The sequence below is a fragment of the Miniopterus natalensis genome, chromosome 6 (genome assembly GCF_054644295.1).
Source record: "Miniopterus natalensis isolate mMinNat1 chromosome 6, mMinNat1.hap1, whole genome shotgun sequence".
In the NCBI taxonomy this organism is placed as follows: Eukaryota; Metazoa; Chordata; class Mammalia; order Chiroptera; family Miniopteridae; genus Miniopterus; species Miniopterus natalensis.
The window spans coordinates 75002887-75074975 of NC_142086.1; the positions used below are offsets into that span (position 1 = coordinate 75002887).

General features: G+C 36.9%; 1 pseudogene; it reads right to left on the minus strand.

The window, feature by feature from the left end:
* Positions 1–2390: 2390 nt before the first annotated feature.
* LOC148092951 (small ribosomal subunit protein eS1-like) lies at positions 2391–25985 on the minus strand (annotated as a pseudogene).
* Positions 25986–72089: the final 46104 nt, after the last annotated feature.

Genomic DNA, 72089 nt, shown 5'->3' on the forward strand with positions numbered 1-72089 from the left:
CCTAATAGGTGTCTCAGACTTAACCAGCCCAAACCTCATTTCCTCTTAAACCTGCTCCTCTTGTGGCTTCTCTTACCTCAATGCTCAGGCTGAAAGGTCTGTTAGAAGCTTCCTGACAACTCTTCCTCTAACAGCCACATCCAGTGTGTCAGGGAATCCTGTTGGCTCTACCTTGAAAATGGATTCAGAACCCAACTACTTATCACCACCCCGGCCCAAGCCACCCCATCTCTTGCCTGCATTATTGTAGTAGCTGCCTAGTGGGTGCCTGTTTTCACTCTGGTCTTTACTGTCTGGTCTCCATGCAGCACTCAGGAGGATCTGTTTGAATATGTAGATTCCCTACTTGAAAACCTCCCAAGATCTCTGTGTAGCTCAGTAAAACCCAAAGTCTGTCTTATGACCTATGAGCTTCTGCTAGACCTGCTTCACAGCTTACTCCGCCCCCCTCCTTCATCCCTCTCCCTGCCCACCTCCTAGTGTGCCAACACACTAGCACACGTGTGCACTCGGGCTTTTGCATGTGCCAGTTTCTCTGCCTAGAACATTCTTCCCCCAGATGTCCACATGGCTCACTCTCTTATTTCCTCCACATCTTTACTTAAATACCATCTTCTTAGTAAGGCCTTCTCTGGCCTCCTCATTTAAAGTCGCAACCACTCCCAAAGTTCATTAATCTTTTTCCCAGCTTCTTTGCCTCTGAAGTATTTATCATTACCTAAGCCATGATATATTTTTCTTATTTATTTACTTTTTATTCTGTCTCAACTAGAATATAAGCTCTCTGAAGGCAGATGATTTTTTTATTGCCATATCCTGTGTGCTTAGAAGAGTACCTGACACATAGTAAATAATAAATGTGTTGAATAAATGAACAAATGTATCTATGGAACTATTAATAGTATTTTGTGCCATGTGTTTTAAAAACATACTACCATACTATACATATAACTCTTGCTTTTTATATTTAACAATATAGTTCAGAACTTTTTCCATGTTAGTGTGTTTCTCAGCCTCATTTGTTGGGATTTTGTAAGTATGTCTTACATGGACACAGCTAGTGCATGAAGGGACTTTAAAATTATTCCTAATTTAATACGTACAATGCCACATGCATAGTCCACACCTGCTGCCTTGGGCAGATGAGGCTGTGAATCTTCAGGGTAGGTGACAAGATTTGTGTGTTTCACCTCTGCTAAGCTGAAACTGTTTCCTGGAATTCCCTTTTCTGCATAGTTGCTACACAGTGTGGGCTCTAAGACACTTTTTTGTGAGATTTGGAAGGTGGGAGCCAGCAGGGGTCATATTATTTTTATACTTGGAAGGTTGGTGCTGGCACCAGGTGCTGTCCTAGCTCCTGCAGCCGGCAGCTGATTACTGTCCCCGGGAGTCCGTGGGGCAGACGCTGGGCCACGGTGAGGCTAGCTCCAGCCAGACTTCCTGCCGCAGCTTCTACTTCTGCACAAGGAACATATTTAGCTCTATGATGACAGAAGCCAGCTTCTCCTGGAGGACACTCCAGTCATTCAGTTGAGAACTTTGGTGAGGGTGAGAAACTATCAAAGACTCCTACCCTTCCTCATGGCATCAGGCTTAGCCTCCCAGGTTCAAGTTCACTCTTCCTGTCCCATGTTACTTTCATTTTCCCTCCTTGACCCCCCACCCTGTAGATTTCAGGCTCCAGCACCAGATACAGAAACAACAGCTACACATAGACTGTGCCACCAGCTCCCCCAATTGCATAAGTTCAAACCCCAAATATATGTCATTATTTCCCATATGATTATATATATTTATATTATATTTATAATATAATAATATAAATATTTTATATTTTATATAGTTTATACTTTGAATATAATATCTTTATTTTTATATATTTGTATTATATACATATATGTGTGTGTGTATATATGCATATAAGTGAATGTATATATAAATAAATATATATATAAGTGAATTCCTAGTGGTTCTACTTCTCTGATGAAATGCTGACTGATGCAGGTAGATAACACGGAACAAATTTGCCAGTCCATAGGATTTGTGTATTTTTTTCATTTTAATAGATTAAAAGTTTGATCTCTCTTCTGTGAAACGTTGGAAGCATTTCCCCCGGGGAGCTGTAAATTGTGAATGGGTTTCATTTGTTTGCACCTTAATGACACTGAGCAGATAGGAGAATGTGTTTTCATGCTGTGAGGGTGCCTATGGAGGGACCGGGGAAGGGAACAAGAGTAATACGGGAACAAATGACGTGGAGTCCTCATCTGCACAGCTGGCCTCAGTTAGCAGAACCACTATGAATCAATTTACATTTTAAATATTCCTTTTGTACTGCCAGAAATCAAAAACATAATTTCAACAAAATAGAAGCTTTTTTGTTGTTGTTGTCAACTGTCGCCGAAGGTTTGCTGTTCAGGAACAAAGGCAATTTTCCTCAGTGTGTGCATTCTTACTCCTGGCAGATGTCGGACAGATGTTTTCACTGTAGACACATGGGGACTTTCAGGAAAAACACCCTCCTAATTATTCAAAGCAGCCAAAAACTGTGTTTTATAACTTAGTGATGGAATTTGAAAAATGTCTCCCAGCTTAAAACACTCATATTAAGATGCCATCCTAGTTTGTTGTCCCTTTGATCGCATCTGCACCCTGGAGGAAGCTCCTTGGACCTCTCCCTCTACAGGCACCCGGCGGGCTGCTCGCGTCACCTCTTGAGCCTTTGCTATTACTCATTGAAATGGGTTCTGGAAGACACAGGCCTCATTAGATTTCTTAGTTTCTCTCTCTCTCCCTCATTAGATTTCTTAGTTTCTCTCTCTCCCTCATTAGATTTCTTAGTTTCTCTCTCTCCTTCTCCCTCTCTTTTTCTCTCCCTCTCTCTGTATCTCCCCTCTCGCCCCCCTCGAGCTGGTAAATAAAGGCCCAGATCAAAGTGGTGTCCTGACTAAGATGTCTGTGCTGCTTGGGATCAAGTCAGGAGAAAGAAATCATGGTGTTTTGAACAGGACAAGTTTTATATAAAGAATTACTAATAGTAAAATGCAGTAACAGAGAATTAGGCTGTGAGACTTAAAGAGAACTGTAAAGGATATAGGGGCAGCAGGTACTAGGCCTAGGGTGAGATTTTGGATGCAAGGAAGGGCCCTTGTCTCACCTGCGCAAAAGACAGATGTTCTTGGAGGGGACTTGGGTGGCAGGAAAGTCACTGTGGTGTTGCGCTGGTAGAACTTGACAGAAACCTTTCTTCTGGGTTGGGAGGGAAGACTTTCCACAGAAAAGCCTTAGAACTTTCTAGGTGCTGCTGGTTGCTAGATGCTGATGAAACTCAGAACTGGAGAAGCGACCCTCTGCAGGAGTCTTGTCCATTTCTCATTTCTGAGTGTGGTGGCTTGGATCACAAAACTTCTAGGTCACCTGACTAGCCTTGCAGGGTCCTGGGTATTGATATTCGTGAGGCTGGGAACAGAGACCTAGGCTGGGACACCAGCCTGCAGTGTGTGGGGCTCCTGGCTATGCCACCAGTGCTTGAATTGAGTGCAGTAAAGAGTGCACTACAGCCAACCATTGGAGAAAGGTGCATCCTTCTAAAACAGCACAGCAGAAACTGTCAAGGCTCCCTCTAGCACCCTCTACTGACAAGGCATAACACCTTGTGTGGCAAAGGAGAAATATTTACAGAGCCCAATTCTGTATCACAGAGCATGTGGAAAGGGTGAACTTGAATCGACATGTAAAATGCCAATAACCAGTACCGTGTCTCAATAAAAAACATGCATGAAAAGAAATCATCAAATCAGGACAACTTTTCAGTGTGCCTGGCACTGTGTGCCCTAGAGAACCAAGCATATTAATCCCTGATGGGGTGAAAAATGTGACATGCACCAGACTAGTTATAAGACATCCAAAAAAGAAATTTTAAACTTGGTCCTCACAGAACGTGGCTGAAGAAGTTAGAATATAATGCAAGAAACAAACAATAAGATACTGTGAAGCATTGAATAGAGTCAGACAATCCTTTTTACCAAAACACTCTGGAGGTGACAGAGTCTTTCACTGTTATTTCTTTGTTCTTATGTCATCCTGATTCTTCACAGACAGACTTAACTGTTTTCTATTTAAGTATTTATTAAATTCAACAATACAGTATATTTTTCTACAAGCTTTAAAAAATACAAATAAACATTACTTTAAAATCATACAAATCATATAAGATATTCCTTACGCACACTAATTCTTAATATCTCAAAGCATGAAGATCACTACTTTGTAGATTAGCCAGAACTTTTTATATTTTGGTTAAATAAATGTTCTTGCCCCATTACCGTGACTTCTTATTTGTTGCCAATTTCCCACTTGTTTTTCTTGCTGTTGCTTCTCTTAAGAAATGTACTGGGAGTGGCCTGGCCAGTGTGGCTCAATTGGTTGGGCATCGTCCTGTGCACCAAAAGCTTGCTGGCTCGATCCCGGTCAGGCACGTGCCCAGGCTGCAGACTTGATCCCAGGCCGGGGGCGTGGAGGAGGCAGATTGATAATTTATTGTCTGCTTGATTGTATCTGTGACCATAGAGGTAAAGAGAGAACATTTTCAAACTCTTGTGTAAACACAGTTTGGTTGTCATCCGACAGTGTGATGCACAGTCTCCTCCACATACTGACAGAGGCACAGAATTAGTCCCGGGCATACAGGAATTTATCCTTCTGCCAATTCATGGCGTTTATTTGCACATTGCAACCCTGGCTGTTAGTGAGCTGGTTAGCTATCCAGCGAGCAGCACAGCACAGTGTCATGCTTTATTGTCATCCCATAGCCTTTATATTACCCTGTGTGGCATAAAATTATATTCTCTCTGAAAACTAGCCACTAAATAAGAGAAAGATGCTAATAAAATGTAAATTTTGAGTATTAGCATATATATGCAGGGAAAGACAAAGTGCTAGTAAAGGAGCAAGTCACTTACAATTTTGTTTTTAAAAGTTGAGGGATTCAAAATTTAAAGGTATTGATTGGCATATATCCTTTGAGAATGTCAATGGATCAGAAATACACATTAAATATATTACCATTTAATTGAAGAGATTTAAGAAGAATGTGAAATAATTTTGATAGCGAAACATGTGTGTGATGCAAGGATTTCTGGTAATGTAAAAACACATATAAATTTGTAAGAATTTTTATAACTAAGGATAAACTAATGATGCTGAAATTACATGAACAAAGAGCCAATGTTTTTAAATGGTCAATTGTGGAAACATATTGTCTGAAATGGTATTTCTGCATAATTTTCTCCCTTTTTCTTACTCCTTTATGTAGATTTTTGTTTGTTTGTTTGTTTGTTTGTTTGTTTGTTTTCTTAAGGTTATAATTTCTAGTACAGACCGAAGATTTCTCTTTCAGTTGGATACAACCATCACAGTTTTAAACATGTCTTTGCTATAAGAAGCCTCTATCCCTCCAAGTTCCTAGTGAACTGTGTTCTAACCCTGTGACTGCAGCTGGGGGAGGCAGTGTTGCTGCACCCGCAGACGACACCAACACAAATGCTCAGTGTGCTTTTCTGTCCTTCAAGTCCAGACATATACAGCGTCCTTTAAACAATCATAAAGGAAAAATACTGCACTTTATTATATTTTCTCTTACTTTTTAGTATCCTCTTCAAACATCTATAGCTTCCAGTACCACTGAGTTTGGCTATTATAACATAAATAAACCATTTGGAAAATATAGTTTCAAAATGATTTTTTCTTGCATGAAAGTTTTACACAGTTTTTATTTCAAATTTAGTCGACTTTTATTACCACACATGGAAACTTACAGTTCAATAATTTTGTTTCAGATGAATTTTTAATAGCCTTCTGGGGTGCTGACATGAGTTTTAATACGTTTGTGGGCATATCAACTGTCTTACACCCATATATAAATCATGTGAACTTGGGCATGACTCTATTTATTATAATTATTTGAGGACATATTAATTTGGGAAAAGTGTGAGAATGGTTTCTGTAACTTTCTAGTTCCCTTAAGAAATAATTAAATGGTGATCTACTTAGGATTCCAGAGTAAATTGCCTTGATCACAATGTAGATGTGATAATTTCCTTTTCCACAAAAATTGTTTTAACTAACTTCGTTTTTAAGGAGGGAAGCAATGCAGTTTTTGAGGAGACTTAGAGAGAGAAGAGGGGAAGGATTAATTATACAGGCTACAGCTTTTATTTTACATACCTGTTTTAAGTCTCGGAAAATTGGGGTGAAATTTTTAATTTGTTCTATAGAAACATAGAGCTCTTACAGAGATCTTTAGAATTATGATAAACTTGTGCACCTTTCTCATACCTTTCATATAGTAGAATGAAAAAAACTACTGTATTTGGAGGTGTTTTTGTTTTTAACAAGTTTAGGCTCTATTCAGTGTTCTTACATTCAGGCAAAACTGGAAAAGCTTGTTAGTTGCAGAGCAGAAAGTTACAGGCCTTTTCTTACCTAGGCAGAGCCATGCATGTTTGTGAAATACCTAATATTTCTGTCATGTCAATAGAGCTAGAAGACAGTTGAATATTTATTCCTCTCTTTTTATGTATGATACACGTTTTTAAGCATATTGTACAAATTATCCCCAGTTTTACTCTTGTTTTATCTGCTGAATTTATCAGTTCTTGTGAAAACTATTTGATAGTTTTTCCCTTTATGTATTGGGTTATATTGTTATAATAGACATGTTATAATATGCATATGGCTCACAATTATATCATCAGGTAATGGCCATATTTATACATAATAATGCTTTTAACTCCGAATTCTCCTTTCTCTAATGGTAGTACTATCTGCTATATTACCTTTCTCTTGTTTAGTGTCATTTCCACTTCTCTATTTTAAAATTTCCTATGTCATTAAATTGTAAATGTGGATTTGTAAATAGCTGAATTTCATTTCTTTTTATTCAAGTAGAGACTATCTGCCTTTTCAACAAGCTTATTTTACTTATATTGAGAATTGTTACATTTCTATCATCTTATTTCTTCAGCGTGTAAGTTTTTACTGCTTTGGACTCATTCCTTCCTTGGATAGCAGCATCCTTATTGGAAGTTTCCCTCTACTGGCTTCAGAGTCATACTTTCTGTTTTATTTATTTGAATCATGGCATCTCAACAGTGGTACAAGTGACCTTTGGGGCTAGATAATTCTTGTTGTGAGGGCTTGTCCTGTACACTGTAGGATGCTTCTTAACAGCAGCCTAACCTCTCCCCCTCGATGACAGTAGCCACCCCCTTCTTGGGTAATGGGAACCAAAAATGTCTCCACTCATTGCCAAAATGAGAAGAAAAACTCACTTCCAACTAAGAACCGCTGTTTTAAAGAGTATGTTAAATTGTTATGTGCCCCTCTGTCTTAGCAAACCTTACTATTAAAATACATCATATCTTCTGCCCAAGGAAGATGAAGACCTTAAAATACTATGTCTGGACTCCTTCCTTATAGATTCAATTTCCATCCTGGTAAAGCACTTTCTTCTGAAATTGTGCTTCCTGTTAAGCATAAAGTCTCTTACTGGGTGTATGTGCCTAAAATATGTTTCTTTTGCCCTTATCGGCCGCCTTCTGCACGCCCCCTACCGGGGATCAAGCCCACAACCCAGGTGCGTCCCCTGACCGGGAATCCAACGGACAACCCCTGGGTGCATGGGGCCAACCGAGCCACACCAGCCAGGGCTATTTTGACCTTCCTTTTCAGTGATAGTTGAGGTGGGATTAGAAAGATGATATTACCTTTCCTCAGCAATTAGGAGACATTACTCCATTTGCGTTTGGCATGTATCATAGCTCGTGAGAAGTCTGTTGACAATCTGGTAATTTTTACTTGGAAGTGACCTGTATTTTTTAAGCTGGCATTATCCTCTCATTATCTCAGATGTTCTATGGTTTCCTTATGATATGTTTTTCTATATGTGGATTTGTTTTTAATTTATCTTGCTCAGGATTTGACAAGTGTTTTAAATCTGAGTACTCATGCTTTCTTCAAATCTGGAAAATGCTCCAGCATCATCTCTTTCTGTATTGCTTTTCCTTTATTTCCTGGACTCTTTCCTAGAACTGTAGTGGAATAGGTTGCAATATCTATTTTTTCTATCTTAGCTCTCACATTTCTATCCCCCTATCTGGCTGTGCTTCAGTCTCCATGCTTTCTTTGTATCTGTCTATCATACTGCCCAATATAACTGCTTAAACACTTGAATTTTTCATGTTAATGAAATATATTATTTTATTCCCCATTATGTTTTTCTTGAATTTTGGTTATATTACTCTTATTGCTGAATACTTTTATAACTGTTTTATAATATCTCTTTTATATTTGTTTAACAAGATTAATCAGCCCGGCCAGGCGTGGCTCAGAGGTTGAGCATTGACCTCGGATCCAGGCGATCGGGGTTTGATTCCCAGTCAGGGCACATGCCCGGGTTGTGGGCTTGATCAGTGGCTCTCTCATCATTGATGTTTCTATCTCTCTCTCTCCCTCTCCTTTCCTCTCTCTGAAATCAATAAAGATATATTAAAAAAAAAAAAAAAAGAAACAAATTAACTTTTAAAAAAAAAAAGATTAATCAAAGAACCTATATGCATAAATGCATTACCCATGGACACAGACAATAGTGTGGGGAAGGCCTAGGGTGGGGCAGATGTGGGGTGGAGGGGATCAATGGTGGGAAAAAAGTGGACATCTGTAATACTTTCAACAATAAAGATAAATTAAAAAAAAAGATTGATGGGATGTGAATTTTCCCATTTTTAAAGCTCCCGATTCTGATTTTGGCAATTTGTTTCCTTTGTGTATATTGAAATTTGTACAAATGAGCTCACTGTCAGTGAGAGTTACTTTCTTCCTGGAGGCCGAGTGACCTAAGTTGCAAGGTCATCTTTCCAGTTTCTAGATGAATAAATGTCTTGGCTCTGAGCTTCCCTCTGTGCATTGGGAAAATGTGTCAATTCAGACAGCACATCCATGGGCTTGTGTTTTTTATTTCTAACAGATTATAATTATTGTCCCAGTGACTCACGAAGATTAGATGCCTTCTACTATATCCCAAGGCCAGTGGGTAGACTCTCTGGTCCTTTTGGGCTGGACAAGGCAACTCATGCAGATTCTCTTATTTAGATGGAAGCTCAGTTCCATTTCCCAGACATCAGGCCCATAACCACCACAAGCATCCTGGTGAAGTTGTTAAAAATCCAGTCATTTAGACATGCATTAAATCCATATGCTAGATGGGACATTTGTTTAGTTCTTGCTCACTGTTTAATTTTCCTCTTGTTTTCTGTCACCAAGGATTTCTCATTTTTACTTTTAAGCTTGGCCTTGAATTTGAAGTTTATTGGTTATATTTTATCAATATAATGTTAATATATAATTTTTGTGTTTGAAGTTTACAACATCAGCTGAATTTTCAGTATTGACTAAAATTCATTTGATTTTGTTTTTACTTTTTATATTTACTTTTTATTTATTGGCATGACACTGGTTAACAAAATTATATAGGTATCAGTTGCACAATTCTACAGCACATCATCTATACACTGTATTGTGTGTTCACTGCCCCAAGTCAAGTCTCTGTCCATTTTTTCATATGCTTATTGGCCATTTGGATGTCCTTTTTGGAGAAGTGTCTGTTCCAGTCCTTTGCCCATTTTTCAATTGGATTGTTTATTTTTGTTGGTTAAGTTTTATAAGTTCTTTATAAGTGGATTGGCAAGCTTTTTCTATGTTTTTTCCAGTGCTATCTGGAGTCAATTTATTGACCACTTCTTTCAAGTCATTTGTCTGTACCTCTCAGGTCATGATTTCCATCATCTTCTTCTGGATTTGGCAGACCTGTTGATGCTGAGCATAAGAGGTCTTTCGAATCTGATTGCTGTGTTTTTTAGTAAAACCAACACAGAATAGACTAAGCAAATAACCATTGGTAGCCTTGATATCAACAAGAGCTTCAGTCATGGTCTGCCATTTTTGGACTATGGAGCATATTTTGTCACAGGTAAGATCCATGCCATGGAAACCAGTCAGGCAGTTTTATCCTGAACATCCTCAGTAATTAGCTTGAACTTTCTAAATGAAACTTCATCATTCTGAGGATCCACCAGGCTCACTACAAACACATGACCCTTGAGACCATCAGATGTGATTTCGGTTCCTTGAGTTCTCACAACTAGTGTTTTTCCAGGATTTCTTATATTGAACACAGCTGGTGCTTTCACTTCATACCAATCTTTCTTAGAAAATAAACCAACCACTTTCTGCTTGGCTCCCCTTTTGCCTTTTTTCCTAAGGTGCTTCTTCTTGCTTACCACCGTGGTGCTGCTCAAAGAGCCAAAAGGCAAAAACTACCAACTCTTGAAAAAACATAAATAAGACAATTACCTGATGGCACAAGAGAGTGACAAAAAAGCAGACAGAAATTAAAAGGGAGATGACACTTGGAAGAAGGGAAAGGAACCTGACGAGTTCCTGTTTTTAAAACGTTTAGCCTAAAACTGAAGGAAAATCCATAGTTTCCTTGCTTGAAGAACCAGAAGACAGAGTTCAGTGAGCAGCTGCAACCACTGGAATATAAGGAGGAAAATCCCAGAAAAGCAGAAAGCTAGAGAGAAGGGGCCCGGATTCTGTGTACAAGAGCCCAGCTAAGGCAGAGAGCGCTGAGCTCAGCCTGGAGGTGTTGCCCATAGCAAGCGGACAGAGGACTGCACTTTGTGTTCCACCAAACTAGCTGCTTGTTGGGGCCTAAAAGACACAGGTGTTCGCTTACTGACTGACCAGCCGGGGCAAAGTCTGTCTGCTAGGGAGTTTCCTTCCCTTCAGTTCTTTTCTGTTTTATTTTTGGCTCTCCCCTGCCCCTCATGTGCGGCCCACCCCCTGCCAAGCCCTGAGATGCTTCCTGAACCCCCACCCATCTTTCTGCAGCCCAGACTGAATCTCACTCCTTTTCCTTCCTGTCACTGTCATTACTAGCAAGGAGTGAGAACTCACTGAAAACAGCTCAAGGACAAAAGCAGGCCAGTACAGTTCAAAGCATGGGGACCCAAGCCCAGAAAGAAGGTGGCCTTCATGCAGACAGCCCAGTGCCATATCAGGACGCCATCAGGTGTAGAAAAGCGAAAATGTTTTTCTTTCTAAGGCTGCGTGACCTTCTGTCATTACTCATCTCTGTGTGTGGTCCCACAGTGCAACCCTAAGCAGAGACCCCTGCCCTGAATCTTCATGACTGCTTAGCCTCTGACGGAGCTCATTCTCTGAGCCCAATTTCCAGGAAAAATAAAAAACAAGAAGGCCGCTTTATGTGTTGGCCAGCCCTGAGTTACGGTGCTGACGGCTGGTCCCACACGCAGGGGCTGGTGAGATATGGGGGGGGGGGGAGTTAACGGGGAACCAGTAGGTGGTTGCATGGCCCCCACAGAAGGCCTCTGGGATGAAGAAGGTTTTCTAAGGAAAAGGCAGGCAGATTGTCAAATATACTGTAACCTCTGAAATCAGTAATAGGCGATAGCTTGGTAGAGCATATAATAGCACCAGACAGCTATTTCCATGATGGGGACACTGCTAGGATACTTGTTAAGTAAGTATTTCTTTCGCCAGCCTCAGAAAAAGTTGCATAGATCACAGTAATGGTCATTTTGATTGTCAACAACCTTAAGTCATATGTTTCCCCATCTTCAAAATTCAAGTAGCTAATTTGATGTGCTATCTTATTTTCTAATGATGGTAACAGAGCAATAATGGCAGATACTGTAAGCAAGTATATTTCCTCTTTGCATTATTTCCATCTAGGAGCCCTGGCTGTTCTTTTAATGATCACATATGTAATCCTGTTTCTATTTAGAGGGGAGGGTGTTAACACCCAGTGAAAGACCCTAAAGGAATACAGGAACTACATCAAAATGTTAACAGTGGTTATCTTTGGGAGTAAGATTTGTGAGTGATTTTCTTTCATTTAAAAAAATGTTAAAAAATTCTCTAATTAATTGTATTGATCTGATAATAAAAAAATAACTACTGAAATAATGAATTCTAAGTGCACAGGGGAAAATATTTTTCTAAATGAGAAGACATGTGGGTAGAAATAAGTGATTAAAGTTATGTAAGAATCTAAATATAGCTGAGAAGAGCACAGAAGTAAAACCAGGCCACACGGGAGAAAAGAGAGCGCTAAATTTAGAGTTACAATGAAAAGAAATAAAGGTCATGTAAGAGACAATAGAGGAAAGCCAGGAGTCAGACAGACGTTCACCTTTAATATTCGTAGTAGAGTTGCAAATAAAAACTGCTTTTGCTATAAAGAGGCATGGAAAACTTTAAGTTAAAAATTCTGAAAAGACTAACATTTTTGCCTTGATAACATGTATATGCACAAAAAACGTTCAATGGCCTGACTGGGAATGGGAGGTGAGGGAGAGACTCAAGATTCATGATGAGAATAAGACAATGTAAGGAAAGAAAGAAAATTCAAATCTGATTATTTAATCTGATCATTCAAAAATTTATTTTTTCTCTGCCAAATGTCCAGTGGCAGGAAGTAGGGGGGATCAACACAACAGTAAAGTGCTGATTTCTAAACGCTGGCCTAGAAGCAAGTAGACTGCCATCAATCAAGGTTTTATTAGCTATTTTTAGTAAAGGGAGGACAATATGAACAATATTATGAGCTTTATATTAAGGTAAATTTATTAAATTTATATGAAATTGTGTCCTTACTAGAAGTGCGTTGTTAAAATGTCCTTTCTCTTATGAAATGACATAGATGGTAAATGATGGCTTTTAATGTGTTTTCAGCAAAAAAAATAAATAAAAATAAAAAGCTGGGAATGCTATATTCCCCACAAATTTTAAGAAACTGTTAGATCCAAGAGTTAGAGAACTCCAGCTTTAAATCATCGTCATCGAACGTTTCCGTAAAGAGACAATTGCTCAGTTGAACAAGGTGATAGATACACATTCATAAACAGAAACAAAGCCAGGCATTATATGGTTGTGTGACATAGTGAGTGGCACTTCTTAAAAAATACTTTTTAAAAGCAGTTTTGGGTTTATAACGAAATTGAGAGGGAGGTACAGGGACTTCCCATGTGCCCCTTCCTGCCGCACACGCATAGTCTTCCCCATTATATATCACTCACTAGAATGGTACTTTTTTTTAAACCAAAGATGAACCGACATTGACACATACATTCACCCAAAGTTCATAGTTTATCATAGGGTTCACTTTTGGTTTTTTACATACTGTGGGTTTAGATAAATGTATAATGACCTGTCTCCATCATTATAATATCACCCAAAGTATTTTCACTGCCCTAAAAATCTTCTGTGCTCTGCTGATTCATCCCCTCCAGCCCCAGCACCCCTGGCAACCACTGACCTTTTTATTGTCTCTATAATTTTGCCCTTTCCCATAATGTTGTATAATCGGAATTATGGGCAAGTATGTAGCCTTTTCAGATTAGCTTCTTTCACTTAGTCACATGCATTTTAAGGTCCCTCCATGTCTTTACATAGCTCACTTCTTTTTAGCACTGAATAATATTCCGTTGTCTGGGTGTGCCACGGTTTATGTATCCATTTACTTACAGAAGGTCATCTTGTTTGCTTCCAATTTTTGGCAGTTGTGAATAGAGCTGCTATAAATATCTGTGTACAGGATTTTATGTGGCCTGAAGTTTTCAGCTCCTTTGGAACAACTCCTAAATACAAAGGAGTGTAATTGCTGAATCATGTAAGAGTGTGTTTAATTTTGTAAGAAACTGTCCAACTGTGTTCCAAAGTTGGTGTGTCACTTTGCATTCCCACCAACAATGAATGAGAGCCTCTGATGTCCTACACCCACACCAGCATTTGGGGTTGTCAGTGCTCTGGAGTTTGGCCATTCTAATAGGTGTGTAGTGGTTGCAATGAGCTTTTCACTTAACAATTTTGCATGCTTAGTCACAAATCCATATATAAATTTGTTTTTAATTTAGAAATGTCGCGTACATACCAAGTGGGCATAAGGTATGTTGTATACATACCGAGTGAGTATAAGTGGTAGAGGAAACACTTTCTCTATGTTGGAACATGAAGCTGAAACGAGAAAATATTTTGGAGGAGAGGAATAAGCAGCTGAGTAGGAAGGTTTATTCTGTTACTTGACAAAGCAAATAGACAACTTTGACTTTTACAGAAGAGGGCGAAGGGAAGATGTTTTAACCAAGCTTAAAACACCAAGAGTTGATTTTTATTTCCTATTAAGAGTTACTTAGAAAGTATCTTTCTACCTCTTTAAATAGTAAATAAAAATTACAGGAAAATCCGGCAATTTGTGGTATAAAAAAATGTGAATGTACTCGAGTGAGATGCTAGTGCCGACAAGAGTTAGCCTAAGGAAAAGGGCGGCACTCCTGATAGTTTAGTAGATTACACGTCTCTGAGCAATGATAAAACTTAAAAGGAATTTCATATTTTTCCAAATACAATTTCATGTCCATGTTTATAGTTTCATTAATCATTCTCTTGACTAGGTTATTTTATGCTTTCAGTCACCAAAGAATAAGAGATTACTTAGTGAAATTTGTTTCCAAAGCATTGAATGCGTCAAACAATTCTGAATCTAGATTTATGTGACAGATGTTTGAGGAATAGTGTTGTAATTCCATCACAAAACTGTAAAATGGAAGCAATCATTTGTTTTTAAAATGTAGCTCCTCTATGCCCACTTATATGAAAATATAAGCTTCTCTCCAGAAAATAATAAATAAGTAAACACCCTCATGGCATCTCACTTAGAAACAACTTCCTCTTGCATGGATGAAATGTTGAGAGTCAAGAGGGCAATTGGGATTTTTCCCTTAGCTTTTCTTTACTGCTACATGGTTTGATCAACAAGGATTCTAAATTGTTAGCATATGACATGTGAAAATTCATGAAATAACCACCCATTAATTAACACATTACAAAGTTGAAAGAGAGTGTAAGAGATTTTCTTGCTCAAGCTGTTTATTTAGGCAGATGAATATCTAAATCAGACGTACCCAACTAGTTGCTGGAATCAACTCATCGATCAAGTAGCTGGTATGATACAATGTGGCAGTGTCAACACTTATAGCCATCACCTCTGGGTGGGAGGTTTGACACCTTTCTTTCCTTTACACAGTTTTTGGGTTGCTATCCACTTTCTCTCCTGTTTCTGATTTGTGTTATAAGCTACACACCCCCATGTACTTTGGTCCTTCAGCTTTCAATGAAGGAACTAAAAGCAAATGGAAAGTTCACTGAGAAGAATCAGAAATGAGATACAATGCACACACACACACACACACACACACCTGTTTGAAGGTGTTGTAGAGCTTCTCAGAAGCCAGGGCTTGGCCAAAGATCTGCGGAGATGAAAAGCTCATTGACATAAGCCCACCATCCACCATCTGTGTTGCGATGCTCTTGGGGCATGTGCCATTTTTTTAAGTTTGGCGGAGTGAGAAGCTGAGGGCAAAAGCTAAGGGGCAGCCAGACCAGCAGAACTTTCAGTGATCTCATAGGGCTTGGGGCACAAAAATAGAAGTGTAGACCTGCGAGGCAGCCAGAACTTGATGGTCCATGATTCTGAAGATAAATGAAGAACAGGGAAATGTTTTGGAAGTGGTAAACGAGAAGTGGGCCGTTTCCCCTCCAGGCATTTGTTGATTTGTAAGCTACACAGGGCAAGAGACCCAAAGCTAAGAAAAAAGTAAAAATCTAGCAATGATTTCAGCAGTCAGCTTCTTTGTTGGGGAAACAAAAATTGGAGTAAAGAATATTCCAAATGGAGAGGCTTTGGTAAAAGATGCCAGGCTCTCAGCAAGGAAACTCTGGGGTCGGGGTGGGGTTGTTCTAACTTCCCAACGACAGAGTTCAAGCCTTATAGTGTCTAAAACACAGCCTCAAGTCACCTAGATTGAGACAATCTGCCAGCACTCTGTCTGTCTGCCAGAAAATGAGGTGAGTGGTCTCTGGAGGTAGATGCCATCCAGAGCCTCTCAGATTTTTCATGTGTAATGACTGGATTTCATAAAAAGTTATCAGGCATACCAAGAAACATGTCCAAGAGAAAAAGACAGAATTAGCCCGTGATTGAGGCAGGCTATTGCAATAGAATACTAAGACTTTAAATTTATGGTAATTAATATGTTCAAGATAATAGAGGGTGAGATGGGCAATTTAACCAGGGATCTGAAATCTATAAAAGGAAATTGTAGAACTAAACAGAATTTAAAATAAAAACTCAGTAGGTGTGTTTAACAGCAGACTGACACGTCTGAAAAAAAGGGATATATGTCAAGAAAGACAAAACCTGAAACTCAGGAAAAGCATGGGAAATACAAAAAGATCATAAAGGATACACAGACACATGAAAAGGTCCTTGTGTGTAATTTTTAAGACAGAAGGGAAAAGAATGATTGGAGCAGAAGCAATATTGGAGGATGAAATGTTTGAGAATGTTTCCAAAGTGATGAGAGTAATAGAGCTAGAGTCATGAAGAGCTATGAACCCAAGCATGGATAAATTGGAAAAACAAATGAAATACCATGCAACTGCATCACAGTAAAATTGTTTCAAACCAAAAACACGGAAAAAAATACAAAGAACCGAGAAGCCTGAGACAAAAGATATATTAACCTTTATAAGATGAACAATAAAACGAATGACTGCTCAAGAGAATCAATGCAAGTCAGACAATGGAATGGCATCTTTAAAGTACTGAAAGTAACTGCCAACCTAGAATTCTTAGTGAAAAGTTTCTTTAAAAGTAGAGGTGAACCCTGGCCAGTGTGGCTCAGTAGTTGGTTGAGTGCTGTCCCCTGCATCAAGAGGTCCCTGCTTCGATTCTGGTCACGGAACATGCCCTGGCCGCAGGCTCAGTCCCCGGTAGGCGGCGGGTAGGAGGCAGCCAACTGATGTTTCTCCCTCGCATTGATGTTTCTCTCTCTCTCTCTTTCTCTCTCTCTGTCTCTCTCCCCCTCTCCCTTCTTCTCTCTCTCTAAATAAAATCGTTTTTTTAAAAAGTAGAAGTGAAGTAAAAACATTTGTAGGCAAAGATTCTGAGAATTTTCCTTGGGAGGCCAGCACTACAAGTAAAACTACAGGAAATTCTTCAAGCAGAAGGGAAACGATTCCAGGTAGGAAAATGGAAATGTGGGCGTGAATGAAGAGAAACAAAGTGGTAACTATGAGAGAAAACCGAAGCGACTAGTCACTGAACAAAGCAACAACAATACTGATTTCCCTGGGCACTTAAAATCATTTTTGAAACTTAATACAATAAATCCTTTCAGAACTATGTCCCTCCTCTTCATCTTCTATCTAATTTCCCTTTTCCCTTGGGCTATTAAAAAACTTCTGCTTCTAACAGTTAAACAATGAGACGTCATGTAGGCTTATCTGATTTGATTGTTTTTGCTAATGAATATGATGACGACAGCGCCCTAGCCTTCCCCGGCCCCTTGAGTGCTTTCGTTTTGATTTAGGTTTGGGAGGGGCCGTTGCTGGGCACAGCAGGGCTCCTGGCGCCCACGTCGCATTTACCTTGTTTTGTGTTGCTGTCTTTTTTGTTTTTGTGTAACTGCTCCATCCATGCACCCCAATTGCCTAGGACAGCTCCCGGGGCTCCTTTCTTTCTGCCTTTGCATAGCCACTCTCTTTTTTTTTTTAAGTGACTCTGTATCTCAAGATAAAATTTGTTAACACCTTTATCATTTATGTACCCAGATGCTTACAGGCTCTGAATGATAAGTTTAAAAAATACTTTTCATGTAGGAAAAAAGGTGTTTTGTTGGATCTGGACTAGAACAGTCCCTGGAGCCCTGAGCTAAAGACAGACACCGAAAGGAAGACAAGGTCTTCGTGTTTTATTGATTTTAAATATCTACACCTTATTTTCAGCCATAGCTGCAATCCTGGTTCAGAGGTTTGGACATACTTAGCCAAGGACTGCACAGAGTCTGCCTGGAACATGGAATTTAATTGCACAGACAAAGGACTTACTGCCATTTCAAATGGACATTCTTTAAATGTTTAATATTTATTTAGTAGAGACAAGAAGGGGCCAAACTTTTTATTGAATTTATTGGGGTGACACTGACACTGGTTGACAAAATTATACAGGTTTTAGGCGTGCATTTCTACAACGTCATCTGTACACTATATTGTGTGTTCATCACTCCAAGTCAAGTTTCCATCCATCACCATTTATCCCCCTTTACCCTCCCACACCTCCCCCCTCCACAATCACCACACTCTTGTCCTTGTCCATGAATTCTTTCTTTTTTTCTCTCAATCCCTCCACCTCTTCTACCCAGCCCCCCCACAACATCTGTCAGCCTGTTCTCTATCCATGAGTCTGCCTCCATTAGATTAATGAACTGCCTACATATTTATTTACATTTAAACTATGTAATTTATTTTATGAACTGAACATTACATAGTGTTTTATTTTATTTGGAATTATCTTTTATTTTATAATTTTTTGTTACAGCTTGTAGTGTGTTAGTGACTTTCAGTCACTAAGGATAGAGGTAACACATATAATTACAGTCCTGTTCAAAATACATTTAAAAGTCTTTTTTTACTTGCTTTCATGATGGAAAAAAATGTTCCCTACTCTGTATTAATGTTTTCTCTGTTATCTTTTCTTTTTTTAAGTTGAGACATAACTGACAGAACGTTGTGGAAGTTTAGGATGTAGAACACGTTGATTTGATACATTTATACACTGCAGTATGATTAGCATCATTAATCTTACACTCTTCATTAACACCTCCACCAGGTCACATAATCATCACTCTGTGGTGAGGACAGTTGAGATCTACTTTCTTAGCAACTTCGAGGTTTATTTAGGACTTATTTATCTACTAGTTGCAAGTGTGTACCCTTAAACAACATCTCCCCAATTTTCTTTCGAATGTCCCTGAACCAGTTACCTTTCTAGGAGGTATGTTAAATATTAAAATGGAAGGAACAAATCCTTCCACCTGCTCCTGGTCATTACACTGTACACACATGATTTTGATTGGAAATTTGTTCTGACAATAACTACTCAACATTGGCTGGCTCTCAGCTGGCTGTCTCTGAGTTGAGGGTGGGCTTGCCAGCAGTTGCAATGTGTACACAGCAAACTTGCTGTGTGAACTGCAGAACCCGCCCAAGCAAGAGAGGGTGGTGCCAGTGAGGAGTGTTTTTGAAACAAGTGTCCACTAGAGGGCACTGTCTACTTCAGTAGGCGAAGAAACATTGCATTCTGGAATTATATAAGGAATTCTGTGCGTAAAGCCCATTAAATTGGCAGCTATGCTTGATTTGCTGCAGTGAGCTTTAGTCTCTTTATTGGTGCAGTCTCAGGCAGCTTCCCTGGCTTGTGGCTGAGTTGTGTTTTTCAGTCTAATCCTACTGATCCTGCAACTAGTGGAATTTCCCACCCCTCTCCCCTCAGTGCCATCTTCTCTAAGGTTTGTTTTTGTAATCTTGGACATTTTTGCCATTTAGAATATCTTTTGTGAGTATTTTCAACTGGATGATGAGAGTGTATCAGATCATACCATCACGTGAAATGGATCTAGCTGGAATTATTTTTCCACCTCTCATGCTTCTGCTGTTGTTTTCAATACAGCAGCATTCCTTCAGAATAAGCAGAAATCGACATGCTTTAGGCTTAAGTTTCATAAACTATGATCCCAAAACAAGTTGAAAAGGTTACATCTGTAGAGCATTTTACAGCATATAAAGAATATTTCCTTTGTGGAAACCATCTGGCCTCATGGACAGCAGCAGCGAGGGGGGAAAGTTTGGAGGGCTCTGCCCATGGGCATTGGTTGGCTTCCATTTCAAGTATCTGAAATATAATATACTTTGATGAACAAGGATGAGTTTATGTATTCCCTTGTGTAGATTACATGGGAAATTTGTGTTCTTCCTAGGGATGGATGTGCTCTAATTCTGTGTGTTTGTGAATGTATGAGTGTGCACGAGAGTGAAATAATCACCTTAGCTTTATTAAGGCTACATTTTGTCCCCTTTCTGTTGCATGTAAAATGTTAGTATTTCCTAGCATTAACTGAACGCAAGTGGTATCATGCCCATAATTACTTCTTTCTAATTCCCAAGTTGTTTCCTTGACACGGATTGTGGCAGGACTTGATAAGGAGAAATAAGTTTCAGTTCACCTCCAATACATTTAATATATTTAAAAATATAGTACGTGTTCATAAAATTTATAGCATTTTTATGAAAATGGGGTTGTTTTATATCATTGTTTATTTCCCATTAGAACTGTTTTTGCACATGTAAAAGACTAATTTGAAATATTTCATTTTTGAAAGGTTAAAGATGTTTCAGGTTTATAGCATGTCACATGAGATTAAAATTTTCAACATGCTTATTTTATGAAGAAACACTGGTTTAAGAAATACAACACGATTCCACAATTCATAAGACAATCCACAATTGAATTGTATCAAGATTATACATTCCATAATTGATTGTACTTAATGACTTAGTATTACTGGCAGGCATTGCATTGTAACCTTTTTTAACTGAAGAAAGAGGTTCTTTTTCTGATGGTTGAGATATAATCAAAAATAAATAAAATATTAAATAAAACTTGCAAAACCCAAAATATTTTCATCATTCCAAGGTGTTGCAAACCTGATGTTTATTAGGTGTACAAAAAAAATACCCTGAACTAAATAATTAAAATACTAAATTTTACCAAAAATATAAAAAGTAAAAAATAAATTATTCAAATACACAAATACATTGAAAGGGCATATGAATAATTGGAAAACTCCTTTTAGGCAAAAAGCTTTGGGTAAAGTAGCTTGGGGAAAATGGTTTATTTCTGTGACTGTAACCTTAAAGTTTCTAAATCTATCATATAATTTATTCACATATATAAATGTTGCACATAACTATTCAGGAACATATTTTTAGCCTTCAACACATTTCTAAGTATTTATGTTATAATGTATGCATATGTTTATGTATGTGTATATATTGTATCTATACACATATACATCAGTCATCTATTGTCACAATAATATTACATAACAAAGAATCATAATACCTTAAGCACATAAAACAATACACATTTCTTTAGTTGTACACTGAGATAATCTTGACTGGGTTTGCTCATGCACTAGTAGTCAGCTGGAGCATTAAGGGGGCTCTGCTGATCAAAGCTAGCTCACTTACACATTGGGGATGCACCGGTATTGATTAATTTAGGATGGCCTCAGCTGGAATGACTGGTCCATGTGTTTTTCAACCACCAGCAGGCTAGCCTGCCCATGTTCATACCTGGTATATGTGCAAGAGCAATGGCAGACACTTGAATGCTTTTTCTCAAGCCCTGAATGCACCATAACTTCTAACATTCCACCAAGAAAAGCAAGTCACAGAGCTGAATTCAAAATCAAGGGGTAGGAAAATAGATTCTACTTTTTTTTTTTTTTTTGAGGGAAGACATATAAAGTCATATGGCAAAGAGTGTGAATGACGAATGAGATGAAGAATTAGAGCCACTGATGTAATCAATCTACTAAAACTTTTCTATGTAGATTTTTAAATGACTTACCTTTATAGAATTAGGTCTTTTAGAAGTTTTTACGGTCTAGTACTCAGACAATCTCTGTCTATAATGAAAAAAAGAAAGGCCTTGAAGTTTTCCCTAACATTAAATGAAGATAACAGTTTTGCCTTGACAGACATTTTAATATTAATTTTTTAATTTTGTTATAAATAAGATTTAATTAATGAAGGTGGAATTTTGAATATGTCCTAAAAGGATTTGAAAGCAAATGGTAAAAAACAGAGAGGAAAACATGAAGTGCACGATGGCTCTCTGGAATTCTGTGACATTACTGTTCCCTATCTGCTTGTAATATATCTTGTACTTTTCTTCTTCCTTCATGTTCAGACATCATAGAAACACTTAATGACACTTAAGCTGCATTAGGCCAAGGAAAACAAATGAACGAGCTAAAACAAATGGATTTCACTTCCAAATTCAAAGCACAAGACTGGGAAAAGAATTCAAGTGTTTGGAAACTAGTCCTGGCAGTCAGCCATCCGAAGGGTGTTTGCTTGGGGATTTTATGCCCACATAAGATACACCAGAGTAGGAAGGAAAGAAAAGTGTAGATCAAAGTTGTATAATCTAAATTCTAAGTCATGAAATTGCAGAGATGAAATATAATGAAGTGAAACTACTATTAAATTAGAGAACAGGCTTAGTTTCTCAGAATAAAGAAGCTTGAGTCTCACTCTTCTACTCCTTGTTATTTCTAAATATTTGTAGGCTTGACAGGCAATGCTAGAATTGTCCCTCCCAGATAATAAATCCACTCTGCATTAGTAATACTTTGGAAAGCTCATCTGTTGAAGTTGCTTCCCTTTGGGAAAGCATGAATTTCTCTTTAATGACAGTTTAAGAAAAAAAAGGATAAGTAGAAAACAGGACTGAAAGATGAAATATTTATCTGGAATTTGACTTCATTTTTGAGAGTGGTGTTCTAGCAGAAAAGAAAAAATAAGTTACTACTAAAAACAAAGAAGAAAACTCTTATAAATCTTTTATAAATTATAAACATGTAGAATATTTGAAAAGTTCTATCTTGACTGCTGGAATATTTTGTACTCAACTTGTAACCATGAGAAACAGGTCCTGATTAATTGGTCTGAATCATTTATGCTTGGCATTGTTCTTAGGTTCATGCAGTTATTTTAGGAAAGAGAGAAAGTTCAAGGGACCAATAGATAATGGAGATAACATAAATCTGAGTGTTAGCACATGCTTTTAAAATACATAGCTCCCATGATTTAAAAACTACTTCCTAGCACTGGTTAAGCAATGTGTTCCACGATTAGGGGTCCTTAACATTTTTGAGATAAAGATCCTTTGTGAGGCTAATCTGAATTCTCCTCTCAAGGAAAATTCAGAGATTTTAGATCCACTTGTAGAGAGTAACTAATGACTTAGTTCTAGTGAAAAATAATATAATCCTGTTGAGCTTAAAGATATAAAAGCCATGTATAATGTTGCTAATTATAGATGAGATGACCAAATGGAGAATTTTTACCACTTAACAATAATAATAATAATAATAATAATAATATTATTATTATTATTAATAGATTTGTATGTTTTATAAAGCATTTTATATACATTATGTAAGTTGATCCTCACAAAACAATATTGTAAAATAGACATGACTATTATTATTTTGTTTATTATTATCATTATTTTATGATTGAACTACTGAAAACTTAGTTTAAATAATTTCTTCAATATAGCACTGAATGATGGAGGTGGCATGTGAATATAGGTTTTCTTTTTTAGGGAGGGTCACTTACTACTTTTACCACTCTTTTTTTGTGCAGTGTACTTTATTTTCCTCATCTGAAAAATGTGCTTAATAAAGCCCCTACCTCACAAAAAACCCACAGAGAATTAGTTGAGATAATATATATATAAAGCACTTAGAATAACGCATAGCATATAGCAAATGCTTAATAAATTTAAGTCATTATTATTATAATGAATACATATTTAATCAGAATTCAAACTGCAATGGCTAAATAAATAGAAACTTTATACATAAAAAAGTGCTGAGAGTGAATTGATTTTAAAAATCAAGTAAATTCTTAGCTTGTCTAGAGTCAGCAAGTATTTATTGTCATGACTTTTATACAAATATTACTTTAAAGGTCATCAGTAATTGATGTTTAAAATCATGTGGCTTTAATAAAAGATTTCATTGTATTTAACCATGTTAAGCGCATTTTATGAAACGAGTGATTCACTCAACTTTGGAACTCTAGTAAATGGGAATTTCTTTTCTTTATAGCCCTGGAGATAATTAATAAAAGAGCGTGTGGTGCTAAGCAGCTTGTGCTCTAGAAAACCCATTTATATGTGGGTGCCTTTCCCTCCTGTATGCCATTCATCAAGCTCAGTTTCTGAAAAAGAGTAGGCAGGACACACCAACAAAGAGTTTGGTGTTTGTAAGAGCCTCCTACCTAAACTCCACAGGATGAGCACACTCAAGGATTATCAGAAGACATCTATTTAATCCAAAAAGAGAGCAAGTGAAATAGTCCCACCAGTATTAATGACTTTTACATTTTGTTCTGTAATTATAATCTCCATAACTGTTAGTCTTAATTCTAGAGTTAAAGGGAATTCACATTCATCACCAGTCTTTTTTGCCACTGTGTTTCATTTATATCTTGGGCACTTGAAATTTACTCTTGAATAGTTTCATCAATACCAAATTGCAGGCAATATATACCCTGGGTTCTTGCATGTTTAAAATGTATTGCTTTTATTCTTGTGTGAAAATTTGGGTGGGTATAAATTATTGAGTCACATACTCTGTTTTTGAGAATACTGTAGGCATTACTCCACCACTGTATTTTAGAGTTACTGTCCAATATTTGGAGACTTGCCTGATGCTTTACCATTTGTAAGTATCTTGTCTTTTATACTTGAACATTAAAGGACTCTTTCATTACCTTTGAAGTCCAATGATTTTTATCATTTTATATAAATGTCATTATTCCATAATAAAATTGGTTGTTTTATATATACTCTCACACACACACACACACACACACACACACACACACACACACACCCGGGACATGCTGTGCTATTTCTACCTGTACCTCTGGATTTATCTTTTTCTTTTTTTATTTCTGGAAAGTTTTTTGCATCATATTCTAAAATATTTATTATATTTTATTATTTTGATTTTCACCTTTAAGGGAACCTTTTTTGTACATTTGACCATTGAATAACATGGGTTTGAACTGCTCAGGCCCACTTACGCATATTTTTTTTAAATGAATACCTGTATTGTTTTCAGTCTGCAGTTGGGAGTTCACAGATGCAGACAGCTGACTGAGTGCATTGGTCTACACCATTTTATACAGAGAACTTGAGCATCCATAGATTTTTGGATCTGTGGGGGGTCTTGCAACCATTCCCCCTCAGATGCCAAGGGTTAACTGTGTAGTTTAGTGTTTTGGAGAGTCAAATGTTGTATGTGGGTTTTTGACTACATGGTATAAGGGTCAGTGCCCCTAACCCCCATGTTGTTCAAGGGTCAACTGTGTATGTTTGATTCCATAGCAATAATTTTTTCTGTAGTCTCTGTAACTCTTTATTTCCACTCCATTTTGCTTGCTGTTCTCAATAGTGTGCTCTATGTTCCTTGCAGTATTTTGTCCTGGGTGATTCTGCCAATGTAGTTTTCATTTCTGTGATGGTTTTACTTTCTATTCCACTGCTTTCCTCAGTTTTTCAGCTCATATTTCACTCCTTTGTTATAGTGTTCTGTAATTTTTTGTACCTTTATTTAAGTAGTTGCTTTATACAGTTAATAACTTCATTAGGTGTTTTTAATTTTTGACAATACTTTTTGGTCATCTGCTCTGTGTCAAGATTATCTTGGTAGGTGTTCTTCGTCACTTGTTTTTCCTATATCTTTCCTCCTTCACGTGATGTTAAGAACCGAAGTTGATTAGTTTTGGGCTGTGTTATCTGTGAGTGAGGTTCTCATCCTGAACCAGATATTTATGGGAAGATCACTGTAGAACTAGGCAGTTTATAGCGTTGCTGGGTTGTTCTTTCCTGCGCCTAACATAAATGGACAGCTGTGGGTAGGCCTCCCTTTAGGTTGCTCTCCTCTGCTCTGCCTCTGCGTCCTGAAAATGCGCATGCCACCCAGATGCTGTGTTCAGGCCACTGACCCTGATTTTTGTTGCCGCACTGGTTCGTGGAAGCTCCCGCGGTCAGCCCACACATTTTCATGTTTCAGTCTGGAGATGATGACTTACGTTACCCATTTGGAAGTCCTGCCAGGTTGGTCTGAGATCTGCAGCCGTGGGCTTCCCTCTTCCTGTTTGCTTCCCAGTCTTTTACTTCTCTGCTTTTGCACGTCCATACTCATCTGGTTGTTATTCTGATTCACAGATGCATCTCCTGGGTTTACTGAAGTTAAATACTCCTTTCCATCTCTTGTTCTCTTTATTTTGTAGGATAGCACCGTCTTTTATGCCAGGGACATAAAAATGTAATTAAAAAAAATAATTTTCGAGGTATTATCCAAAAGCATTACAAAACCTTTATTAATTTGAATTAATTTTTCAGTGTAAATAACAGGAAATGTCACACAATATACTTATAAAATATAAGCGCTCACATAATAACCCAAATCCATTTATTCATTTAATAAAGAAGAATTCTATCTAGAAAACTGAAGGATTATGAAATTGAAACAAAGTAAGAATCTACTGTAATCTTGACTAAGATGGCTGACAATGGGAGAACCTTCTCAGTAATTAACCACACTGGACTTAGACTTCCACAGTGCTTAAAAAGAATCTTAGTTACAAAGGGCTTTATTCTGCAAAGATTCCCCACAAATCTTTCATGATGGAACGATGATAAATACTGATTTTTGCAGAGAGGAAAACAGAGTGGATTTCCCCCCAGTATCATCATGCCCATGCATAAAATCCTATTAAAAGAGTATTTGAAGCAGAAATATATAAAGAAAAAAGTGGAGAGGTTTTTAGAGATGGACCCATGTTTTCAAAGAAAGGATTAACCTGCATTACAAGGACATGGGAATGCACTGTGAGGGTGGGCCAGGCTGCTGTGGCTGAGTTCTCCTTACTGAACTGCTTGCTGAAATGCTTAATGCACATTCAGAGGAGGCCATGAACCTGAAGTATGTTGTGTACAATAACATTAAGATACCATAATTAGCCCAGCCTGTGTGGCTCAGTGGTTGAGTATCTGCTCTCAGGGCCCGTGCCAGGGTTGCAGGCTCGATTCCCCAGCAGGGGGCGTGCAGGAGGCAGCCGATCCATGTTGATGTTCCTCTTTCATGGATGTTTCTACCTCTCTCTCCCTCTCCCTTCCTCTCTCTCTCTAAAGAAATTAATAAAAACTTTAAAATGTATATATACCATAATTATGCTTGAAATCATTGTTTAGTTCCACTGTCCTGTAATCGGGAACAACAGTTTTACCATATCAGTCTGGTGGAAGCCAATACAGTTTGAAATATATTTGTGAAGTTAAAATAGATAATTAAGTTTTAAAAATAAAAAAGTAAGACACTTTTACAGAAAGAGATTCAATTAGACTGACAGGATTTTCAAAATAAATCTTTGTTAGTTTTACCCAGCATTTTCTCCTTTTCATGGATATTAATAATTGTTTTGTGATATTATTTTTTATCCCTCATAATTTTTATGCTACATGAAATTTCACCCGTCTGTATTTTTCAGATTCAATATGTTTTTCTTTTATTTTTTAGAAAGTTTACCAATATAACTTTCCTCCAGTTATCAGACACCTCCTCATACTAAAAATGTATGTTTTAGGCTATAATGTGGCTCAGTAATGCTTTTGATCAGATAAAGATTAAAAGGGCCTAAAAGAGTGTCTGTGTTTAATATCAACGGAAAAGCTTCCAACAATTTATATATAAGGTCTATATATTTCATTTCAAGAACACTTCATCTTTCCTACCTTTTAAAGTTTATGTTTCCTGACCTTACTGTGACAGGTTTTATTTTCTATTTTTACCCCTTTGTGACTGCCCTACTTTACCAGTGTTCCTGTCTGTTTGCTCCGCAGGGTCCTCCTAGCCTCAGCTACTGCTCTGAAGACTAGAAGGAAAGCACCTGCCACTTGTTTGTTCCTTTGTAGTGCTTACTATAGTGCTAATGCAAGAAAGCGCTTTCTAGACACATACATACTTCTGATCGCCTGATCCCAGCTTGTCCAGTCATGGAAAACCCTTACTGCTTCTGCTACGTTTTCCTCCGTCCCCCTGCACCCCTCAGCTTTATTATACGTAGAATTTTTTCTACTTTATTTTTCTCCTTCTCTACTTATAGTTACTTTTCTGTTGCCTACCCAACTCCTTCAGACAGCGTGGCCTCCTTGCAGCTTCATATAATCTTCAATAATCTAACACCACCAAAATCTATTTTGTTTAACAGTTATTTTTTGCACATGCTGTTAATTCTGGGGAGGTATTATTCACAATTTTTAAAACATGGTCTTAGAGTAAAAATAAGTTCGTAGATTCATATTCTTCTAAGAACTCTCTCCCCTTCAGATTCTCACTTGTGGTCAGTGGATTGTTCTGAATGGGCCATGCAACCCTTTTCTTCTTTCTGCCTCTGACCCTCATTTCAACTCCCTGCCCCCCTTTATTTAAGGGACTATCTAACAGGACACATGGGACATAATGATTCTAGTCTAATTCATCAAATATACATTTTAAAATCTGAATCTCATATATATATATGTATATATATATTTGCTTAAGTTTACATTCTTCTATTAGTTAGAATTTGAAGTCAATGACCAAAAAAATAGCCAGTAGATAAATATATTTATTTGTCTTGAAAAGTTCTGAAGCATTTCTTTCAGCTCCTACACTGTTAGCCACTTTAGGCCTTTCTTTATTTGGTTTTACAATTCAGAGTTTAAAAATTATCTTCACATTTATCTCCATTTGCAAATTGGGAGGTTTAGTTATTGAGCTCATCATCAAAAGGAGTTATTTTAGAACTTTGAGCAGACATTTTTAATGTGGACCATTTGTCTCTGATATCAATTTTATCTGATTACTTTATTGCATATGTATGCTACAAGTGACAGATAGCTTTAATATCACCATGATTAATAGAATATGTTTCTTAGGTTCTCCTGCAGAGAGGAATATCATGATGAAATATTGATAAAGTTCTTCGAAGAACAGTAAAATCATCATTATACTTTAGGAAGGCCTTAAAACAGAGATTGTATTTTCTCTGTCTTAACAGGTAAGGTATATTACAGTTGAAGATTCAAATACGCTATTTATTTTTATTATGGAAAAGTCATCTCATGAGATTTCCATGTCACCTAAAAAGGATCTTTCCAATCACCTTGGTTTTCAGGGACTTAGGTCAAATTTGACCGAATAAGATTAAACTTGTCAATGCTATGAAATTTGAGAGCTAGTAACTTAGAAATTTACACTAAAAAACAATGTCTAAACTAAACTGAAAAAAAAGAAATGCCTAGAGAACATTTAGTAGAAACAAGTGGGATGTACTTTACTTAGGGAAGAAAAAAAACTTGATAAAAAACATAAGATGGATCATTTATAAATTTGTATAAACAGTTGAGGACAGTATCATAGGTAGAGTGAAGGAAAGATCTTAGATATAGTGAATTAATATAGAAATATAACACCTAACAGTATGCTGCTTTGCTCATTCTATCCCTGACCTTGCCCTGACTTCCTACTGACATTGTCTTTCCCGTTGACACTGGGCTTGACCACGTCACTGGCTTTGGCTAACGGAATGTGAAAACACGTAGTATTGAATGTGCTTGTATGGATTGGCTGTGCTCCTTTGTGAGCATCTGCTTTCTGTTGTGATAACTGCATGCCCAGGTAGTGGCTGTCCTTCATCCAGCCTGGGACCTAGGAAATGGAGATATCTACAGCTAAGCCAAGCCCAGTAGAGCTGAGGCCAACATGTAGCCTTCATGAAAAGTGAGCAAGAAATAAATGTTTGCTATTGTGAGCCACTGAGGTTTGGGGACTGTTTGTTGCAGCATCAGAAGCTGATTAGGAATCTACCAGTGATCCTTGGCTGGTATACTCGAACACATAAACAGATGCATGGTGTCAAACATTACCTAATCCTCCTGCTGCTCAGTGTTACCTAGATTGCCTCTGGTATCATTTAAAAAATTTTTTCTCCATAATTTTGCCTTCATTTTCACAGGGGAAATATTAAGGAAAGTATACTTAGGAAGTAACAGAAGGAATGTTCTAGAGTTGTACATTCATATATTCAAAAATATTTATTAAGAAACAACTATTGCCAGGCTCTGCTTTACATACCAGGGAAGGCTGCAATGACAAGAATGTTAAGTCTCTGCTCTGTTGGAGCTTGATTTCTAGTCAGGGGAGACACACAATAAACAAGTCAATTTAGCAGTGACCAGAGGTAAAGGAAACACAAGTGACTCAGGCAGGTGCTGTTTTAGATACGGCCATCAGGAAGGACTCGCTGAAGATAAAGTATTTGTACGAGGTGTCTCATGCTATAGAATAATCGAGGCTTTGCCTCCATGGGCTGAGGCTGACAGGCAGCTGCAGTCCTCATCAGCTGAGTCGCTGACCTTACTGTTCCAGTCTTGGTTGCTTTGATGTAAAGTGGCAATTGTAACATAAATGCCACCTGCATGTTGGAAGGTTATAGTTACATATGTAAAGGAATCAGCACAACATTTAACACATAGGAAGTCCTTAATAATTGGCAGTTATCACTACAAGCATTAATAAAGAGGAGTGGCCTAGGGGCCTGGGACCAGCTGTTATTCTTACTCTGAAGTGGGCCTGGGGGTGGCTCTAATCATGTAGGGTCCATACGAAAGTTTACACAAGATCTTGCAAAGAGTTTTTATGGGATGAGGGGGTGGGCAATAGAAAGCCAGAGCCTCTGTGGCGTGGAGTAGAGAACAGGACGTGGTGGCCAAGGTGTTGGGCATGTGCGGCACGGAGCCCAGGGAGCTTCAAGCACCACGAGAGAGGAAACACCAGCTGGGTGGCTGGACGAGCTGCTGCCGCCGGCTTTCACTGCCCTCATCGGCCTAACCTGTGTGTACTGGTCAGTAAACATTCCCCTCCTCTAGCCCGGGACTTCACTGTTTTAATTTTTTTCATTCTCCCAAAGACACAGAGTAATAAAATGAAAGTGGCAACTAATTGTAGCCAGAAGGCCTGGATTCATGTCTTGAATTTACAATTATCTTAATTTTTTTATGTCTAAAATTACTTCATGCAATTCTATCAAAAATTAAGTGACAAAATGTACTTTGAAAAAGCTCTATTCAAATATCTTTACACCCCCCCGCAAGAATAAAAGTTCATTCACTTGTTCATTCATTCATTCATTCATGTACTCATTCATGAAATACAAATCGACCTGGGTAAGACATGATTCCTACTTTTAAAGATTTTTTAAGTGGGGAAAAAAACAACCCTTCCTGACATCTTTTATTGTAAGAGAAGAAAAAACATGCTATGAGTGTGGCCTGAAAAGATTATGGATATTCCCTCCTCATTTTCTCCACAGTTCCTTCCCCCTCACACTCTTCCCCCTCAGCCCAAAGCAAGAGCACGTCTTGGGGAACCACTTCGGATTCTTTCAGGGACCAGCCATGAGTGAGCCTGGGGGTGCAGGAGAAATGGGGGTGGCGACACAGAGAGGAGAGGAAGGACGGGCAGGAGGGACAGGGAGAGCTTCTTGCCCTGTTATTCCTCTCCCTACGGAAATGCCGCCGTACAATATGTTAGCCACTTGTACTGCTCCTGAACAGAGGGAGGGGTTTGCACATTGTGTGCAGAGTGGACAGGAAGGGAGATGAAGACTCCTTAAATAAAAGTGGAAATAAAGAGTCAGTGAACAAAGCATCACTTTTACATATAATTCACTATCTTATCTTTTCTTTAACATAAAAAATATTTGCAAAGGCTTTCCTTTATTTCTACCTAGATGTGTGTACGTGTTTGTGTGTGGGGATTTATTTTAAATGTGGATATGCTGCAAATAAAAGTTTATAATTTGGTTTCTTTTCAAGGGTCCTTTCACCAACCTGAGAGATCTAGTGTCTACCAGAAATGATTACTTAAACTTTTAAAGTATTTATTAAGATTGTTGCAATTTACATAAACATTTTCTTTCTAAGACACAAATTTAGACAACAAAGAATGAGTTAAATGATGTCAACGACTAGAAAATACATTTTCTGAAACATGGCATTTAGTTAACATGTAAATATCATTACTTCCAAGAGGATTAAATCCAAATATCTCTCGCCCTCCAGTCTACCCTGGGGACATCCCCACACTTCCAGCTGCTTGCTGGACATTCACATTTGGGGAACCACACTGGCAGCAAATATTTCGTTTGCTTTAAACTGAACTCATTTCTTTTCCAAAACTTGATTCTTATACTGAGCTTTCTCAGAAATGGATGCTCAAAACCTTCGAATCACTTTTCATTAGTCTCTTTCCTTTTCATCCATGACTAGTGTCCTCCTCTTGCTCTGTTCACAATACTCAGGGCTACGGGGCCCCTCCTGAGACCTGGTATCACAGGGCTAAGGGATTTCTTACCTCTCTTGGGGCTAATATGAGGTTAATAAGTTGTGACTAATAACCAAGCTGCAAAAGGACCCCTGTGCCCTTTTCCCATTCATTTTCCACAAGATAAATTATACATCCTGTAACAAGGATAGAAGAAAAATTACACATATTGCGAATTCCTGTGAGAAATCCCTCTTTGTCTAGCCAATTATATATATATATTTGCCACTTGAAGTTTATTTTAGAGAGGAAAAAAATCTTGTCTGTTGGCACCCAAATGAGGTTAAGGGTGTTTTGATTCCATGTCACCATTGGACCTGCCTCAAATGAACTAAGAACTGTAATTGGATGTCATTTGGTGTCCTTGGTTTCCCCTGCAGGGAAAGTAATAAAAAAAAATTAGAGCGTATTTCCTCATTGAAATAATTGCCTGCTAATTCCCCTTAAGCCTGGCTGTGGGCTGTAGGCAAAGCCTTCTCTGTGTTTGCCAGAGGACCAAGTAAGCTAGTTGAGGTCAGGGGTCCGGGTGGTTTGGACTTTGAAGAAATATCACATTTGCCAGAGGACTGTAGGCAGTGTGTGTAATATCTGGTGTTTCTATAATACTCCTGCTCATGATTTTTTCTGAGTAACCAACGGGCAGCCCTTTCCTGCTAAGCTCTTGTTTGAAGTCATTCTGAGATACAGTGCTCCACACAGGCTGCCCACAATAAGCCTTCTCCTTGATGGTGATTCCAGGCAATCATGACAAATGCAGTCTTATCATGGGCTAATTTCTTACCAAGGAGTATGCTTCTTGCCTTCTGAAAATTGGAATGTAAGAGATTATTTAATTAAGGATTTCTATTATATTTATTTGAGGTTGTTTCTTATATTGCATTCTGACCTAGTGGCACAGAGTAAAAATCCTTCTATATTTAGTGTTTATTCTCAAGTTATTTAAATATTAGTAAATATGTGCTGGGATGGTAATAATGTGATATGTTAATATTTCAGTTTTATGTAAGGAAGGTTGTTCATGGAACAAATATTTATTGAGCACCTGCTTCATGCCAAGACTCTTTCTAGATACTGAGAACATGCAGATGATCAACACAGAAGGGGTCTTTTTGTTGGGAGCTTACAGTTGAGGGGGTTCAGAACTAGTTACCCAAAGATGAGCCTCTGTGGTATGTGGATTATTTTGAGCTAAAGGCTACCATCAATAAATCCACAAACAACAAGTGCTGGTGAGGATGTGTGTGTATAAATTTGGGGGGGACACCATGTATATGTATATATTTATATATTTTTTATATTATGTATACACACACACACACACACACATATGATATGCAGGGTTCCTCTTGCTTAGGTCCTAGGATTCTACTTCATGTAAAAAAGGCATTTTTATTTTAAAATAATAATATTTACAAATGTAAGAAATATATCATTTGCAACTATTTAAATTTATTATTAAAATTGTGCATTACAATGTAAAAAGGGATATAAGATACACAGCTTCTCCAAATTATTGTAGGGTTACTAGAGTAAAAAAAGTTTTGAAAATATTGGATAAAATGCTGTATATGGTGCTAATTCAATAGCTTTCCCATTTCTCAAACTAAATATACCAGTGCCTCCAATTCAAATACATAAATGAAATACATTTGGTTCACTGGGTTCTTCTTTTTCCTTTTTTGCCAGGATAGGTTGTGGCCTATGATTTCACCTATAATTTGACCACCTCTGATACAACCAGCTGTGTCCAGGATTTGAGTCACATATCAGCGACCTCTCCAGCACAATAGTGGACATAGATTGAGTTCCAGGAGGGTTTTCTTACATGAGTTATGAACTTCACATAGGTTTTGTACTGCTATCATCTTTAACTGGGCAGGGATAAGTCCTGGGAGGCACATACAAGAAAAGGAATGAGTGCTATACTAAAAAGGGACCAGGACAAGATTAACACTTAAGAGATATTACTATTTAATGAGAATGATATCAGTGACAGAGAAATAAAGTAGCTGCATAAACCCCAAATGGTGAAATTGTAAACAGTCTCCAGAAGTGAGTAGTTCAACTAAATTTTTAGCAGAACTCTTTCTGATAGGTACAAAACAATGCCTGGTTAAGTGTATGGTTTCTGGAGTCAGTCTACCTGGGTTCTCAGCCCAGCTTTACCACTAATTACCTATGTGACCCTGGGCAAGCTACTTAACCAGTCTGTGTCTCAAATTCCACATCCACTTGCCAGGAAAAATATAATAATATCCTAATAGGGTTGTGAACATGAAATGAGATAATCATTGTCTGCCATTTTGAATGTATCTGTTACATTTAAAAAACTTAAGAAACACTAACTAGTATTATGAGCAAAAAACATATTTGAGTCATTTTATGTTAACATGTAGTTTTGAATGTAATATGAGTTGGCATAATTCTCAATTAGTCTGCACTAATGGAGGGAAGGAGAGGTGTTTATAATATAATAGCCAGAAATTGAATAAAGATGCATTAGCTTTCCATCATTGCTGGAAATTATCAATTTTTAAAAATAATTTTCTCTTTTGAACTTTTGCACCTTTTAAAATAAGCAACTTTTTTATTACAAACACAGAAAAAAAAAAAACCATAAATAGCAATTCATTCCTAAAACTGAAATAGCTCCTTGCTCATTTGCCAGTACTACCACCAACTTTTTTATATTCCCATGAATCTTCTGAAATTACACACATTTAGAAATGAATGGTGGATTCATTCCTGTTTCATAGTTACTTAATATTCATATGGATGCCCTATTGAAGAGAAAAACAGAGATCTGTAAAATACAATCAAGCAATTCTAGCATTTAAATTTGAAGTGAAAAGACATGCATGTTGTAGCAAAGTAATTCTAAAAACAACATGAGTTCATTTATTAGCAATAATTTCCAGTGTGCTTGGGTAGAATTATTACTCACTAGTCTTGTTTTAGGATCCCAAGGCAATTTCAGCCCTGCTATGTTGTCATTTTAATTTTAACAAAACGAAAAGTCCCTCATATTTCCAAACCACAGAAGACATCACACATGTCTGTGCATTACACACGCACACACACACACATTTTTAAAAGCCACACCACAAATTACTTTCAACCATAAACTTAGAGGAATAATTATTTTCTTTAAAAAATTGTAAATATCACTTTATATTGCATTACTGTTCAAACTCAATCAACCATGAGCCCCTTAAAAAAAAAAGTTCATATAAGTAAGATGGAAGAAAAATTAGATTTGAAAATTATAGTTTGAATTTTAGCTACTTTAGAGTCACTATACTCCTGTTTTAGAAACTTGGTATTTTGATGTTTAATATAGTTAAAATCTCTCTATGAAAACTCTGAGTCAAATTATTATATCTCAGATAGTTATCACATTCTAATTTTCAGTTAGAAATCCTTTTTAAGGCAGGCAAATAGTTATTTCCATTTAGTAAATGCCCAAAAAGACATGAGAGAGAATTGAAACGTCTGGACACGATGTAACACAGTTTATTAAAATGTTCTGTTAGAATTTAGGATAACTAGATATGGCCCTGATCTTTTACTTCAGCTGGTGATCCTGAGCTTCTTATGATGTACATGATGCCAAAGCTGTAAGGCTGTGGTTTCAGAGCCAAGTGGAAGCAGAGCTCCACGTAAACCAGAGCGGCAGAGTCCTAACACGGAGCTGGAACCCCGACTGCCTGGGTTCAAGTCCTGACTGTGCTCTATTCCAGATAAGCAGGGTAATTTAACTCTCTAGCCCAGGATTCTTATCTATAAATTGAGCGTAACATCATATCTACCACTTAGTGTGTAGTGAGGATAAAGAGTTAACAAATACATATACTTGTTAACTCAATCTGGTACATAGTATTCATTTAATTAATGTTATATTGCTGTTGTTATAATTGTTTTGTTGTTGGTCTTATTTGTATCATTAGGATTGTGCTTATCACATATAATATAGGGAGTTGTTTCTGCTTAGGAAGACTTGGGGTCATGTCAGTGATTTCCTGTTTACTAAAATTACCCCTTTCCTCACCCAATTAAACTCCTTGTATAGATGTCTGAAGTTATACTTAGCAATTTGTTCTTATTAGGACTGTGGAGCTAGAGCAGGGCCACAGAGGGACTTGAGGGGCCAGGATTATACCAATTTGACAACGTCTTTGGATTGGATAATCAAGACGATCAGCAGGCGGCCAATCATCCCAGCAGGTGACAGACTATGGGGTGAGGGAATTCGGTCATCTGTAGATCCTGGGCAGCAAGCAACTCATGTCAGGAAGGTAGGCCTGGCAGCAGATGTCATGACCTAGTCATGGATACTAAGTGTCAAGGGCAGCAGTCCCACTCCTAGAGAGTCTGGGAAGGCAAATTCCATTTGAATAATGGAATAATGGGACAGGTTCTTATTACTGGTTGTTTGTGCACAAATCATATATTAGTCACCCAGAAAAAGCCAATACTCCTGCCTAAGAAAATGACAGAAATGCCCCATGGCTATCTACCCACTCAAACATTTTTACTTTGTGATGAACACTGGTTGTTTTAATCATACACCACCAATATATCGTGATAATAGTACTCACTTTTCTTTAGAAGAATCATCTCTCTCCACTCTGCTCATGTGCTTTGGGTGAAGCTTTCCTCAGTTTCCAGGGTTGGAGAAAGTGACCTTAAAGAAATCACTCAGCATATTCCATCCCTCTAACCACAGTGATTGACTTAGGGTGGGCACATCACCCAAATTAGCTTATGAGAACCAAGAGGACTTAAGCCCAGAACTCCATGCTATCCTGGAGTCAGATGATCTCTCTGGTGTTAAGTGTGGTATTGATAAGACCCTGGATCTTCTTGAGATTCCTACATGGAGCCTGAAGTTAGAGTCTACTCAAAAAAGCAGATATAGGAAATGGATCTGGTTAGGTCCCTGAATCAAGTGTCTCCTGAACACTTTGGTTTACATGAGCCAATACGCTATCTTATACTTAAGCCAGTTTCATAAAAGTTTTCTGTCATTTGCAACAATAACAAATCTAAGATGACACACACCTTAAAAACTTATTATTTTTTACAAACTTATCTTTCCCTTGGAGCTCTGAGCTCATACATGGAAAGATTTTCTCTCAGTTATTTTTGTATTAACATGTAATAAGTCTGGCCAAGTAATTTGCATGTAATAGGTACTCAATGTTCATGTATTGAATGAGTGAATGAGTAAGTGAATGAATAAGTGAGAAAACCTAATTGCATGCTATATCATCAAGGGTTTAGAAAAAGTTTGGCAAACTATGGCTGTGGGTCATATCTGGCCCACTCTCTTTGTAAATAAACTTTTATTGCAACACAGCTATTCCCATTCATTTTCATGTTATCAATGGTAGCTTTTGTGCTACAGTGGCAGAGTTGAGTAGATATAACAAAGACTATATGGCTTGTAAAGCCTAACACACTCACTGGCTTTTACAGAAAAAGTTTGATGACACCTCCCGGGAGATTTTACTTTCTGTGCTTATGAATCAGATCAAAGTTTAGTCTTAACCTAAACCTAGGTTACATGGATGCTGGAGCAAGGAACCAAGCAAGGCAATGGGGTTCCCAGTGTCTCTTTCACAATATTACAATTTCAGGAAGAGATATAATATCATCACGTAACATAACACTTGGAATGATATTAATATATTGCTATTTGTTGGTGGTTAACACAATACAAGAGGTGAGAAGTGAGATGACTAGTGAAGTCATGGGACACGTGTGTGTATTGATTGTGTGTGTTGTAGTATTTATGTGTGGAGGGGAGGGGTGAAGAAGTGGGAAAGGGTGTGTGTGGGGGGCAGTTGGGAAGAATGCTTAAGAGAAGAAAGTAAAAATGAGGGGGATAAAGTTTCTGGATACAAACTTTTCCTCCTCTGCAGTATTGCTTCATGATGATCCATTTATTCTCTCACTAAGTGTTCTGCACAGTTTGGTTTGGGAGGTGATACTCCATCTTCTTAATATGCCAGTTGGAATTTTTATAAGACATATGGGACAAATAAGCAGAAATTCTGAATACAGCACTTCTAATTAATTAGGTCAATGGACAGTGTGTACCAATAAAATGGAAAGACTATTTCTTGCCAATTTTATTTTAAAAATATGATAAAACATGCTCAGAAAAAAAGAACACAGTTCTAAAATCAAATGTTTCCATTAAAAAATTTTAAAACCATGCTCTCTAGAATTCTAAGGATATATTTCTTATAAAAACCTTTTTAAAAAACATTCTGAATATCTTCCCATTTCAAATAATGTAGATCTTATAAAATGAATGGGCTTTGGCATTTTCAGAAAACTAAAGGTTCCTGAGAAAAAAAAAAGAATAATAATTATTTAGAAATCAACATCTACAAAAAATGCAAGGCTACCTCTATATTAAAAGAGCTGCCAAGCAATGTTCTCTTTTGACTCACCAGAGAAATTAAGTTGAAAGCAATTTAGAGGACTAGTTTTAGGCTAACAGTTCAAATTTATCAATCTTTATTCTACTAACAAAACATAAACAGTGTACTAAATCCATAAAGTTGCTTTTGCTACCAGAATCAGCAACAGGAAGGTTTGACTTTTCAGCACTGTATTTTCCCCCCACTTTTATGTTAATGTGCCCTTTAATTCTCTTCAATTTTCATTGACAGAGGATACTTTTTTTTTTAGAGAGAGAGACTTAGCAAAGTATGAAATCTTTCTGAAATAATTTCCCAAATTAGCTAATTTAGGAAGAGATGTGAAGGGTACTATTACATCAACTTCCAAGATGATTGCTTTAGTGAAAAGCAAATTAAAGTTGATAAAATGTAAGTTTATTGCTTTAATTTTTTTAGTTTGTTTGTTCCATTTTCTATGTAACAGAAAATGAAGATTATGCCTTAGGCTTTATCTCATCTCAGGTTGAATGCTTCTGCTTATAAACAGGGGAAAGAGCTAACTGTAGAAATACCTGCAGTAACCTTTCAGATAATCAACCTTCAGGCATAAATCTATAAACTGAGAATAGTAGTAAGAAAAATTATAAGAGCAAAGTGATTTGCGTGCAATGTGTATAATGGAGGAAGTATCCAAATTTATAAAGAAATTCTAATCAACAATAGTGGGGAAAGGTGATAAAATTGTATAGGGCAAATAATCACAAAAATCAATTCACTGTAGAATTCAAATAACTATGGAACATTGGAGAAGATGCTCATCCTCACCAGTAATCAAAAAAGGGCAAACTAAAACATGAAAATACCATTTCATACCCCAAAATTATCTGTAAGACTTTATTGCAGAGAGTTTATGGGAACAAGATAACTCATACATTGGTGGTGAGTATACATACATATATATATATATATATATATATATATACACACACACACACACATATACATATACATATACACACATTCATATATATATAAACAACACTTTTGAGAGCATGTGAACAATTTCTAATGAAGTTAAAAATGTACAAACTAAGTGACCCTTTCTAGGTATAAACCCTAGAAACCCTTGGGAATATGCACAGAGCTAGGTCCTACAATATACACTGCAGCATTGAACATATGAACAAAATATTGGAAAAAAGCAGATGTCCAATGGCAGGGGAATAGGAAATTAAATGGTGAAATACTTATACATGTGTATACTATACAGAAGTATGAAATAAATGACCTAATTTCATATAGATCAAATGGAAAGATCACCAAAATAATGTTGAGTTTAAAAAGCAAATTGCATAAAGATAGGTACCTGTTTGGGAACAGAGAAGGGAACATGAGTTTGAAGGAGTAAATATGAGTAAATAATAACATTTACTAGTAGAATCTATTTTATTTAAAATTCTGAAAGAATTGTGACAAGTTTTAACTTTTTTGAATGTTGGGTGGTAGATACTTAAATATCTATTATTTTATTTTTGTGGTTTCGTATATTAAAAATAATTTCCAAAATAAAATGCAGCATAATCTCAAAGGACAATTAAAAAAGTTAAAACACTTTCTCAAAGAAAAATACAAGTCGTCATTTGGGTCCTATTTATTTTTAATATTAATATACTTGAGCTTGCTTATATGGTTAAGATTACTTGCTTAGACGGCCAGATTACCTCATTGTATTGTACAGTCCATTACTTAGGCTATTTGTTAAAAAAGCACATTGCCAGGTTCCACCTCAGAGCTAGTAAATCCCAGTCAAAGGGAGCAGCCTGGACATCTGTATCTTTAACAAGGGCCTTGGCAGATTTTGACATTTAACAAAGTTCAGGAAACTTTATTTTGTTAAAAAGGGTTGAGAAGGCCAAGAATAGCTAGTTCAAAGCAAACAAACAGACAGTAATAAGGGAGATGTGTCTGTCTGAACCCTGAAAGGGGAACTAAAAATTAGGAGCAGACAAACACCCAACACAGCAGTGTGGGGTCAGCTCGTGTTGGAACAGACCTATGTTGCTGTATGGTACCTGAGGAAGCCCTTGAACTTCAACAGAGAATTGTAAATCGTGTTCCAAATGGTGACCCAGAATCATTCAAAGAAGCTAAATTATGCCTAGAGAGTCTCTCTTGAAGGAAACGAAAAACTAATATATTTCTTAAGGAGATTCATAAAAAGCGTTTTAAAACATATACACATAGAAGTCCTCCTCTTTTTGCCCTCACAATGGTTGTATTCTGGATGCTATAGAGAATTCACAGAGGGTGCAAACAATGGGAGGGATATATATATATGTCCCAGGCTGTGCTTTGATGAAAATTTGGCACCTGAATAGGAAAAAAGAGCATGAAGAGCTTCCACTTTGGGGCAAGAATTGGATTCAAATTTGGCATAAAATAATATTAATAAAAACAAGAAATAAAGAACTGATATTTGAGTTCTTGTAATGTTCAAAGCACTCTGATGGGTATTTTATGTACTGTATTTTTTTTTTATTCAAAGAACCCATTCTCTGTTTCTGCCACCAAGAGAGCTCTCTGTGATAAATATAGATGTCACACCACCCCCATCTCACACAACGTCTTGGCAACACACACAGCTACCCAGTGCAATATGAGAGTTCAAAGTCATGAGCAAATAATACAAACACCCCCAAATCCAACACTCAAATTGTGTCTAAAATATCTCTAATGTGCCCTTATCACACAGCTGGGTGACATACATCAGCACATGATACTAGTTCTTGCTTAAGCACTGACTGAGCCCAGCATAATACTCAGTGGAGATGTACTCATTAGAAAAATTTTATGTGCACAGATCTCTGTCCATTCTAATATCTTCAGATATATGAATTAGATTTACATCACAAGGTAACAAGTTGTCTTTATTGCTCTTTATTGTGAAAATTTAGTATATAATTCATTAAGTGTGTGTGTATCTTTTTAGTACTGCTATAAAATAAAAATAATTTTGAATCACAAGTGTGGAAGTCCTAAAGTACCTTTATGTAAGTTAGTTTGGAAAAGTGAGGCTGGCAGCTATGGGCTCAGAGTTAATTTAAGAAGAACAAATTTTTTAAATTTGCATTTTGGGGTTCATCTTTTAGCCAGGCTGTAGCATTTATTTGTTTGCTTTTCCATATTTTGCTTTGTGCTTCTATGTATATAAGTGTTCATCTGTACCCTCAATCTGGCATTGATTTGGTGAATGTTTTAGATATTCTTCATACAAGCCCAACCTTGTTTCAGTACAGTATGGCATTTGGCCCAATTTCAGAAGCCTCTTCTTGACCATGTCATGGGCCTGGTTTTTAGTCACACACCCATATGACTCATGGTACTAAAGCCCTTCCAACTAGATAAGGCACACTCATATCAACAGGCTAAATCAAATGGCAAACTTTTTATTAATCTTATTTATAATATCTATATTCTAAAATCAAGCTTAATTCAGTCTATCTTACTGGATGTAAAGGGAATAAAGACTTAAGTGTGATTTTTCTTTATTAGACCCACTTTTTTATAGAGCTATCTAGATTACTGGACCATTACCAACTGATAAAGAGAAAAGCAGCCCCTGACATTCAGGAGCTGGCCTGGCACTATCAGCTCAACCTTGGTATTGCTATGACTTGACTTAGTGATCACGACTAGGTCTTGGTGTTCTCCTGTTAGACATAAGCAATTCTAGAGAACATCAACATCAGACCTGGCCATTCTGTGACTGTACTGGGTGAAGACAAAAAACAAGACTACTCTGTAATCATGACTAAACATAGACAAAATGTGAATATTGTCCTGACCATAAATATTACCCAAAATTCCCTTTTTCTATCTAATATGAGTGATTGCTGCCTCTTTATCAATTATAACTTTAGCTTCATTTTAGTTTGCCCTCACTGTAGGTAAGATTTATTGAGATAACTAATTGTAAATCTGTTCCCACATTTTGACAAAAACCAATCAATAGTGAATCCCCACTACCTTGGTTTATCGCCAGAATTACCCAGCCAAAGCCCAAATCCTATAATAAGTTCTATCTAACACTGTTTTCCTGAGATGCCCCACTGTGTTTCATTCTCCCTTGCAATACACTCAACTTGTTTAACTACAAGTCTCTTTCTGGGGTCTTTGGAGAACATTGACATGATTCTAAGTCTCTCTAGCTTAGTGAGCAAGAGCCTTTACTTGCCATGACTGATCTCTTTATTGCCCTCCCGATTTCATCTACACCTAATTCGAGCAGTACTTTAGCCCTTAGTCCATCTCTTAGATCTGCCATCTGCTTTGATTCGTCTCCAGACTGACATTCCTTTATCCCACTCCTACTGGCTCTTAGACCCTAGACTATCAGCTGGACTCCGTTTGTTTCTCTCTCTATATATAATCACCTTAATAACGTTGGTTAAATAAAGATTTTATTTTTATGAGTAGTCAACTTAGACTAGGCAATTTCTAAACTCTTTCTCCACTCTCAAATTGAATGTGTCTCTGAGCTTCATTTAATTGTACCCACAAAGACACATACTCTTAGAGTTAAACTAATTAAAATAAAGAAGGCCAAACTGCATTTACTTTTGCAAACGGTGAAAAGGGAGAAACCTTTACTAATTTCGTTTGGAACTCATAGCTAGCTATATGGAAGGAAAATGATCTCATTTAAGCACAAACTCTCCACTCTCAATGACTGAGATTTAATCCATCGTATTTTATTGGCTCATTTACAATTTTTCATTAAATCAATACTCTTACCTTAAAATTTGATGTTCTAGTAAGTATTGAATTAAAAGAAAGGGAATATATGTCATGCATGGCTGTACAATAAAATTACTGCTCCCACTAATACATAAACATAAAATCGACTCTTTTTAGCCATGCACTAGTGTCCAAAAATCACACATCCAACTACTAGAAAGAACTAGGCTAATTAATGGCATATATTTCTTTGAATTTACTTCTATATGACTCAGTGTTTGGTAAGTGTTCTTTTTGGTAATTCCTCTCCCCAAAGTTAAGGGTGACAAATAAATATATGCATCCAGCAAACAGGAAACTGGGACATTTTAAGAAAGTCCAAATGATAGGATAGAGTTTATAATTAGGTCTCTTGTTTCCCAGTATACTTTTTTTTTTTTTTTCAATCCATGTGTAGATACTCTGTCATCCTTAAAATTTGTATTTTAAGTGTGTAAGTGTGTGTGTGTGTGGGGGGGACAGTTCCTTCACATTATGTATTTTTATGGAAAATAGTGTTATGCTTCTGAAATCCAGTACAGTTAAAATATGGAACCAAATCCTAGGGAACAGTCTAGGCAGCCAATGTCAGTTTATAGGAAGGAGAGTGAAGGAATTGCTACAAGGGCTGGGACAGCTCAGTTGCCTTGCAACGTTCTTAAGAAAGGTCAGATAGGCATCTCAGTTGATTTAGGATTAAGTGGAGGCATTATGTGTTCCCACAGAATTTTCCTCACTTCACCTAGGACATAAATGACAGAAGTTGAGTCACAGCAAAAATCCCATCATGTGTTCTGTGCCTTTTTCTCTAGGATCCCCTAGAGGTCCTACAAACCCAAGCTGATGAAAATTAAATCAGGTAGTTAAAATTAAAAAACAAACAAACAAAACTTAGGGTGTTTCAATAAATTTATCCTTGTTTTCAAGAAGAACAACTGCCCAGCTCCTATGTTTAAATATTTAAAAAGTAAGAATATTAAATTACTCTCCTGGGAAATTAAGCAGATTAGCTGAATGAGATATTGCACATTCTGTAGTTTTCCTGCTTTCCTCTAAAAATGCACTGGTAAATTTTCTATAACAACATCCTTTTAGAGGTGTATACAGGCAGCAGAAACAGTAAAAGAGGAAAAAGAGAAAGGAGTAGGAAGAGAGAAGACATAACACCAACCCAGGAATGAAATATGGAGCATCAAGATAATAGGAAAGTTCTATGAGCAACTCTACACACATGAATTTGACAACTGAGATGAAAATGGACCAAGTTCTCAAAAAATGCAAACTACCACAGCCCACTCAATATAAAATAGATAATTTGGATAATTCCATAACTAATAGGGAAATTGAGTTCATAATTTAAAAAAATTCCCATGACAAAATCTTTAGTCCCAGGTGGTTTCAGGGGAGAATTATATCAAATGTTTAATGAACAATTAACACCAATTTCATGCAATCTTTTCCAAAAAAAAAAAAGAATAAGATGGAATACATTTCAAGTCGTTTTACAGCTAGTATTACCCTGATACCAAAACCAGATGAAGGGGGCGCAAAAAAATAAAACTATGGACTGAACTATTTTCCTGCATATAGATACAAAAATTCTTAACAAAATGTTAGCAAACAGAACTCAGCAATATATTGAAAATAATTATATATCATATTGTACAAGTAATTCCAGGGATACAAGTAATTCTAGGGATATGTTTGCTTCAATATTTAAAGAATCAATTAATGTAATCTATCATATTAACAGGCTAAAGAAGAAAGAGAAATCACATAATCATATCAATCAATGCAGAAAATACATATGGCAAAATTCAACATACATTCGTGGTAAAATTCAGAAAAATAGGAATATAGAGGAATGTACTCAATTCGATAAGGAACATCTATAAAAATATCCATGGTTAACTTTATATTTAATGATAAAAGACTGAATGATTTCTAAGACCAGGAACAAAATAATAATGTCCACTCTCACCACTCTTATTTAACAATACTAGAGGTTCTAGCTAGAGTAATTCAGCAATAAAAGGAAGTAAAAAGCATACAGATCAGAAAAGAAGAAATAAAAGCTATTCATATTTGCAGATAACATAATTGCATATGTAGAAAATCCTAAGGAGTCTATAAAACACTTCTAAAACTAAAAAGTTAGTTCAATAGGCATTTCTATATACCAGCAATGAACACATGGACGTTTAAATCGAAAATACAATGCCATTCATAAAAAAAATGTACTGTTTAGGTGTAAATCTAACAAAATATGTACATGACTTACATGATAGAAACTCCAAAATGCCAATGAAAGAAACCACAGAGCATTAAAGAAATGGAGAGGCTGTACCATGTTCAAGAATTATGACTCAGTATAGTAAAGATGTCAATTTCCTTTAAACTAATATACAGGCTTAACACAATTTCTGTCAGAATCATGAAAGATTTTTTGGTAGATCTAGACAAGATTATTATAAAATTTAGATGAAAAGTCAAAGTAATTGGAATGGCTGAAACAATTATGAAAAAAATGAAGAAGAAGAATCAGTATACTCAATTTCAAGGCTTACTATATAGTTACAATAGTCAAGCCTGCATGGTGGGGTAGAAATTATAGATACGTGAATTAACAGAACAGAGTAGAGAACACAGAAATATATGCACAAAAGCGTACTCTAGCAATTTTGACAAAGGCACAAAGGCAATTCAAAGACATAGATTTTCCAAGTGATATTGGCGCAATTGGGCATACAAAGGCCAAAAAATGAACCTTGATCTAAATCTTGCTACAAAAATTAACTCGAAGTGAATCATGGAATTAAATGTAAAATTTAAAACTTTCAGAAAAAACAAGAAAATCTTCAGAGCAGATCTAGGCAAAACCAAAATATGACCTCTAAAAGAAAACATTGATAAATTTGGCTTTCTAAGAATATAGTAATTGCTTTATGAAACACCCTGTTAAGAGAATGAAAAGATAAGCTACCAACTTGAATAAAATATTTACAAACCACATGATGTGCTCACATGGCATCAGTTCTCTCCAAAAAAAAAATCTCTTAATATATCCTCACAACTAACCAATTTCTGACCTTTTTTATATCTTCTTATGGTATGGAATTTTTAGTTATGCCACCAGTTTCTAGAAAGTCCCTTTGAAAAATCTTCATTTTGGGTTATCTCATAACTCATTTGGTACCACATTTGAAACTAATAATTTAACTTGCAATTACATTAAACTTTTTATTATTAAAGTAAAGCAGAGCCCAGAGGGGGAAGTCATTACTAATTTTAGAAAGTTCTTAGGATAATTCAATTGTCAAATTGATTTCTAGAAATATTATACCAAATTAAATTTCCAAAATTTTCTGAGATTTCCCAACTCATGTCAAGAAAAGTATTATTTTAACTTCTTAATTTGGTTCATAAAAATTAGTATCTTAAAATTGCATTTATTTGTTGCAAGTGAGGCTGAACAGTTTTCATGTTTGTCTAAGACCTCTTGGTCTTAAACACAAAATAGCTGGACTCTTCTAGTTCTGATGATTTGGCCATCTAGGTTATCTGTAGACCTTCTGAGTGAAATCAACTAGATAATACTGGATAAAAGGTTTTTTTTTTTAACCCATATTTTTAGATTTATTAAATTTTAAGAGTAAAACTGAAATTCTCTTTGTGAAGTCCATTCAAATGCACTGTGGGACTTTAGTAACCATCACAGACCCCTAAAATTTTATTTGGAAAGGCAGACTTCAGATCTAGCATTCTAACTTCATTCCTTATCTACAAATGCCTAAATCAATTCCAGAAAGTAAACAAATTACTGAAACTCTTTCAGCCTTGAATAGGGCGATTTTCTAATCCTAGAAGCTACGTAAGCCTCAGGTAGGCAAGTAACCTAAAGACTGAGTTGAGGGGTACCAGCTAACCAATGATCTTCTAGTTTAAATGGAGCATAAATCTTACTACGAGAGAAGTCATTTAGGATCAAATTCTGTATAAAAAGATGGCATGTATATTAAAGTCTAGGAATTTAGCAGCATTTCTTTCTATCAGGTAATGTGCTATTTATCACAATATGGCCTTTATACTTCTATTATATATATTTACTCCTATTTCTATTTCTTTTTAAATTGATGTATTTGCATTTTCATGAGAAAAATAAAGAAAATAATAATCCTTATGATTTATTGCACCCTATGTTGATTTTATGTTCAAGTTCATATAAATTCACTCCAATGACAATTATTTTACATTCAGGGCTATCTATGAAGTTGATCTTACAACTGTCTTTTTCATGCGCAAAGTGACACAAAAAGGAGTGTGTTAGGCAAACTTACCTTCACTGAGCCTTTTTCCCCCCCCAGAAATTTTGTCTAAAGTCTTCATCAAAGAGTTCTCTTAAATTACCTTAGCTACTAAAAGCATTTTTACTCAAAGAAAACTTTTGAAATGACTCAGCTTCATTAGACAGTTATTTCAAAAGCCACAATTAACATTCAACTGTGAAAAACACAATAGTGACTTAAAACAAAATTCAACTTGTGATTTGAAAACATCAGCAAAACTTCATATGAAAAATAAAAATTGCTGCCAAATGGCCAAACTATAAAGAAATCCATGCACCTAATTTAGCCAGGCTGAAGAACACTGGTACTTCTGTCGAGAGCCAAAAACTTGCTCTCTGGCAAATATACAAATTATAAATGTAAACATACAAACTAAGGATTTTGAATCACCTAGGTGTTTTCTCCGCTTGCCAGATTTGGCAGTTATGAGTTATGAACTGAATGTGCACAGGAAACAAAACAATTAAGAACCCAACTTTAGCTTCAATTTTGGTCTTGTGATGGTCGTATGTGTACTGTTTGCATACTTTTTAACTTAGTGCTATACAACTGTTTCCTGTTAAACAGTCTTTATCCTGTGTTCTACATTTGTAGAGAATGTCACAGCCAAGTCATTCAGAATTGCCCAGTTGAGTATGTAAAGTTTCCCAAAACAAGGCCCTCTGCCTTTGTTCTTTTATCTGTAAAATGAGGAAAATACCTCTATTTGATTATTTCACAACACTTTTTTGGTTCTCTAAAGTGATTTTTTTTTTTAAACTGCTCTATAAAAATTAAAAGTGAGTCATGATGGCTAAGCCTGGAATAGAAGAGTTTTTTTGAACCTTTGTATAAGTGACCAAAAAGCTCTTTAAGATTAAATAGTTATCTTTCTTCTGAGAAGTGAAGATTGAATTTATACCTTCAGAAACTCAATTGAACTAGTAAATAAAATCCTCAGAAATATCTGGAACACACTGAAAATGGTAATTTCCTAACAATACATACATTAAAAGGGACTGAGACTTTGCTTTATAATCAAATTGGTGAATTTAGGAATTCAAGTATCAAGTACAGGAATTATATATTATTTTGCCTATTGTTTCCCTTTTGGTTGAGATGAATTGTTACAGTTGTAACCTTTTAGATTGTCATCCTAAAGCAGACCATATTGAGAGCTATCTCTGTATTCCAGTGACTGTGCAAATCTAGTTCACATAATAGAATGATGGTTACACAATTCCTGAGAAAGGCAATTGATATTAACTTTTTAAAAAATATGTTTTTATTGATTTCAGAGAGAGGAAGTGAGAGGGAGAGAGAGATAGAAACATCATTGATGAGAGGGAGTCACTGATTGGCTGCCTCCGGCACTCCCCCAAATGGAGATCAAGCCCACAACCCGGGCATGTGCCCTGACCGGGAATTGAAAGATGACTGCCCGGTCCTTGGATCGAAGCTCAACCACTGAGCCAAGCTGGCTGGGCTTGACGTTAACTTTTAAAGTATAATTTTCAAAAGGTGAAAAACCATTACTGTTATAAAGGCATAAAATAAACATTTCAAAATTTCTATTTAAATCATCAATTAATGAGGGAATCAATAAGACATTAAAATTGTTTCAACTGGCCCTTCAGGAAATAAACAAAAGCCCTGATTTGTAGTGTCTGCCAGTTTTTGTAGTACAAATAAATACTCTCACCATGGCTGAATTTGAGCCACCAATGTAAAGTCAATAAGCTTTCAGAAATCCTGCAAATTAAACAACTGGTTCTCATGAGTCACTGGAGCTGGTTCCAGCACACCATTATTATAGATACGTCCAATTCAATAAAGTAATGTTAAGATAAGGTATGTAGGTTATGAAACTGATTACTGTCTCAAGGAGAAATAAACTCTTAAGAGTTATTTTTCCACCAGACGGGAATTATTTACATCTCTGCTGAACAAAATCTATGTTAACATCTCCCCTTACAGGGTTGTAAAATAGCCCAGTCAATAGAGTCAAGCCCAGCACTTCACTGAAAGAACACCTACTAATTTCTTTTGTATTTTCTCAGTTGTGAATAATATTTTCTGACACAGCAGGTTATTAAAGCTATAATGAATTAATGTTCCTCTGACTCAATTAAAAATATATAAGTTTCCTTACTAGGCTGTCAGGGTCTCAGCAAGTATCTGGGATCCTGTAGGTGCTCAATAAATGTCTGGTAAATTAATGAGTATAATTTTGTATGAGAAAAGTAGAAGCTAATTTCTCAAAACTGGACAATCTCGTCTTCATTTCTCTCCCTTTTCTTTAGATTCCTGCCAAGGAATAGGACTGAGCCCAGTTAAGGGCAATAAATGTTCTCTGGTCTCAAGGGAAACTTTAAAGACAATGAAAAAAATTTTAAAGGCAGTGGCAAACATGAGATAAATGGTGGGAAGATCAAAAAATAACGCAACAATTTAAACTTGCTATTTTTTTTGAATTTTTTGAATTTTGGCCTTGATTTATCATGAAAGTATATGTAGAGTGAGAGTAAAATAGAAATTATAATTTTTAATGGAACGAGGAAGTTGAGTATAAAATTAACAAAATAAGAGTATTTATTGGCCCCAAGTTAAAAAGCAATGGCCTCTTTGCTTATTATAACTAAAAACTAAACAAACAAACAAAAAAGTATAAGTTGATCACAACCTGTTATATTAGGTAATTACTGATTAATCTAAAGAAATAATAAAAAAGTGAAGACATTGGCACATAGTTGAATTACAGTCCATTCATTAATTCATAAAAAATTTTTTTAATGCCTACTATGCCAGGCATTGCTCTAAGTGCTAGAGATATAGTAATAAAAACAAAGAAAAGGGTCCTATTTTTGTAGAACTTACATGCTATTGGGAGCAGGTGTAGAGGTAAAGTTCAGAAGATGAAGGCAATCCAGGAGAAGACCCTGAAAAGGATGTGAAGCCTATGAGGCAGGAGGAGAGCCAGGAGTGCGTGGTGTCTGAGAGGCCAAGTGAGGAAGCATTTCGAGGTAGCAGGTGTGATGGAAAGCTGAAACAGTTAATAGGTTAAACAAGAAATGACTGAAAACTGACAAGGTGTGTTTAACAATATGAAGGTCCTTGGTTAATTGACAAGAGCAGTTTTAGTGAAGTAGTGATACAAGCTTTATTGGAACAGTTGGAGAGAGAACAGGAAGGGCCCTGGCTGGTTTGGCTCAGTGGTTAGAGCATCAGCCTATGGACCAAAGGGTCGAGAGTTTGATTCTTGGTCAAGGGCATGTATCCCAGTTGCAGGCTTGACCCCAGCTGGGCGCCTGTGGGAGGCAACCAATCGATGTCTCTTTCACCTCAATGTTCTTCTTTCTCTCTCCCCCCATTCCTCCCCTTCACTCTCTCTTACAAAAAAAAAAAAAAAAAATCAATGGAAAATATATCCTCAGGTCAGGATTTAAAAAAAGAGAGAATGGGAGAAGTGGAGACACTGAGTGTAGACAACTCTCTGGAGTTTTGCTTTGAAGTGAAACAAAATGGAAGGTTATCAGAGGGTGACATCAGGACAAAGGATGAGGGAGGTACTTTTTGTTGTTGTTTTCTTTTTTCTTTTAAATATACCTTTATTGGTTTCAGGGAGAGGGAGAGAGAGAGACAGAAACATCAATGATGAGAGAGTCATTGATCGGCTGCAGCCTGCAACCCGGGCATGTGCCCTGACTGGGAATCGAACCCAGATCGCCTGGATCCTAGGTCAACGCTCATCCACTGAGCCATGCCCAGGTGGGCTTGTTGTTCTTTGATCAGATGGGGAATAAAGAGTGAGACTGAGTTGGTTGAGACTGATTATTAAGCAGTCAAGTGTACTGAATAGGCAGTAAATATGATACCACAGGTCTCCCTCACATTGAGCATATTCCGCCTGATGCAGATCTTGGTTAAGAATACCAAAGAATGTAGATGCCAAATGTGGCATGCTCTTAAGTGATCTCTTTTAACATTCAGGAAGATCCTTGATCTTGTATACTCTCAGTTGTACAACATGGCAAGAAATTAATGTATTGGGCAAACTCAACAGTAGTGGTTTATTCAATGCGGTATGGCACAAACTGATGACAGAAGATTCCTAATTTGCTTCATGTAAAATTTGGTGTGCAATTAGCCAAGTACAGAAAAAAGTGTGCTGCTCAACCAACAGATCCCATATCGTTATCTAGTAAGGAAAACTGCTTGAATATCTAAAAGTTTTTCAAGACTGCACGCATCTTGCAGAAAGTTTGCATATAACATTTGGCAAATTTTATGAAATACTAATTTGGAGAGAAGTCCCTAATTTAGTCCTTAGATCTCAATGCTGCTCACAGCTCTAATCTTCTGATGTGCAAAGCCAAATTGTCAGAGTAGAATTCTGAACACTTGGAAATGTTCCTGATAGGAGACAATCTTCTCACTTGAGAGTGGAACTGAATCTATATTTATAACATGAGATGTGTTACTTTCATAATAGGTTGTAAAAAACAACAACACTTGATTTATATTTGAAAAGCCTCTCTCCCTCCTAAAATATTTCCCAATATTAAAAAATCAGATATTCATTAGAGATAAAGCAAGCCACATAAAGGGACTCAGTGTTGGTGGTGGAAAGCTTTATTTAAATCTCATATTGTACTGTGACTATCTCAATCACAAACAGTACATACAGCAAAATAAAAGATTACTTCTCCTGCCCTGAGCAATCTATTGTAATAAAATATTTATCTTCTTCGCTGTCTTTGCACTTCAATTTGCCACTCTAACCAACGTCGTCTGGGAAAAAAATTATTTAACTTAAAATGTCAGACAAACTGATAAATGTAAAGTCAGTTATGTCTTGTAGATTGTCCGTGTTCTTTTTATCCACTGCAAATCACGCCCCTGAATTCCGGTAAACATCATTACTCCTCTGCCCGTTTGCTCGGGTTCTATCCTGCAGCTGGAGATCTGTTCATTGTAGCTAAGCCCTTCCTTTGGAAAAGAGGTCAGCGCCCTTGACCGAACCGCCAGGTATTGCATGTTCTCAGAATCCGTGCGGCCCGGCTCCAAGCGGCGGCCTGAGACCGAGCTGCAGGACAGGGACCTTCTTGCTACGTTTCTGCTGCCGCAAGAGCCTTCTTGTGGTCACTCAGGGAATGAAGTCTTAAACTGTTTGCAGTGATAGTTCCCAAACCTGGATTCCCTCTCAGCCTCAGTTCCCAAATCTGGATTCCCAACTCATTTTTTTTTTAATATATCTTTATTGATTTCAGAGAGAGGAAAGGAGAGGGGAAGAGACAGAAACATCAAGGATGAGAGAGTCATTGATCGAGCCCGCACCCCGGGCAGGTGCCCCGACCAGGAACTGAGCCCCCATCGCCTGGATCCTAGGTCGATGCTCAACCGTTGAGCCGCGCCGGCTGGGCCCCAACTCATTTTTAACCCTCCGGGAGGCAGTCACACAGCCCCCCGCCCAGTCACCTATTCTTACCTCTAATTCTGGCCTCCCGGCGCCGGAAGGGTCTGCGCATGCACATGGGGGACGCTTGGCCTGCGTCCCCCTTCCGCTTCCGCTTCCGCTTCCGTATTTTTCCACAGTTCAACCGACAGGTATCTCGCGAGGTCTCGCGGTGGTAAACGGCAGAGGATTCCGGCGGGGGAAGGGCAGGTAGGGGAACCGTTGGCTCTCAGTAACGCAGCCTGTGGTGGGAAGTCGGACGCGTCGCTCTTTCTGCTGTTCTCATGGCGGGCTAAGGAAAGGTGCGACGTCTAGGCCTTCCGGGCGGGAAGGATGCGCGGGCAAGGGCCTCCCTGTCTGTCTGCGGAGCGTGCGCTCGGGCCCAGCTGCTGACGTCTCACTTCAGTAGGTTAATGGCGGTGATTGCTAATTTACACTCGCGCGCTGTTTCTGTGCCTTCCTGTTGCTGTAAGTCTTCACCAACACTTGGCATTGTACAACTTTCGTTTTGGATCATATATGGGCGTGAAATGGCATTTTGTAATTTAAATATTCATGCCCCCAAGTACTAATGGTGTTGAGTGTCTTTTAAAATGGGAATGAGCTATTTGAGATTTGCCCTTTTGTGAAATGACTGTTTTTATCTTTTGCACGTTTTTTATATGAGATTTCGTACTGTTTTTGAGTTCTTTATCTGTTCTGGATATGCATCCTTTGTTGTTTACATGTGTTGCAAATATCTTCTTCCAGTTTGGGGCTTTCTTTTCGTTGACTCTACGATGCCTTGTAATGGATGGAAATTCCAATTAATTTAGTTAAATGATCAAACTTTTAAAAAATGGTTGCAGTGTTTGTGTCTTAAGAAAGCATTTTCTTTTGCAAGATGATACATTTTTTTCTTCAATTTTTATTAAAGTTTTGAAATTCTGGCTTTTCTATTTAAATTGTGAATCCATCAAGAATTGATTTTTTTTGCATGGTATAAAGTAATCAATTTTCCCCTGATCATTTACTGAATATAATTCTTTCCCCTCTGATGTGTAATTCATCACTGTCATATTAGGATATTACATGTGAGTTGATCTGTGTTTCCTCTTTCAATTCAACAGCATTAGTCTGTTTAGCTCTGTAACGCTGACACGTTTTAAGTACTAAAGCTTTTCAATAGTTCTTGATATATTCTAAGCCCCGCCCCCCAAATAGTGAACTTGAAGAGTATCTTAGTGAATTTGGATCTTTGCTCTTTTGTATGCATTTTAGAATCCACTTATCAAGTTCCATTCTAATATATTTTTATTTATAAAAGTTCTATTTGGCTCCTTTTCAGATCCCTCAAGTCATATTTGATTATCTCATTCTAAATTTATACTTAGAATTACTTCTTTTATATCTTTAAAATATTAACCATATTCCTATTTTTAGGTTGATTCTAATATATGAAGTCTCTGTAGATCTGATTCTTTGTTTCCACAGGTTCATGTTCATGTTCACCTTACCCTGGGTTGCATAGATCCAAGATAGCTTTGTCACAGCGCAAAGTTGGGGAAATAAGACACTGCACTGTTCTCTGCAACTTTTCAGCTCCTGGGCTAGGATTTTTGGTGTGTTTCCTAGGTTTTGTTTTGGATATTTGGTCATTCGTTGTTCAAATTTCTATATGCCAATATAATTTCAAAATTATATACTGTTAGGTACTTGGTTTTTCTTTCTCTTCTTTATTGTGAGACAGTACAGAGTAGTCATTAAAGCTATAGACTCTATTATTATATTGTCTGAATTCAAATCTGGACTTTACCAATTACTAGCTCTGCAAAGTAAATTTTACCTACATGAACCTCAGTTTCTCACATTATGTTAGTGTAAATTTGGTTCAGTGGTTTATTGGGCTATGGATAGTACTGAATGAGCCAATGCATGTAAAACATAGTGAATGCATGGTGCCTGGTACACAGAAGCAACTCAATAAATATTGGTAATCATTAGCTCTGTTGTTCCTCCTCTAAGCCCCAAGCACAGAGTCTTTGACATAATTGCTATTAATAAGGGTATAGATTGATTGACAAGTGATGAATGTCTTTTGGATTACTGGTACCTGTAACCCACTCCAGAAAGTGGAGATTAAGTCTTGATAGGGGAAAGGTTCAGTATACATGATACAAAGGAGGGCCATCTGTAGGCATCTCAGGTATACACTTGGGTTTGATGGCGGCCTCAGGGCAGTCCTGCCCACATGATGATGCTTTTCTCTGCAATCCCAGGGCTGAGGTATCAGGACAATGGAAATGCCGCAGGGAGAAAGAGAATCATTGGGTCTTCTAGAAAGAACACATGCTGTTCTGGTAACTTCTACTATCTTTTACTCTTCGGTTTCATCTCAAAAGGATAGTCATCTTACCCATCTTTTCCTCCCTTTATTTCTAAAGAGATACATTTACTCAAAGCATTTTCAGTGATAGATATAGATAGAATTATTTTGGAAATGTGAGCACAAACATAAACCATGTTACTTTGTTTAGAAGATTGAGAGACCAATTGAATGCAATTTAATGTGATAAGAAATGTTCATTTTTTTCTTAGCCTGAATTTAAACATTTTAGATGAAGTTAAATTTGAAAATGTAGTTAAAAAAACACAAACATTTTTGTTTCTAAGAGTACCTTTCTCCTCATAGCCCGTTTCTTTTGATTCTCCAGGAGCTACTTGACTTGTCACTACTCATTTCCTCTGGTGTTTGAAACTATAGGTCCTCACTAAAGCAAAAAGGGTTTGCAGCTTCCACTTCCTTTCAGCCCTCAGCTCAGTTGGTAATTTTTTTGGGGATTATCATATACTAGCAATGTTAAAATATTCATTAACACATTGAACCAGACCTGTCAGTATAAAATTATTCTGATTCTACTAATTAGTCAAGGTGAGACATTTAGCACATTAAATTACTTTTACTTAGTTTTATTACTATTAATGGCTCAGTTTATTATACCTGAACAATTTTTAAATCCTTTTTAAAAAAATCTATGCAGTTCCTTAAGAATCTACTTCCATTTTCTGACTTTGCACTTCACTTCTTCTTCTTCTTCTTGTTCCTTGAAGTGTAAAAGTCGGCCATTTATTTGATAGTTTTCTTGTTTCTTGAGGTTTAAATATCCAATGTTTAAGCTTACTGCTCTGGTTTGTACTTAACTTATGCATGTTGTACACATTGCAAAGAGACTTGGAAAATAACAATTTTCTAATGAGGTTTTGTTTGTGGAAACACCACTAGAGATGACTAATTTTGGAGTAATAAATGGCCCAAACAGTGTGTGCCATGGTCAACTCCTTACTCCTCTCTCCCATTATATTTCTATCCCCCTAGTTAAAAGAAAAGCCCTTTTTAGTTCAACCAAGTGAGCGACTTTGAGATTTATGCCTGACTCTGGGTTTATATTTCAAGAGATCTGGAACATAGCGATGAAGAGATGACATTCTGGAAATCACTTCTCTTTTAAAAGCTATTCTTAGATGTGAAGGAATACAGAAATAACTTTTAAATGAATACTATCTTTTAAGTGATTCTTAAAACTACAGTTATTAACAATCACAGGAGAACTTAAAATTCCTTGAAATATATCCTTTTTGTTAAATGATGACTAAACATATTGTTCTTTATTAAGATAAATATTTGCATTATGGGTTAATCTTGGGATTGAGAAAGAGTCATATGAGAAAACAGACTGGCAATAGGAAACAGAAATCTATTAGGGCGATTTCATGATGCGTGTCAATCACAGTGTATTCTAGTGACCTCTCTGAGGTATTGCCTACAATTTTCATTCCATACCTAGATAGGAATTTTACCAAGATTGATCCTGTTTATCCAGTGTGAGTTCATGACCCTCACTTATCTTTCCTGCAGCCTACCTTGGGGATTGCCTCTATAAAGGGGATGCCATTATAATTACTTTCCCCAGGTACCCCAGTGTGAAAGAGTAGTATGCTTAAACAATGACGGTAATATGCAGTTAAGAAACACATTTTTATTTCACAACAGTGTACACACATATGTGTGCACTCACCTATGGCAACTGAGATACAGTGTCAAGAAATAATGCACACTTTTACTATTGAAAAGTGTCCAGGTATTTCTATTTTGTTTTATTAAACAATGGTAGTTGGCACACACTGAGTTAATGTAATGACCCGTACTTTGAAAGATGCTATCTAAAAGATGTCTGCCTAGAAGATAAATATAGTTAAACACTAACTTGTTCTTAATCCTCACCCAAGGATATGTGTTGATTTTTTAGAGAGAGAGAGAGAGAGAGAGAGAGAGAGGCATTGATGTGAGAGAGAAGTACTGACCCGTTTCCTCCTGGGACGCCCCGTCCTGGGACTGAACCCACCACCTAGGCGTGTGCCCTGACAGGTAGCTGAACCTGCAACCTTTGGTGTAGGGGATGATGCTCCAACCAGCTGGGTCACCTGCCAGGGCTGTGCTAAGTTTTAAAAAAATAATTTTTTATTTTGCACTTATAGCTGACATACAATATTATATGAGTTTCAGGTTTACAACATAGTGATTAGACATTTATATAACTTACGAAATGATCACCTCATTAAATCTAGTACCCATCTGACACCATCTATAGTAATTACAATATTATTGACTATATTCCCCATGATATACTTTACATCCCCATGACTATTTTGCAACTACCAATTTGTTTTAAGGACTAATTTTTTCCCCCTCTCTTAATTAATTATAAAATATATTATTGCCAATCAGACCAGCATTATCACACTAAGGTGATAAAAGTCATCCCCAAAGAAAGCTCTCCTTTTCATTTCTACTATGCCCTGTGAAATAAAATCACCTATTGACCTAATACTTTCTCTCTAGATGCCAGGTTTGACCTATCTTTCTATAAGTTGTGAGTAAAGTATCTCATGGGTCTTTTTACACTTGGGAAAAATACATTTACCCAACAGTTATAGTTTATTTATTGCTTTGTACGCCTTATGTGAAGTTTCTGACATTCAGCTATAAGGCACACAAGGAGAAGGAGAAGTTTGCAGGAGAAAAATTATAAGGAAAAAGATAAACTTCTTACATTTAAATTGTATGTATCAGTTTTCTTGGTTATAATGCAGAAGAAAATACAAATCCATCTCTTGTGTGTTTTTGAAAGAGAAATTGCTGGTGATTTGACAACACTGCAGGGGCTATTACCAGCCAGTCAGACTCAGTTATTGGGTGTTTCATTCAACTGTTGCTATTAGATGAGATGAAAATGACCCCAGGGATGGGAGGGAAGTGCTTCTCACAGTTAGGTCACAGGGCTGGAGAAAAGAGCAAGAGGCTGTCGTAGAACTTCCCATCTTGTGGCTCATCAAAGTACGCTGAGAATTTAAGGCACAGGGTTCTCTCTCTTTTATCCCTTTTTGTTTTAACTTGTTCAGCAAAAAAGAAAAAGTGAATTTAATTGCCTAAGAGATGAAAGTTTAAAACCAAGGTTATACTAGGTAGGTTCACATAGCCTCATGGTCCCTGTGCCATTTTAGATGAAAATCAATAGAAAAGATGGAAAATTTTACCCTTGACCAGATGTGAGAAGGGAAAGAAGTGATGCCACATGGACTCTTACAAGTTCCCGATAATAACCACCATCAGCCCTCCAGGAGTTATACCTAGGATCAATTTGTCTGAAGGAATTAAATTTTGATAGCGTGGAAATAAAAACAATAAGAATATTTAAACTTTAGTGAGTTAGCTAGCAAATTATGGACAGTAGTTAGTTAGTAACCAGAATACCCAGGCTTTTTGTAGAATATTTATACAATGTGTTTTATTTTTTGGACTTCAAACGTACCGTTTCAGGTTGACATGATTTATATTGATGTTCTCATTCTACTCAGTTTGCACCTATGGAATAACTATGTCATGCATTATATGCAACATAGAGAATTTTCCTTCCACTGTAATGGAAGTTTTTTGTTTCAGAATTGACTCTAAATTTATACATTTTCAAGAAAATAGGAGCTTTCAGTGTTACAATTTTCTAAAGCTTTTTGTAAAATGGAATGTCCTTTCTTACAAGTGAAAAAACAACACAAACATAAAAAAATACACTAATCTCTTCTGAGGCATTGCAAATTCTTTACTGTTTTAAATAAATAGCATAAAGCCCAGTCGCAGTACCTGGGAGATGCCTCGTGCTGAATCTCCTGGCACTGTGTCCTGTGATACAGCTCAGTCTCGAGACCACAGATCTGTTTCGGCCTTCAGCCCAGATAGTTGCACATTACTGCTGCTCAGAGTCATCATTTCGGCAGTGCTTCTCTCCTGTCTTTTGTTCTCCCTCATATTCTCAGGCTTGCTTAATCTAAATTCTTGCTACTTCTTTTCTATCAAACCTTTCAGTTCTAACTTCTAGAACCCTTAGTCCACACTAAACAAAGTACTCTAGTTGTAAACCTTTTGCACACAATACCATTTTTACTTTTGTTCTTCCAGCTAAACCCCACCCCTCCTTGTGAATAAAAATGCCAGTATTAAAAAACACACAGTTCTACACTAAACTATGTGGGGTAATAAGTAGGTTTAATTTTAAGTAATTAGTTCCTTTTGGAATACTTGAATATTAGAGCAAATCTTTTGGAGTTTTGTGGGTGGAGGGTGAAAGGAGCAGCGTGATGAATAAGTAGTTAATGATGTATTTTCCATAGACCTGTACAATGCTTGGAAGAATGGGGGTCATCGAAAATGTTAAATTACAATTCATGCAGGTTGGTTTGAATGCTTGGAGCATAGAAATATACATCGATAGCTATGTTTCTTGTTAGCATTCCTGAGATGCTTCATTTGTTAATACTCATTTCACATAGAAAGGCTGTCTTTTCAAAGGTTCTTCAGCCCAACATTTTTTTTCCCCTAAATTATTTTTATTTCCTGCTGAATCTTGCTGAGGAAGTTAACATTTTGGGCTACCTAGCCAGTGATTCACTCACACATTTTGTTTTGTCCATACTGGTTCAGTGACTCTTGACATCCTAACTAACATAGTCATTATTCTGGCCTGCACTTACATTGAAGAACTGGTTAATGCCTGCCCCCTTCCATCTGCACTAAAGCAAAAGCAAAAGCATTTGCACAATCATCTTAACAACCACATGACAGATCATAACATAGACTACAAATAGTAAGGCAATATTTGTTCTAGAGCAGCAAAAGATTTTAATGTTATATTGTTGCTAAGCAAAGAAAAGATAGGGAGGCAACTGAAGGTGAGAACTACGTGATGTTTAGTAAAGCCATTTTAAAAAGCATCTCTGAAAAACGTTAGATATAATTATTTTGCATTCAGCACATTTTAGTTCCAGCTTATAGTTTGTAATGTCCTGTTCCAATATTTATTTTCTGGTCTGCAGGTTAATTAAATGAAAGTGTAGTTCTTTGCAGTCTCTAGTGAAAAATAAAATGATTGTTTCAAATGACATCAAAACAAAAATACCCTATATTTCAATATCACATAAGACAGCATGTATACATGCTTTATCTGCAGATTTATATTCAGTATATAGTTTCTCCTCACTTTTTTATGAGGATGGGTTTAGCCCACTTTTCTCAGATGCTTTAACAGTACAATTGTTATTTAAGTGACCTGTGAACTCTGAGTCAAGAATTTGTTTTCTTTTGATTCCCAGCCTCCCTTGCCCAATAAAGCAAGGATGCAATCTTTGCCTTTTGCCTATTTTTCTTCCCCATCATTAGCAAGTTCTTAAAACACATTATTTCAGTAGTAGTTTACTATGTAAACTATCCATTGTAACCACGTTAATCCAAGTCTGCTTTATTTTATGGCTGTATTGAATGCAACCAGTAGAGTCAATCTATACATGTTCATTTTATAATAATACTTATTCTTTAGTACATATGTGCCACCTCTCCTCTCAGGTATTCCTAGCATTTGAAACAAATATTACCATTGGCAGGTCCTTAAATAAGTAATAATGGCAATAATTTATATAAGAGTATAGAGAACATTTTGGGGAGCTTATTTTTTTGTAAAGAATTGCAAAATGCTGGCATTTCCAAAATGAGCAAGTCCAGCTATGCTCCACTTCTTTCTTGAAATATTTGATAATGTTATCAATTTACTTTCTACCTAAGTTAAATAAGTTAATACAGTATTATACTTAACTAGTATTAATTGTTATTAATCAGTGTAGTTAGATAACGTATTATTTGATAAGACTTAATTGAGAGGACAGATTCACTTAATATTTTCATCACTCTTTGCCTTTTTTAAACTGAGGGAAAGAAAACTTTCAGCTGGAAGAAGTTCCAGTGTCTTTAAACAGCCTCAGACTATCCATAATCCAGTGGTATAAGAATAAAAATTAGGCCATTCAAAATGGAATAAAATTAACCTAGAAGTATTATAGACCATCGGTAAAAAGCAAATGATGATTAGAGAGAGGAAAAATTGTTGGAAAATTGCCCAGTGAAAAAGGTGTTGGGACTTGAATTGTGTTTTCCCAAAGATTAATGTTAAGCTAGGTTGGCATTCTCCAGTTAGCCTTTATTACATGTTATCATTTCTTCATTCTGCATAATCAGTTTATATTGTTTTCAATATATTGGTTTATGCTCTAATCCAAATAAAAAGTGCTGTTCATTACTGCAACTTTCCCAAGGGTTTATTATCCAATTAACCACCTATCCACTTATTTCAGATATGCTTGGAAAGTTCTGCTTCTTGCTTTATGAGAGTTTTCTGTTGAAATGAAAAGGTGAATCACAAGTTTAGCTCCAGGTAGGGGGCCTATTCTAAGTGTTTTATACCATATTCATGCAGGTGTATTTCATTACTCACTGAGCAAGAACTAAGGTTGCAGCTATTAATGGGATAGTTTTGCTAGTGAATCTGCTTTCCAGGACCAGAAAGTGATGAGAAGGGCAAATGAGTGGAAACTACCACTTTCAGAAAACAATGAAAGTAGTTTGGGTGAGCAAGGGGCACTCTACATTTCTAAAACTGTATTTGCAAACATTGCATATTACATTTCCCTCTTGAAGATACCTAATATGCATCAGAATATTAAAGGTTCTGGTATTAAACTTTGTTTAACCTAGAACTTCCCAAATTTATTTGGCCACATAATGCTTTTTTTTTACTGTGTGCTTATTAATATATCTAGGACTTTTTTGTTTGTTCCACACACATTTTGGGAGTTTTTATAATCACTTTTGAGAAACAGTATCAAAGAAGATAGAGAAGCATGGTGCACTGGGGAATGTTTAATACTAATGGAGACAAGGATGGCCAGAATGGAAGTGGAGGAAAGTAGCTGGCTGGCTGTTAGCTCTGAGCCACGCAGAATAGGAAATAAGTAGCTGTTCAAGCTACCTTAGGAAATAAGTAGGTGTTCAAGCTACATTATTTGATCTTTGCTTATGCCCTGGATGGATACATGCAATGCCTGTGGAACAGAGGTGGGTGAGCGGAGCCTGGTGCAGAAAATTTTACCTAATCAGAGTTTACTAGGGATACTTTATTGCTCATAAAATTGTGATCTCTCTTTATTAAAAATATTCTCCAAAACAAACAGCAGCAATGAAGAATGTAGCCCTAGAACATTTGTCATTTAAACAACCTTCAAGATAAGTAAGCATCTTGGAGAATCCATGTGTGGCCTCCCTCTAAGGGAGAGAGAACTTGTATGGGACAAACAGGAGCTTCAGGATCAGGCTGATTCTGGATCACAATTTACTAAATGCGTAATCTTAGGCAAGATATATCATTTCTCTAACACATTTTTCCTCAAGTGTAGATAATACTATATATTTCACTAACACCATCTTTTCCCCATATTTTTTTGATGTCCCCAGCCAAAAAAATAGTTTCATGCAGACATTATGCTGAATGTTTTGCATTCATTATTTCATATGTTTCTTATAATAACCCCATGATAAGTGGGTACTATCATAGTCTCCATTTTTAAAGAGGAGAAAACTGATACATAGACAAATGTTACAAGGTTACTTAGATATTAGTTGGAGGAGGGAGATGATGAAATGTAAATTACATGTATGGCATATGTTTTCTGATTCATCTATTATGGCAGTTGGTAAAAAAAAGTCTGAAGTTAAGGATATTTTATTTTCGTTGCCATGATTTCAGTGAGCTGAACCTTTAAAACTTATTTCCTAAGTAAAAACAACAACACCATGTAATAGAGAGATTAAGAACCCAAATATTTTACTTCAGTTTGAATCAGCTGTAGGTTTACCGCAGTGGTTCTTAACCCTGTCTGCATATTAGAATCATCTGAGTGTTTTGAAAGTTTTCCAATGCCAGGAAGCCCATCCCCAGATCAATTAACACAGACCCTGGAGTTACTGACTACCTTGTTTTTCAAGTTTTCTAGGTGACGCCAATGTACACCCAGGATTGAAAACTGCTGTGTAGAATTGGGTCTCTGGGATCTTCCTACCTGACTGAAGCAGTATGTATTTGGCTCTTTTTCTGAAGTGTTGGCTTTTCCTCAGTCGCTGGAAATGAACACAGAACTGTAAGTGTTTTGAATTTAATTTTAGTTGTTCTTGTGTGATTTTAATAATGTACTATTTATTGCCAGCACATCTTTAAGTTGTATTAAAGGCATTTATGTGAAAACACTGGGAGCAACTAGAAATTTTGGAAAATCAGGTACAAACCAAATTTACCTTTCTCGTTGACTGCAAAAATACAATTCAAGTGAGGAAGAAGCAGGATTTCTCTGAAAGCACGTTCTGGGTATTTCACGGTCTATCTCTGTGATATTCTTTCATTAAGAGAGATTGTTTGTAAAGAATCGGAAATAGTTACATCCAGATTTGCATTTTACTTGTTGCAGAGTTATTTGTAACTTGTCTAGCTATGTTGCAGACACCCACAGCCCTTCTCTAGGGGTACATTAAAGGAGGCCCTGATTAATCTCTCTTGTGGCCCTAAAAGTAGGAAAAAAATGATGGCATTCTCACCTCAAATATGTTTAAATTGGGGGTTTTTTGGTGTGTTTTTTTTAAAGTTAAGCTTTAAATTAAGTATGAGGAAATCCAAAGAAGTTCTGACTTTTTCCAAAATGTGTTGACTCCTTTTAAAAACAAATATAAAACTCTTTTGAAACCTTCTTTGGCCCCTCAGTCTTATTCACAGGCCGCCCATGAGGCTAAATAACCCACCACTAGGCTCAAAACTATTTCTCTGGTTTTGCTGACCTTTTCCCCAGAGATTTATTAACTATGAAGTTCCAGTTCTTGAAATGACACAGTGGCTGAGATTACAGCCTGAAGATGATCTAAATTGTCACATAAAAATGATAGACTTTAAAAGGAAAAGAGTGAAAAGTCAGAATAACAGATGCAGGAATAAGAGGCGGCTTTGTCAGTTAATAGCACTTATTTGAAAAGCCACTGAAAGGTTTAAACTCATTTCTTAATAAAAGCATTTTAGTTTTTAAAAAATCTTAAACAACTATATGTATTCAGTTTGTTTAAAATCTTAATTCAAGTTTCAAGAGTAGGTTGGACTTTTATTTGATAAGCTTTCTGTAGAATTGGCCTTTGTTTTTATTTTATCCCTGTATCTGGGAGAAAACCACTTAATTGGCAAAAAAGTCATTCTCACTATAACATTTAATTATAAAAGCAAATATCCTTTATTGCAATTATTATTTAATTTCATATATATTAAAGGGATTATAGTCAATTTAGCTTTTTAGTTTCTAATTAAGCACATTTCTACCTTGCTGACCAGTTGTGAGATAACTCGTATTGCACTTACATTAATTTAAGTAATTTTAAACATCTTGCTGACCCGTCATGATGGAAAAGTAACTGCACGGGTGAGTTCTGGCTTGAAATAGGTGGTCAGCAAGGTGTTGAAATCGGAAAGTCCCATTGAAATTCAGTCACACTGAAAAGAGAAGGGTCAAGAGAGTCATTTTCAGAAAGGCCGTAAAAGTATTTCTGTGTCTTATAGAACATACTTTTCAAACTCTCTGATGCAGAATATGAAGAATGTAAGTGGCATGTTTTGAAAGTGATATGACAGGCAGCTTTAATATTAGATTTCTTTGGGTCTCTATTCTTGAGTTCATTTTGAATATGAATAGTTATGACTTTTATAAAGTTATTTAGTGAGGCTGACAATCATGACAGTGTTGTCTCTAACGATTCATTCTTCTAGAAGGACAAATCCCACACAGTCTGAGTAATGATAAGAGGACTTCACAATGTTGTTAGAAAGTTATGGTCTGTTGCTTATAAAAAGAGTGCATGGAAACACATTTGGATGTTTGAACTATGTAAGATGTTTCCTGGAAATTGCTTAAGTGTTTTAATACATAAAAGGTGAACAAATCATACATGTATAGAGCTTGATAACATTTTATGAAGTGGACAAACCTGTGTAATCCACCCAGATTAAGATATGGAGCACTACTAGACACCAGAAGTATCATATATTACCCCCTAAAGGTAATTGCTATGCTGACTTGTATCACCAGAGATTTGATTTGTCTCTTTGGGTCCCTTATATAAACGAAGTTCATACTAGATGTAGTTGTTTGTGTTTACTTTTTCTGCTAAGATTTTATCTGTGAGATATAATCAAATTGATGCATGTAGTAATTCTTTTTCAATACTACATAGTATTCCATTGGAGGAATATACCACAAACTTATTTATCCCTTCTAGTGATACATGTTTGGGTTGTTTGCTGCTATAATGACTAATGTTGCTATGAATATTCTTGTATATGTCTTTTGGTGCATATATATGTATATATATACACACACGCACATATATACATATATACACATTTCTTTTGGGTCTGTGCCTAGAAGTGGGATCCTGAGCCATAAGATAGGTGTATATTCAGCTTTTTTAGATACTGATAAATATTTTTCAGAGGTATTGTACTAATACACACTCATATCAACAGGGTATATGAATTTCAGTAATGAAGTCAGGAGAAAATTTGTGTATGGACAACCATATATGTTTCATCAAAGTCAGTATGAGGTAATGGAGACAGTGTTAGGGTTGTAAATGTGGACTTGGGACATGGATTCTCCTATGGATGGCAACTAGGAAAAAAAAATTGAGAATAGAACTTTAGGAAATGTCTAAATTTAGGAGGGGAATGGAAGAGGGGAAGGAAAGACAGAGAAGTCCTGGAGACATGGAGCAAAGAAAGTTCAGTGTTACAGTGAACTATGGATTAAATTATACAGGTAAAAGGAGGAACCGACTCTATTATAGCACACAGCGGGTCCTTGAATAATGTTTTGTTCAGTGTTGTTCTGTTATAATGGTGATGAGATGCCATAGGAACTGAACTCTTATTTATATCATGACATATTGCTTATGTTAAAATTGGTTTCATTATGTACTGTTTCACTGCAGTTCCACGAACTTATCAATTATGTTAAGTGAGGATTTACTGTATAGACAAGTGTTTGAAGTGAAAGTATACTGAGAAGTTGCTATTGGATTTGGAAATCAGGGTGTCCTGACTGACGTTAAGAAAAACATTTGGGGGAAAATGGAAATGGGTAGAAGCCTATTTGCAGTGGAATAGAGTGAGAAGGAGGAAAGGGATTGGTGACTGTATGCAGCTGTTCCAAGCTGTCAGCACCAGAAAGGTTGAGAGGAGTGGGGAAAGGGCATGGATAATTGAACCTGATGAAGTGGAAGGTGCATTAAGGAAAGTTATGGGAGACAGGCTTGAACAACTACAGTGAACTGATTCTGGAGAGACTTCATTAGCTGATCAATATGTCTATTTTTTATCCTTTGAGGCCAGAAGTGTATGTGATGGGATGGGATGAAAGAGAAAATAATACTCTCTGAAGAGTTTAATGTCCATCCTTCTGCTTTTAGTTGTACTTTGTTGAAATATTTTTAGAAGAACATACTTGAAATTCAATAAAAATGTGGGTTGGTTAGTAAGGAGGCAAAAAAGTGATTCATATCTCCCTAGGTTCTCCCTTTTTAAAATAAAAAGTGTATATTAGTACAATACCTCTGGCAAATTGTCATTTCCTGGTATTCTTCTTCGTATTGTATTGTTTTAAGCCAGGGTTTCCCAACAATACTTAGTAGTAATGATGACATTTTGGGCTGTGAAGGGACTGTCCTGTGTATTGTAGGATGTTTGGCAACATCCCTGGCCTTACCTACTAGGTGCCAGTAGCCCTCCTCTCCCCTTAGTCATGACAACCAAAAGTCACTGCAGACTTTGCCAAATGTCCCCCAGAGTAAAATTGTTCCCCTTTCCCCTCATAGAGAACTGCTGATGTGGATCCTACTGATCAGTGAAATGGTTATATGTTCCCCAAGTAGGTATTAGGAAGAATAGGTAATCAGCCACAGACAATTGATACTTCCTTTGGTATTGCGCATTGAGGATTATTTGAAACAAACAAAAACCTAATTTTTTTTGCTCATTAAACTGAATTTATTGCTTACTAAGGGAGAGCTGTACTTGGAAGACAGGCTTTCTGAGCAAAGCAGAGAGCTGAATTTTATGTAGGGTTTGCAAAATCACGAAGTCCTAGAATTAGCAGATTTTGGAAGCAGAAAATAATTAAGGATCAGATGCCCCTTAGTGTTGGATGTATCATTATCATCAGGGACTGTTGATGGAGTTTTTTTGGTTTGTTTCTTTTTCAGAAGTGTGGTTTCTCAAATGCATTGCACTGATAGATTGGGACTGGTTTGTAACTGGTTCTGGTAGTTACTTACTGCTATAGCCAAAGAGCAATCGGTCATTTCCAAGTATGGTAGGAATTTTTTATTTTCAACGGTATAATGCCCTAAAGTTCTGAAGAAACTTCAAAGGACGGAACAAATATTTCACTTAGCAGTCTCCAGGCTTCAAAAGACAGTACTACACTTACAGCCTGATTATGTAGTGCCTCCCAAAGTTGCTTACGCTTTTTTATTTCAAATGAATGACACAGTTTTACATTAATGGTATTATTAAACTGTTTATTGGCTTATCAAGTATATAAAAATATTATAGAATCACTGTTTATTAAAAAACAATATCTGGCCTTTTTAATGATCTGCGTGCAGCCCCCATTCTTACTTCTGATTTGGGTCAGGATTATATGAGGCAAGGAATTTGAATTAAAAGAATTTTGTTTTTTACTTTTCTTTTTGATGTTGACTATTTTATCTTCTGACACACCTAGTGTATTAAAATAATCAAATGGAAAGAATGTTTCATGTTTTCCACTCCTTGACTTTGTTGAGTAAGATCACAGTTTAGTGACAAGGAATATTTTCATTTTTTAGGGAGAGGGCTACTAATGGTACAGATGTTAGATAGTGGTCTGTCACATGCTCTCTTGAGTAATAAGAGGCAATTAGACATGATTCTCAACAGATTTTTCTCAGGCAAAAGTGCTCACGAGTTCTTTCCTTAGATGAGCATTTTTCAAAATGTGATTCTTGGACCAGAAGCATTAGCATCATCTGGAAGCTTGTTAGAAATGTAAATTCTTGTTCTGCCCATTCCATGGCACCCCTCCAGTATGTGAGTCAGAAGTTCCACATCCAGATTCTGATGCATGCTCAAGTTTGAGGACAACTGCCTAAGACTGTGGTGTGGAGAAGCTGATGGCGTCTGTCATTTCTTTTACTTCTTCATTTCTAACTTGCTTATTAATCATTCAAGCACTGTAAAATAAAATGAAATATTTAGAAAGCACTTCTTTCTTTCCTGTAAACTTATTCCTTTTGTGCTGTGATACATTGCTGCACACAGATAATTTTCAAGGGTGATTTATTTGACCAATGAGTTACCCATATGTTTGTGGTTTCCAATGTGGCAGCAGCCAGCTTTTGCTAGCAGTGATGCTGGTGGAGTATTGCTAGGAGTAAAAACAAGATCCATTCCTTTATTGTTGTTACCTTCCTTCTGCTTGTTGCTGTGAACTTGAGAGACAAGTCTGTATTAAGAGTTCCAGAGAACCAGAACCAATAGGATAGGTTAGAAATTTATTACAGGAATTGACTCACACAGTTATGAAGGCCAAGAAGTACCATGATCTGTCCTCTGTAAGCCAAGAGAACCAGGAAAGCTGTGGTGTAATTCAGTTTGAGTCCAAAGGCCTGAGAATCAAGGGGCCAGTGATGGGAGTCCTGGGTGAGTCCGAACCTCCTGAAAACCAGGAGCACTGACAGGTGAGGGAAGAAGAATCTGAATGTTTCTGCTCAAGCAGAGAGAGGCGATTTGCCCTTTCTCTACCCTTTGCTCTGTTCAGGCCCCGAACTGATTGGATAATGCCTACCCTCTTTTCTGATTTAATTGCTAATCTCTTCTCAAGGCACCCTCAGAGTCCAAGGCACCAGCCAGGTCTGTGCTGGAGGGTGAGGCTTGGTATGGTCAGGATGGATTTGGGACTGGAAGAGACCAAGCCTACAGGTTGAAGATTCCAGTGAGTCCAGTTGATAAATTGGAAAGGTCTCATAGATACACTCAGATATACTGTTTACCAGTTATCCGGGCATCCCTTAGCCCAGTCAAGTAGACATAAAATTCACCACCACACAATTTCACCCAAGTTCCACATAATTTAACTCCCTTGGTTTCATTTCCTATTATTCTCTAGCCTAGCTCATCTAGCCTCAACAGTCAGTGTGTGTGTGTTTGGGGGAGGAGGTTTAGATTATTTCATAAAAAACTCATTTTCAGTGGCATGTCTCCATTCCTGGCCTTCCATATTTATCAAAAACCTTTATTTTCCTTTCCCAACACTCATCTAATTTCACACCATCTTTTTTGGGTGCATAACATGCAGGTTCACATCTTAATAAGGAAATCAAGTCTAAGAAGGGTAATTAAAGCAAAAGCCTAACCATGAGGACTGGCTGACTGGGTAAGGGAATATGGCCAGGCAGCAGCTTGGTGGGCACCAAGGACTAGGGCCCCTCTGGCAGATAAGTCCTGAAAGCAGGAAATTCCATGGGGTCTCTGCTGGCTGGTGAGGCCTAGGTATGGTCAGGATGGATTTGGGACTGGAAGAGACCACACCTACAGGTTGAAGATTCCAGTGAGTCCAGTTGATAGATTGGAAAGGTCTACAAGGATTAGGTCCAGTCCCAAGTCCTCCAAAAACCATTCTTTGGTCACCCTGACTTCCAGTGTTTTTTGACTAAGGATCATTACACTTCAAAGTTTAGAACTTAGTATTCTGCTCTTTTTTCTTAGACTGTCATTGTATTAGCTCAGACTTCTATATTAAAATACTATAGACTGGATGGATGGCTTAAACAACAAATTTGTTTCTCACAGTTCTAGAGGCTGGGAAGTCCAAGATCAAGGTATTCTTCAACTTGGACCCCCAGTAAGGGCTCTCTTCCTGGCATGCAGATGACTGCCTTTTCTCTGTGTCCTCATATGACAAGAAGTGTGTGTGTGTATGTGTGTGTGTGTGAGAGAGAGAGAGGGAGAGAGAGAGAGAGAGAGAGAGAGTTTTCTTGTGTTCTTAATAAGGACACTAATCCCCTCACGGGAGCCCCACCCTCATCAACTCGTCTAAACCGGATTCCTCCCAGTGGCCCTATCTTCAGATACCACTATATTGGATATTAGAGCTTCCAAGTATGAATTTTGGCTGGGATACAATTCACTTCATAGGAGTCATTTTGAGATACATAATTTTTATCTCCACTGAGCTTTTGCAACGATAAGCGTCTATGTAGGCAGTTAAAATTTGCCTGTTAGTTGATATCCACATTCTATGTATAGATGAGCACATGTTTTTAAAACATTGAATAAATGACTTTCTGTAAGTCTGGACACATTGCCTCTTAACATTTCTGTTCTATTGATTAAACATTTACTGTCTTATCACTTATGATGCTCAAGTTAGCCTCGAGGGGGTTGGGCTGGGAGGGAGGGGGCTAGAACCAGTAGCACCACTGAAAGCAGCCGTGCTCCAAAGGCCAGGGATTACAGCATAGCTACCTTTAAGATGTGCTTGCAGATCTGAAATTAAAAGCAGATAAATTAATCTAAAATAATTTCTCTTCCCTGTGTCTTTTTCACTCAGGATTTTGCCCTATTCTTAGTAAAGCATTCATTCAACAGCTAAAATACATGAGTAAAAGAGCATGTACTGAGCAAACCCTATGTGCCAATTTCACCCTGCTGTACTGAGAACTAACTGGAATCACCTCTTTCAGAAAGCCCAGTTAAAATTCACATTTGATTAGGAGGCAGATAAGTGGAGGAGTTGTGTTTGCACATATGAACCAAACCATTCCATATAGAGATGAAAACCAAAGGTCTGCAAAGAGACCTTCCTCAATATCAAACTGTCTTTTTACGTGCCTACACATTTCAGGAGAGAAGTACAAACTGTCTTGTATTCCAGTGTGTGCACTTAGTTCATCATGTAATTGACTCTGCTTTCCCTTTAAACATGAACTAGGGATTCTTGAACAAAAACCTTAAAAGTTCTATCAGATTAATACAGATTAATACAGATTTTTCTCAAAGGGCCTTTATGTATCTTAAAAAAAAAATCAATGTGACCACCTCCTGATAATATGATGAGCTCTGTTTCCTCACTGAGTTTCCACAGCCAGAAGTCTGGCAGCATTTTCACCATCTACCACTCGCAGAGCTTGATTCCAAGTTGTTTTCTTCAATGTTATGGGACCAGTGGTTTCTAACAGCAGTCACATCCAGATTTCTTCTGGAATTGTCAGCTATGATCTAAATGCTGTATGTTATTTTCCTGCTGTTTTTCTTTCCTTTTCTTTTTTTAATATCACATTTTTACATACATTTAGATGTATAGGAAAGTTGCAGAGATAATAGAGATTTGTTTATATACACTTCACTCAGGTTTCTGTAATGTT